The following is a 72089-nucleotide window of genomic DNA, read 5'->3' as shown; positions in this document are numbered from 1 at the left end:
CGATAAGAAAGGGGGTTTCACCATCATTCATTTTACATTAAGACAAAAGTCCGGGAAAAGAGCATTCTGTCCCTCCTGGAGAGGGTCATTTGGTATTCTGTTTTAACTTATTAAGGTACTTGTGTAGTTTCACGACGCCAGCATGGCGCCGTGCTACTTCCGGGTGTACGCTCGCCACGAAATATGTCCAAAAAAGTAACTTAACTCCATGCTAACATGGATAGTTCATACCTCCACTATCCATGTTGGCATGGAGTTGATTTTAAATAGCGTGGTGAGCGTAGCGAGCCACCGAGCCCGCAGCGTGGGCGAGCGTAGCGAGCCCCGCAAGGGGACTCAGACGCACGGCGCCATGCTGGTGCCGTGAAAATACACAAGTACCCTTATTAATTATAGCTTGTGTCAACTATTCTCCTAGGTGCTTTACAACAGGTGTGTTGGTAACTACCTCACCCTTAAAAGCAGTTACTGGGAGGAGGTTATTTTAATTGACTGTGAAGCTCGCAGCTGACCAAGTCCTTGTGATGCCACCCTGCTGAATACATATCCCCCTGACGTTGTTTCTCCTCACAACCATGCAAGGGGATGATATCTCCTGCCCGCAGCAGGAGAAATCATTCGATGGTTGCCGAACATCAAATGATTTCTCCTGCCTTCCCAAATATAAGTCATTTGAGACTGACTTGATGCGCCTGGGACAAAGACAGGGCAGGCGGCTGACGTCATGTGATGCTAGCAGCCCGCCCCGGGAGACTTCATCCCACCTGCAAGCATTTTCATTGGGATACCCAGCGTTCCCCCCCCCCCCCCCCGATGGGCAGGGAAGCACCCTGTCCCCGCTCCCTGCCACCCAGCTGAATGAGAGGCTCGTCCGTCCTCGCATCCACCAGCTCCACCAGAAACATCGCCATGGCGAGCTGGCAGCATGGCTGAGATGGGCTCCATCTGTATATGGTGGGAACAAAGATCTAGTAATGTATAGGAGCATACAAGAATTGAATATTTGCTCCCAAACACTAGAAAACAGACAATGGTCATTCAGACAAATTATTTTAATTCATTTGATTTAATAAGTGTATGTGAACAATAGTTTTTGTCCATTTTCAAGCATTTGAGAGTAAATGGTTAATTTTCCTTTGCTCCCATACATTACCAGGTTTTTGTTCCGGCCAGACAAATTAGACAGATAAATCTGTAGGTGTGTACCCAGCTAAACACTAATGCCAAAGCTATGCATATGGTAAATATTTTGAGCCATATGGTAGTAGCCTGCAAAAAAGTGGGGTCCCTTGCCAGGGGCTCTACAGGCTTAAGTTAAAATGCATTGATCAATACATGCACTTTATCCACTATTTATTTTATAGTTAATATAATAGTGAGTGCAATGCTCCTGTGATTTCTATATAAACAATGTGGTCACAAACCGTGTTGCACCCCAAATCTAGGAATGGTGAGTGCTGAGGATTAGTGCTTTATATATAGGGACAGAGGGTGTTCTTTACTTCCCGCAGTCCCTTGGCCGTATATTATTTTGTATCTAATGCAGTATTATCACATGTGTGCCTCAGAAAACAGCTAAAAGGATTTCGTTTTGTTCTGGAGTAGAGAAATTGGTGCATGATGCACGATGAGCTTTCCTTTCTGCGTATTGTTGAAGATGATATTGGACTGCACATAATGCAAGTGACTGTCTCATTATGAATACAAATCCCTAATCTCTTCCTCTGTAAATGTGTCATGTTTGAGAATCCACAAATGCTTCTTTGAAGAGATACCAGGCGGGAGAGCTGCCTGTCCAGGCTTATTCTTTCAAACACAAATGAGATGCGCATTGAGGATTCAGGTGTATCCCTCCCTGCAGATGACTTCCAGAGTGCTATCATTAATGTTCTCACACAGACAGGACACTGCAAGCAGGGAAATGTGTCACCTGGTAAAGTTTAGGATACATCAATTATTTGCCGACTTAAGAGACATATACCACAATGTGATGAAAACAACATTGTTTAAACATGTTTGATTTTGTTAAATGTGTGAGCAATTCCTGAATTGATATATATAAAGTAAGTGCTGAAAAGCAGCCTGTTACATTTTTAATGAAACATAAAATGTGCCTGATGTAATAAATATATGGCTAATTTGTTGCTTCAATTAACAACAATATAGGCCTGATTCTGGGTCAGACACAGCTGCATCCACATCTTTTTCCAGTCACATGTCTGCGACTACAGTATGTACAAATACCACTACAAAGTCCTTCCTTAGTGACCATCATGTGTCTGCATGTGCAAGGACTGAGGCGCCCACGGTCAGCATGGATAGGCGCTGAAATACCGCTTGGTGCAGTCTTTAGGTGTCACACATTCGAAACATGCACCAGTTCTATATGTGCAGAGTTTCCATCTAAATATGGCCTCCTATTTCAGCTGCTGTATAAAGCATCTGTATATGCACGCCCATCAGCAAGATGCCCATGAAAGTTCCATAACACACCCATAAGACAGACCATCTTCTTGCCACCTAACAGACGTCACCCAAGTGACATTACAATGCAAAGGAAAGGTGAGACAGGCTGTGTTCATTTTTTTTCCCTTTTTTTATCAAATGTAAACTTAAGGCTCTGAGTGATATATGGGAATCATGGTGTGGGGCGTAATGTGTAATGGGCATCACAGTGTGGGACATAATGGACATCACAGTGTGGGATGTAATGGGCATCACGATGTGGGACGTAAAGGGCATCACAGTGTGGGACGTAATGGGCATCACGATGTGGGATGTAATGGGCATCACAGTGGGGGACGTAATGGGCATCACGGTGTGGAGTGTAATGTTTAATTGGCATCACGAAGTTGGGTGTATTGTGTAATGGCATTATGGTGTGGGGCATAATGTCCAGTGGGCATTATGGTGTGGGGTGTAATGTGTAATGGGCATCATGGTGTGGGGCGCACTGTGTAATGGGCATCACAGTGTGGGGTATATTGTGTAATTAGCACCATGGTGTGGGGCATAATGTATTAGCCTGGTAAACTGATAAAGTGGAAGGTGATAACACACCAGCCAATCAACTTTGTTTGAAAAATGACAGCTAGGAGTTGATTGACTGGTGCATTATGACCATCTACTTTATCACTGCTTTATCACAACCAGTGGCGTATTTTTCATTAGCTGCTGCAGAGGGAAGGCAGGGAGTCGGGACTGGAGGAAAGTAGATATGCAGGTTCTGGCCGGCAGCAGCTATGCAGCGATAGCCCTGCACACCCCCGTCGCCCACATTTACTCAGTGCCACTGCGGGTTCTGCTGGGCTATTGTTATGCCACTGATCACAACTTTATTACTTGACCAGACTTAATATATCTGCTCCAATGTTTCTTATTGTGCCATAGTAACTACGCTGGCAATTTACATATTGGTAAACTATCTGCCAATACGGTTAAGCCAATATATCCATATGGTTGCACATTAGCAACTTTTCAGTATAGAAGTCACTGGTGTGATTTTATATTTCTGTCCTATTGTAGTTTGTTCTATTGCGCTGAATATGTGGCAATTTACTATGGCCCAGCAGGCAATCCTGCAGAGATGACCTGCCCCTTCGCTTTGTACATCATTAGCTGCAGCAAACATACTCCGACTTAAGAGACATTGGGCCAGATTCTCTAAGTTTCAAAAGTGATAAAATGGAAATTGATAAACAGTCAGCCAATCAGCTCCTACCTGCCATGTCACAGACTGTGTTTGAAAAATGTCAGTCAGGAGCTGATTGGTTGGCTGTTTATCACTCTCCATTTTATCACTTTTGAAGCTTAGAGAATCTGGCCCCTAGTGTAGAAGATGGATCTAGATCCTCTTCCAGACTAGGTTCTGCTCTTGGTCCTCAGCTTTTTGCCATCCCAGGACTTAACTGCATGCTATAGGTGCATGAGCTAGCGCTGGAGGTATATGATCGACTCGCCCTCCTTGTGGAGAATAAAGTGTGAGCATTAGCGGAGGATGGAAATTTTGAGAGCTGCTGATCTGTGCCACAATTCTGCTGGCAGAGAGCTTGTCTGAAGAGGCCACTGTCCTGGAACTTGTTGTGTAATCCATGTGGGACAGGTGCGGGAACAGAGCACTAACCCATACGTTCTTTTCTGCTGTAAGCTCTACTGTATGTATGGTATGATGAAGAGTATTGGCTAGTCAGTAACACTAAACACAGATCAAGTAAAGCTTTTTGGCTTCCAGTAATGTGTATGTTTTGGGTTTGTCTTTAAGTGAGCAATGCTTGTAGTGTAAATCTAGTGCTGCACAGGAGTCACAATGTGGCCATCCATAAAATGGGTGTGGTCAAATTGAAAGGGGTGTGGCCTTTCAGGGACCCCATTTTTGTCACTTCGGGGACCCGGAGATGCTGGGGGTCCCTGGAGAATTGGCAGAGTGTAGTAACAACTCTTTATTTGTGACGGGAGCTGATTGCCGCAGCACTTGGCTTATGTCACTGCAGAGTCGGCACAATGGTATCAACCCTTTAGTGGTTTCCCACACCCGGCTAGTGATGCCCCTGGCATTCTTTCCAGCTTGCGTAGACAACAGCATAGCGTTCTAGATCTGTTTGGTCAGTATAGTGTTACTATAAGGGTATGGTTATACTTGCACATAGATGATCATGTTCACAAAAGGGTCCTAAGAGAATAGAAGCAGACATGAGTGCTGCAGAATGATGCGTTTCGTTGCATGAAAGCAATTTCTTCAGAGTGTTATGTTCAAATATTCCCTCCTTTTAAGAGTGCTAAGGCCAAAAAATGTGTTAGAAAATGGGTTCTTATTCTGGCTTAGAATCTTGGGTACTTCACCCTATAGACAGAGGATTTATAGTAATGTCATAGGCAGACTGAAGGCCGGTGTGATTGCCTCAGTGCAGATAAGAATGTCTTGAGTCAGGACACTTGTGTAGAACAGACGGCACTGAATGGGGTTGATTTACTAAGATGGAAGTTCTCTTCGCCAGGCTTAATACATCTGCCCCATAGTTCCCTCTCTACTCTCTCACAACTGACTGGGCAGCGGCCAATATTACTAGGTGGCTGGATCATGTAGCCCACTACAATCCTTTGTCCGGGTCAGTGTGAGATATGTAGCACTTTAATGTATCAAATTCCTACTTCCCATATCTTATCCGCAGGATCTGTCAGTCTTGTGTTATTACTGCTTTGTTCCCAATTTAGGTCCGGAATATGTTCAATTATTGAATGACTGCATTTCCTAGCCCAAATGGCAACAGAAATAGGGAACATATCATAATACCCTTGCATTTTGATGGACAGGAAGTCTGTGATTAGGGTGATTAGGGTTGTTAGGGTTGGTAACAGGCAGTTTACTAGTTTACCATTTACAACGAGTGTATAAAAAAAAAACGCTGGTCAGCTCAGGCGTTTTAATGGAGGCTGTGTGATGACAGCACTGGCCTCAATTAGTCTGTTTCTGTTGCAGAGTTGTGATGGGTCAGACTTACATTTACACATGGCGGGTTTCCAATTTGCAGATCATCAATCAGGTCTGAATCAGACCCTTTGAGCGCAGTGGAATACTCTGACAGTCATTGAAGACATTTTAAGAGACCCACATCCGACCTTGGCTTTTCAATGTTTTCTCTCATCGGTATGCTGGGCGGAATGACTGTGGCTATATGTATGAACTGAAGGTTCTGCTGCTTGCGGATGACATAAAGATTGTTATCTGCAAATACAAGGAGAAACCTAAGCCCATCCTCATTGGAGTGACACAAAATATCAACAGGGCTACCCTAAGGAGGGGAGATTCAGTGCATATCAAGTTAGCCATCAATGATTGTTTGGAGCACATGTTTAGTCAACATCAGACATTTAAAATGCACCAATGTAATATTTTGCAAACCCCAATTCAGAGTATCCGCAACTGTATTAAAGAAATGACCATCAGATGACCACTAAAAGAAGGTCTATCCCCAACTTGGCATCCATAAAAAAATAGTTTTCCATAGATGAAGGAAGGAGACCTTGTGTGCCTTATTCTGGTTCACTTGAAAAAGCAATTCTCTCTCTACTGGACAAAACCATGTGCACTGCAGGTGGGGCAGATGTAACATGTACAGAGAGAGTTAGATTTGGGTGTTATTTTGTTTCTGTGCAGGGTAAATCCTGGCTGCTTTATTTTTCACTGCAATATCTATATCAGTTTGAAGTACAAACCCCACCCAAAGCTAACTCTCTCTGCACATGTTACATCTGCCCCACCTGCTGTGTACATGGATTTGTCCATTAAAGAGAAAATTTGCTATTGCCAGTGAACCAGAATCAGGCACTGTGTCCCCAATTTCAAGCAATGTGCTGATGACCGGACAATAACTAAAGCAGTACACAAAACAACTGTATTTTAAACAGATAGGGCATACCTTACAACTGTCCCAATTTCCATGATGGCAGGGCAGTGGGGAGTCCTGACTGCCCCCACTGGGCATGTGCACAGTGGGCCTTATTCTGGTTCATTCGCTCGGACGCAAATTCGCACAGGGACCGATGTTTTGCGCATGCGCATGCGCAGCAGGATTTCTGTGCATGTGTATAGACTGGGTGTTTGCGAACTCGGCGAGAAGTCTGGTCGCCGAGTGCATGCTTCCAGCCTTGCGAGCGGGGGGGTGGAGAGGGGCGTGGGGTGCTGGCCTGGGGCGTTAGCATACAGTATGTGCACGCACTGTGTTTCATGGGCCTTACCATTAAAATGCTGGGCATACATATGCTAATTAGTGCATGACGAGTTGACATACAGTAGGAGCCCATCTCATCTTTCTTCCTTAGGCCATGGCTCACCGTGGCTCACCATGGCTATCCTATTGTTCTCAGCTGCAATACAATACATAGAACAATAGAGTAGGGGATTAGCAGAGTAATCCAATTACTCACCTAATCCTATTATAGAGATAGATGAGAGTGGCTCCCACTGTAGCCGGATGTCAGCTGCCCGCCCAATTCCCTGCATTTCTTCGCTCATATGTACGAATGGTCTGGGTCACCCTTACATATGTGGTCGGTGACCATCGAAAGATGGGGGAGGTTCCCACTGGTATGCAAATGGATGTTGAAGTAAAACATCTGTTTGCAAGCCTTGCGAACGATTCTGGCGTGCGAATGGGTGGTGCGGGCTAACCATTTTGAAGGTGGGGTTTGGTTCATTCGCAAGGGTGCGTGCACGTATCCGAGTGAATGAACCAGAATAAGGCCCTGTGTCTGTTGCCACCTCGTGACGGGGGGGGGGGGCAGTTGGGAGTCCCTGTTGCCACCCGCTGGGCATGCGCACAGTGTCTATTCCTGCCTTGCAGGAGTGACACAATTTGAAGACCACACTTTCTTGTCACTAGGCCATGCACCCTACGGCGTACACAACTGTACCGCCAGCTGTACTGTGAAAGTTGGAGGGTATGGATAGGGGAACTTAAAGCCCATCTTGTACTCTATCTTTTGTCAAATCAAGTATTTCCTCACAGAGGGCAGGAAGCACCAACCACTGTCGGTACATACTGCCTGCCATGTACTTGACTAGTAACGGAAAGGGCCGCTCTCCTTATTAGAGCAGCCCTCTGTCATGGACTCTGGTGCCCAGACTTCCAGGTGTGTGTGACCCGAGAGTCCCGCTGTAAAGTCAGACCCTATTATTATTATTTATTTGTGTAGCGCTCACATATTTTGCAGCGCTTTACATATAATATTTGAACAGTCAAATCTGTCCCTGCCCAAGTGGAGCTTACAATCTATATTCCCTACCACATGTACATGCACACATGTTCATTCTAGAGTTAAATTTGTTAAAAGACAATTTAAACTTCTGGTATATTTTTGGATTGTGGGAGGAAACCGGAGTACTCAGAGGAAACCCAGGCAAGCACAGGGAGAATATACAAACGCCACACAGTACCATGGTGGGAATCAAACCAGTGCTGTGAGGCAGTAATGCTAACCATTACACCATCCATATTGCCCTATTACATTTCCCTGATTGTGCTAAAAGAAATAGAGGGTATACGTTTGCTGGTAGTTGATTTTACTAGAATTGACTAGAATTCCACAGAAAGTTTTATTACAATGGGAAGAAAATAACGAAGCATAGTATATGGCACAGCTCACTCCCCTTTGTTGGATGTTAAAAATACAGAGATGTTACCTTTATGTAGGGAAATGTATGTGTTTCCAACTGAGCCTCCTCTTTAACCAATATTTAGTGGTTGCAGTTGTTGCTGCTTATAATTAGAACTTTCATTATGCAATTACAAAGAGATACTGTAATTATTCATCCCTGCTGTTAGCAGTCACAGTTGGAGTGAAACCAAGTTACTGTACCAGATGTCCCTGGAAAATTGTTTATTCACTTAGTATCGCTAGTAAAGCTATGGTCTAGCACGAGTTGTAGAACTTAGGCCAGACGCAATAACTTGTGTCCAATGGCAAAAGTTCTGCGCATGCCCCCAAGCTGCAATATGATTGATAATGGGGTCTTTAGGGGCTGACACAGGTCAGTCTTTAAAAAAAATTGAGCATGAGGCCCCATTTCATAGGCATGTCCAGGCCAGGGTCTGTGCAGTCTTTCTTGACAAGCTAAGCAGTTCTGCAATGCACATGGTGGTGATCCAATGCTGTGAATGAGATGCAGCACTCGAATCACAGATACTGGCAGTGAGCATCTTGTTCCAGCGCTATTATCATATTAGGTGTATAGTATTGCACAGCAGCTTCCCCATGGCAGTGCAATACCGGACACATGAATAGATAGATACCTCCCAACTTTAGTGATGTCAGAATCAGGACCTGCCTAAAAATGGGCAGGGCAATGAGGTGGATGGATGGGAGGGACGGAGCCTAGCATCGCAACCATGTTTTCATTATATTTGGGGATGTGCTCAGCTCTGCCTGTGCAGCTGGTCAGTCCCCAGCTCACCTCCCTGTCCTGTTAGAGCTGAGTAGAGCAGCCGTGATTACTGTCTACCCCGCTGGAGGGACACTGCAACCCGCGGGTGGAACAGCGGGACACTTAGCAGGACTGTCCCGCTATAATTGTGACAGTTGAGAGGTTTGCTTTAGTATGGAAATATCCCTATGTTAGGGGCATATTTAGCAATTTTTTTATTTAAAATTGTCATTGCCACTAATTGCAGCACTAACAAATTATTTACTGCCCAAGAACATTAAAAAAAAACACAGCCAAGGATTGGCCAGCCCCTGTGATGTGTTAGTAGAGAAGCAATTGTAACATTGGTCACTTTATTTCTATCTCTGGATACCTGGTGAGCTACTTTGCAGGCACGGTTTACTGAGCGCATGTACGGGGGCCAATGACAGGTCCCAGTAAATTTTGTGAAGTGTTACTCTTAGACTACATTGGCTATTGCGATGTTCGCATGGTGTATCTGACAGCTTTGCAGCCTCATAGATGCTATTAGAAGTGGAGGGACTGCAGCACATTTTTCCAATATCTGCTGCATACCCTCCTTAATAATAGTCCCACAGACCCGCATAAGAGTGGGTACCCCTTCAACATTCTGCCCACTTCCTTGTGAACACTCAAACAGGAGTCCATGTGGTAAACAGGAATTCGTAGTCCATGTGGAGGCGGCAGAGGTTAGTTAATTAGGGCCCACCCCTCTTAAAATGTGCACAATTTGCAGAACTTTGCCACAAGTGAATGTGGCCTCATAATGCGAGTTCTCCGTCCCAGCCCCATTACAGCCCACCTGCTTAACCTATCCAGGCTTCTCAGTGACACTAACTCTGGCATGCCCACAAAATAGCTCCAACATGGCCGCCTCTTAAAGGTCACAGCATTCGGGTTTGCATACAGATCTGAATCAGGCAAAGTGTCTTTTTGTAATTTCTATAGGAAAGCCCTAATTATGAGTAAAACTCCAGTCACTAAATATTGTTTAAAGAGAAAGCACAATGAGAACACATATTTCCCTACATAATGATAGCCTCTCAGTATGCTTCTGAGGAGTCTTACTGTAACCAACTTTCTAGCAAACTATGAGTAACCAACACATTAGGTAGCTGCTATCCGTTGGAGAATATTATGACATAAATGACACCATCCGCATAGGCACACGCAGAGGGGGTTTCTAGTTGTCCAGAAACTCCCATTCTTTTGGCAAGTGGCTCAAATTATAACAACAATAGTAACAATATATAACATGATTAGTAGAGCTTCCATCACAACATGCGTGTAGGGGACAGAGCGGAACTGCTGCACATGGTAGCAGCTTCTTCTTCTGAGTTTGCTGTGTGTGGAGTCTTCAGTCAGTGCACTGGACCAGAGAGCAGCTGCCAGGATGAAGAAAGAGGAGCATGAGATGGGAAAAATGTAAGTTTAGAAAATGCAGAGCTGGTACTATTATGTTTGTGCATTTATTTATTGTGGTGTGTTTATCCTTTTCTTTTTTTCTTATTTATATTATATAAAGTTCCCGATTAGGAGACACCGAGGACCCAACTTATCACTCCGTTGCTGTGGTCGTCACCCGTACAGGTGTGCTGTGCAAGCCAAACGTTATTACAAGGGAGATTCCAGACCAGCTGCAGCCACAGCGGTCAAGCTGTTCAGACACCGCATTACAGCCGGGTACTTACTGCATCACTTGCTTGTGAGAAAGCTGCAACTCCAACAGCAGGCATAGCGCCTACAGGTGCCAACCGTATACTATCAGCGGCAGGTGAACAGGCAGACTCCAAAACCATTAGCCAGATCAATATTGCTATTTAAACATTGTGCACAAGTGGTACAGACTTTTCATCTTTATATCACATTTGCATATTTGGAGAAATATATTTAATAGATGATCCACCTTTCAATTTTTATTCAATTAAATTATTAATTGTTTATGTAAAATATAACATTTATTCATTAAGAATAATGTGTTTATTATTAAATGTGTATTGACCGGTCATTTTATTTATTGGTTTGTTCTTTATTAATGTGTGGTGTGAATTCTTTCATGTCAGTTTATATAATTAAGTGAAGGTAGTATATTATATTTCGGTTTACTCCCCCTTTTGGGGTTTGATGTTTTGGATATGCATCCACAAGAATATCAATCTATCTGCTTCTGTTGATTTAATATAATTGTGGTTCTATAAGCGCCTGATAGAATTGGTTCTGTTGGTGTAAATTTAAATGTTTGATCAGTGGCGTAGCTAAGTTTTGGGCGCTCCCCGCCGTTAGGGGGGTGCGCCCCCCCCCCCCCCCCCCCGCCGCCCTGCCCATGCAATCCCCCCCCCCCCAATACCCAGCAGCCTTACCTATCATGCTGGTCCCGGCGGCTCCGTTCTTCTGCTGAGGACCACCACAAAATGGCCGCCCCCATACTGCAGACAGTTTCAGAGAACAGTGTGCTATATGGGAGAGGCCATTTTGTGGTGGTCCTCAGCAGAAGAATGGAGCTGCCGGGACCAGTGAGATCGGTAAGTGTGCGGGGGATTCGGAGGGGGTGTAAATATAGCACCGCAGCCCCCGGCGCCTCCACATGCACAGCGCCCCCCCCCCGCGCGGTGGCAGGGGCTGCGGTGCTATAGTTACGCCGCTGTGTTTGATACATCCTATACTATAGACCAGCGGTTCCCAACCTGGGGTACTCGTACCCCTTGGTGTACACTGCAGACCGGTTGGGGGTTCTTGAAAATAAAATTGGTAATGGCGGAAGAAGGAGAAGTAGTCTCCCGATAGTGGAAGAAGTCTCCCATTGCTGTGGAGACAAACCGCGCTGCGTCACTTCTGGATTTTGTCTGCAGTGTCATCAGAGTCTCCTCGTGCTTTTGCCAGACCAGCAATCCACTGGGAGTTACCCACGCTGCCCTCAGACATCAGCGATCATCTGCCTTGTGCTGACCCTGGTGGAGAAAGCAGCGGCATTAATCCTACCGGTTTAGCGGGAACCCCAGAGACAGTACATAGCCAGCAGCCAGACACAGAGGGACCCAATTCCTGACCACACACTACTCCTCTGCTACTCCTTAATATAAGGACATGAATACCACTCAATTCCACTCCACACGTAAGCACTGTGTATATTTAAGATTGAGTGGAGGGAGTAATCATAAATGAAAAGCCTAATCAAGGGGTACGTGAAAGAAAAAAGGATGGGAACCGCTTCTATAGACCGATCTATAGGCTTAAAATTTATACTGTATTCCATACAGTATCCAGGGTCCTAAAAAGACCAGTGTGTATATTAATGTGTAGTGTCCTTACCATGTTCTTCTACCACTCCCCCAGACTCCAGCACTTGCTCTAATGTTCCACAGTGTGGAGTGCCTTTGGAAACCTCCCTCTAGAAATACTGTGTTTGCCACTGATCCTACAGATACTATAATACCCCATTCACACCAGAAGCAAAATGACCCGGCACTCAAAAATGCCAAGTAATTGCCGGGTCAGCATTGTGAAAGGTCTATAATATGCAGCAGAGAAATATGCATTACATATACACTTCTTTTCACTGAATAATGAAGGTGCCAAATTATGGTTAAATATGAAAAAGATTCAAATGCAGCAGGACTTCATTTCTGCTAATGTTAACCCTTACTAATGGGACGCTAGCTACAATAAATAATATATTTAAAATAACATACTTAAAAATAAACAATGTTACCCATAAAAAGTAAAACAAAAAAAGGAGTTTATTGACGATGTTTGCAAAAATACATCTTATAAAACACCTCAGCGTAACATGGATCTCTGTATTCCGTTGTCTATTAAAATGCGCTCCCATAACTGGCCCATAAAACATGTCTTCAGATATTTATGGCGAAAAAATATTTATGTGGCAATTCCCATAAATTCTAACCATGCACATAGAGATTTAATTTGATATTGTTGCAATGCATTGACTAGCCGTTTCTTTCAACATGAATTACTGTGGACTTATTTACAAAATTGTGCAAATTTTAAGTATGGAGATGACAGAGCTAATGGCTAAAGATGTGATTGTTCCCATTGCTCTGTGTTAGTGGCCTTCAGTGTGACTTAACTATGTGTAGTGCTGCCTAAGCAGCTGCTAATTACAGATCCTGTCACAAGAAGTGCGAAGAATCATCTAATGGGAGACAGGAGCTGCCAGGAAACAATATTACACATACTGTCATACAAAAAGCCTATGCATGGCATTTAATGACATCAATCATTTTGTACTTAACTTGCTTTCTTTGCGTTACACACAATGTTGCTTAATTCATCACATGATGCAATGTGTAAAAATGTGCTCTTGTTATTTTGGGGCAGCATGGACGGTGATATGGTTGGCATTACTGCCTCACTGAGGTCATGGGTTCAATGCCCAATATGGCCCTAATTGTGTGGAGTTTGTATATTCTTCCTGTGCCTAAATGGGATTCCTCTGGGTTCTCTAGGTTCCTCCCACAATCCAAAAATATATTGGTAGGTTAATTGGATCCCAACAAAAATTAATGTACATGTACAGTAGTAGGGAATATGGATTGTAAGCTTCACTGGGGCATGGACTGACTTGAATGGACAAATATTCTATGTAAAGCGCTGCAGAATATGGCCTTTAATGGGCAAAACCATGTGAACTGCAGTTGGGGCAGATGTAACAGGTATAGAGAGAGTTAGATTTGTGTGAGCTATTTTGTTTCTGTGCAGGGTAAATACTGGCTGCATTATTTTTACACTGCGATTTAGATTTCAGTTTCAATACACCCCACCCAAATTTAACTCTCTCTGCACATGTTACATCTGCCCCACCTGCAGTGCACATGGTTTTGCCCATTTTGAGAACAAATTTGTACTGCTATCTGATCTGAATAAGGGCCTATGTGTGCTCTATATAAATAACTGGTAATAAATAAAATAAACAAATCTATCATTCAGAGTCTACCACAGTTTAGAGAGTGAAATGAAACAACATGGGCTGGTTGTAACTATTGCCGGCGCAAACGGCGCAGTGCACCGAAGCCCAAGGAGTTCATGGGGCCTGCTGCCGTCTACACAACATACTGCCTTTCAGTATTACTTAAAGTTTGGCGTGGGTGTGAGGGCCCACATATGGGAAACTGCAGATGGATGTGATGTTCCGCAGCGCGGAGGTTGACTGATCGGATATCTGTTTTGGATCCGATACTCTGCACTGCTTCCCCCTGTGACAGCCATCACACCCGCTGGTGCTACAGATTCAGTGCAGGCTGTGACAGCTGACTTCTGAGTTCTGTGACTGGACAGCCTGCGTGAAGGGAGTGTAACCTGCAGGAAGGAGACACCCACCGCAGCTAACATTGTCCCGCCTGGCTCCCCCGAAGTGCTAGTAAGACAGTGGCGACAAGAAGGGGGACTATGTGTCTGCCGCATGAGGTCCAACGTAATAAACATAAAGGAGGTCACCACCCTGGTGTGGGATGTGAGTAAGGGGGGGTTGGTTGGTTATGCAATGTGTATGTTGGGGACAGTGGAAGAGAGAGTAGGGTGCGTAATGGAAATGGTGTAGAGGATTATGGAGTGTATGTAGGAGGAACAGGGGGACTAGGGTGTATATGGGAGTAAAAGATTATAGGGTTTATGTGTGTGGCATAGGATGTTTGTGGTGGGGATAGAGGGCTATGGGTGTACGTTGGGGAACAGGGACTGAAGTGCAGGATGTGTTGGGGGTATATGGAGATTATGTGTTTTGTAGAGGGGTATGGGGTGCATGTGGGAAGACACTGGCAGTAGCTTATGTAAGGGTAAAGGCATATGGGGCATCTGTGGGTGGACAGGGGGAGAAGGGTGTGTGGTGGGTATAGGGGTATGGAGATAGGTGTTATGTGGGTCGTGCAGTGGTGGTGAATAGGGGGCGGAGAAGTGCATGGGTACTGGAGGTGCAGGGGTGACTGAGAGGTCATGGGAAAGGAGAGGTGGAGGGAGTGAGAGATGCAGGTAAGGAAGTCCTATCTAAATGGATACACAATACCTTAGAGCCCTCCTTTCTTAAGTATTCCGGGTCCTCCAGAGTCTTAATCCTGCTCTGCAGTGAGCAGTGAGGAGTCTGGAACAGCATGTAACAGCCAAAGGTATAAGTTAATATAAGAGGAGGGGAGCCTGCAGAAATTCTAATAAGAGGACATGGGGCTAATAATTATACTACAGGGAGGGAGCCAGGGCCTGATAAACCAATGGGCTGAACAGGCTGCAGCCTAGAGTGCTGGATCCTCGGCAGGGGGGGGGGGGGGGGGCGGGGGACGTAGGCACATTGCCACTCACCGCCATGGCTCTGTGTGGTGTGCCCTCAGCTCCTTGGCTGCTGAGGGGCTCAAATGTGTAATGGGCATTATGCTGTGCAACAATGTGTAATGGGCACTGTAGTGTGCTGCATAATGTGTATTGGGTACTGCAGTTTTTGACAATGTGTAATGGGCATTACAGTGTATGACAATATGTAATGGGCATTACGGTGTGCAACAATGTGTAATGGGCATTAAGGTGTGCAATAATTTGTAATGGACACTACAATGTGCGGCATAATGTGTAATGGGCATTACAGTGTGCGGCATAATGTGTAATGGGTACTGCAGTGTGTGACAATGTGTAATGGCCATTACGGTGTGCAACAATGTGTAGTTAGTATTACAGTGTATGGCATAATATGTAATGGGCACTATGGTGTGTGACAATGTGGAATTGTCATTACAGTGTATGACAATTTGTAATGGTGTGAGCAATGTGTAATGGGCATTATGGTGTGCGGCAATTTTTAATGGGCATTACGGTGTGGGGCAATGTGTAATGGGCATTATGGTTTCCGGAATAATGTGTAATGGGCACCATGGTGTGCGGCATAATACTGTATATAATGGGTACTGTAGTGTGAATGTGTAATTGGCATTACAGTGTATACCATTGTGCAATGGGCATTACGGTGTGCGTAATCCTGGCGCAGAGTGTTTAAGGGGCACTGCTCCCCCCCGTGGCAGTCGTCACAGCCGCTGATCCTATTTTGAATATGGGGGGGAGGGGTTTCAGTAGTGTGCATAACCTACTGTAATTGTAATAAACAATTGTTACTTTTTGAGACATCTTGTTACCAGTTAAATAATTTTGGTGGTTATTGCGAATTCGCAGGCTGCATGTGTACGGCTTAAAGTATGCATGCGCAAAACAATTCTTCCATAAAATCCTGCTACTTTTTTGATTGCTGGCCATACGCCAGTTGATTGACATGAAGCTGGATTTTAGGGGTGGTAACTGGCTGGTTCCTTGGAGTACATATAGATAGTGCTAGGTGCTCAATTAGTTTAGTAATACCATTCATGTGCATGGAAAGGAGAGGAACTACTGAGTAAGTAAAAATCTGTGGTTTCTCCCAGCTCACTGAATGGTATTGGTAAGTAACCAGTCTAGAACACTACATGATAATAGAATTCAGAGAGATCGGTTACATATATTTGCGCAAATTTATGTGTAAGCCCCCAAGCCATCATCAAGGCTTCTCTGTATATTGGGGGACCCTAGCGCTATTTCTAGGTGCAGGGTGCAGCACACCCCAAAAAAACAGCATAAACCAGAAAGCCCAGCGTAGCACACCAGTGACAATACTATAGTGTTACTAGAGATTAGTGAGATTAAGCCGAAGCTATATATGGAAAGTTTCCTGGGAGTGTCCGAAAAACCGCAGGCGTGCCCAGGCATTTGAAAAGAAGCCGCGTGCCGTCATCTCCGGCCCTGGTCAGCCTGTTTTTATGGCACCTGCCTAGTAAGTCCTGGGCTATGCACAGACCACACCCACTAGAAAAATCATTAAATGGTGAGTGGCTTGCGTATGGACTTGCTGCTAATAGCAATCGGAGTAATGTTTGCAGACCTTTCGCAAGCCTTGTACAGCAATATGCAGGCTTTGCGGGATTTCACTCTGGCTGGGCGGTGATTACCTGATGGCAGGGCTTTGCAAATTAACAGCCCAGTAATCAGGTCTGAATAACCCCCCTTTATTTGGTAACTCTTGAACTTCTGTGTCAGAGATAAGCGCCTACTTTACCTGAAGAGTATCTGTGCAAGAAAGTAATAAACATGGGGGAAGATGTATTAAGCCTTAACAAGAGATAAATGCAAGGGTGATAAAGAGAGATAAACGTCCAGCCAATCAGCTCCTTACTGACTTTTTTCAAACACAGTCTGTAACATGGCAGTTAGCAGGTGATTGGCTGGACGTTTATCTCTCTTTATCACCCTGGCATTTATCTCTTGTTAAGGCTTAATACATCTGCCCCATGGTCTCATGCCAAAGGCGTAACTACCATAGGTGCAAGGGGTGCAGCTGCTATGGGGCCCAGAGCTGAAGGGGGCCTATCTTTACTGTCTAATATGTTTTACACACATTTATCACCATCAGTTGCTAAATAGGGGGCCCTTAAAAACCTTTGCTATGGGGCGTATGCATATCTAGTTACGCCCCTGTCTCATGCAGTGTCAGTATCACATTTTGTATGTATTGCTTATGCTTACATTAACACATCATTCCAAAATATATAATACAGCAATCTGTGGGCCTGATTCGGATTTGTACGTAAACCCCAAAGTCTATATATAAATCTGACGGTGGGGGAACTAAGCATTTTCTGTGCATACTTTATGCATAACAAGTCCAGTGTGATTGCTCCCAGTACTCCCCTCTCCCTAGCCGCAGTATATGTGGGACAGTTTTACAAAAACATACTGCATACTGACCTACTTTTTTTACTCTTCTAGAGGAGAATCCGGGGGGGAGACCCTAATGTGTGCTTAGGAGGATGTATGACATCATTAAGCCCACCCCCATTGCAGCCAAATTCCGCAATACTAAAATGATGTGAAATGGCGTGATTTGCGGCATTTTTAGCCCTGCTCCCTCTTCCTAAGTACAGCAATTGCCAGTATTTATAATGGCGGCTGAGCGGGATGGGGGTTCAGGTAAAGATGTAACCGACTTTTCCACCTTTCCGGCCCACCTGATTCTCTGGAGTCTTCCAACCGCTCCAAGCTGTCTAGTTCTGCGGATGCTGCACTTGGATCGCGCATGCTAGGAGGAGGAGCCTTTTTCCCTACAGATACCTTATGCAGCATTAGAACATTACTTTTACAGTATTAAAAAGCCACTAGCCTGTAGATGTGCAACATCGTACATATAAGAATCAGTCCCCCTGAGAGCCACATGTATGTGCAAAATGATGCAGAGTTTTTTTCTCTAAAGTTTCCTGTCCAGCTGCAGAGCTCTCTGTAAATAGCTTATTTCATGAATGTGTCACATTGAATGAACTACTGTATATTATGTGTCATGAAGTAGATAGGTGACTGATACAAGAAACCCTTCTCTGTCTCGGCTGTGGGAAAACTGAAGTAAAGAAGAGACACTGTACATAAGGGGCATGGAGGGAGAAATAAAAAGAAGCAAGAACACCCAGGAGGGGCAAGATCTAAGGGGAGATATTGGAACTACTTAACATAGAAATATGCATGAAATGGCTTTTCAGTGGGCGAGTTGAAGGCTGTAAGAGATTTTCAAAGGCCAATTGTGTTCTCCCTGATTGCAGCTGCAGCTGTTTAATCTTAGTCGGTCTCTGGACTTCTGAGATGCACTTTTTTAAATTATTTTTTTAAAGTGTTTTTTAATTCCCAGAATGCTCTGTAATCCTACAGCAAGCTTCGCAATCTCTCATGTACTCTTTGTACCACCAACATTAGCAAAAGGAATTCTATAGGGTTGCCCTTTGGCAAATCAAATTCTTGCGGTATGAAATTTAAATAAATGTTGGGACGGCACAGATCAGCATGAGATTGGCATCGATCTGCATTATAATAAACTCATGCTAAGAGTGAAGACTTGATGGTCATTCTTTCTGACAACATTTTTGAACCTTGAACATGTTTGCAAAGTCAAAAACATATTTTAAAAAAAGGTTGATTTTGTATTCCAATTGCTGCAGATATCTTTCAAAAATGAAAAATCAAGTACTTAATTTCATTTAATTAATCTGATTATTCATATAAGGGGAAGGTTTGGTAACAGCCCTGAAAATTAGACATTTTATACACTGGATACAGTATTAATATTTAACCGTATATATGGTCTATATATGTATAGTATGGGCTGTCTCAAACATTTAAATAAGATCAATGGTCAGGAAAAGGTTAAGCATGCCATAATAAATAAATAAATACACAGATATAATAGAACCAGTACTGCACTTTCTAAGCTCACATTCTCCCACCTCATGGTAAGGCTCATTGAGGGCTCAGATCCACACATACACACACAGCAAACTTGGTAGAAGAAGCTGCTCCCACAGGGCATGTTCTGCAGCTCTGCTCTGTCCCTTACACTGATGTGGCGGCAGCTCTATTGATCATATTATATACCAGTGCAATTGTTGTCATAATATAAGGCACTTGCCAAGAGGAGGGAAGTTTCTGTGCAACCAGAACCCCCTCTGCGTTTGCCTATGCACTGAATGGAGACCTGCAGAACAAATATGTCAAGTTAGATCAAAGGCATTGAATGGGAGGCTAGCGATAGCAGGATTCCATATACTATACATACTGTAGCCCTTGTGTACCAGAGACATTTTGAAACATTTAAATCACAGTTAAGGGGTATACACACCGGAGGTTATTCTGGTTTGTTCTAACAGTTGCGAATTCACAAGGGTGAGCTATATTTATGGGCTGCGCATACACATATATGCTTATGTGCATGTGTAGCCCATCTGTGCGAGGCGGCGGCGACTTGTATAGTAGATGGCCTGTTCCCACAGATCAGTGAGGGCGGAGGGGGGGTGTGGGCGCAGACTGCAGTCACGCCCATGGGAACGCCCAACATTTCATAGGCATCCCCATGAAGATGCTGGGCATTCCCATGGTAGTTTGGCCCATGCCGCGGGTTCCGGGGTGGGCTATTGACGTTACCGGATGTCAGCTACCCGCCCTCTCCCCATACAAGGTAGCTGCAAATCTGAGACACCGGAGAGTGTCCAGAGACCTTAGAGATCATTCGATGGTCAGCGACCATCGAATGATTTCATCCCCGCACGCAAGCTGCAAATGGATGTTTATGCAAAACGTCCATTTGCATGTGTGTGTGGGGACATTCGCAGTGCGTGCGGCGGGCGTTTGTGCAGGTGGTGGGCAGCGTTTGGTCAACCAGAATGATCTCCACAGTGCTCTTTCTATTTGATTTAATCCCAATCGGGATAGAATCGCACGGCGCCGTATATATACATTCGAATTAGACTATATAGTACAGATCTGTACTATAGAGTCTTGCCTGCACAGTCTATTTTCTATTCAATTTCGATGCCGAGGGGCCACGCAATGTGTTTGATTCCCATTTAATTTAATTTCGATTTAGCTTATACTGTATGAGCAAAATCGGTACTTGTTTCCTAGCACGGCGCCCATCGCATCGTATACCATAAGCCTTACAATGGTATGCGATGCGACGCGATGGCACCCGATGTTATACAATTTAAAATCGTATACCATTCTATATGGCATACAATGGCATACAAAGCGATGGGATACGATTTTATAATCACCCTGATGGGTGCTTTCAATGTTAAATGTGCCCCCTATAAGATTATTAGTTGTATAAGCACCGTAATGGGTGCTTACAATGTTAAAAGTACCCCAACGCCACCCCCACTATCAACGGCAACCCGAAGCATGGCGAATGCAGCAAGCCCGCGAGGGGCGCTGGTACGCGTCCTCCGACCTTTTCATACCCCCACCATCCATGTCGGCGTGGAGTTGATTTTAGATAGTGTGGCGAGCGCAGCGAGGGGAAGCGGAATACATGTAAAGTAATACGCGGCCCCTTGCGGGGCTGGCTGCGCTCGCCACGCTTCGGGCTCAGTGGCTCGGTGGCTCGCTGCTCTTGCCACACTATATACATTCAACTCCACGCCGACGTGGATACTGGGGGTATGAAAAGGTCGGAGGACGCGTACCGCTGCCCCTTGCGGGCTCGCTGCATTTGCCACGCTTCGGGTTGGCGTTGATAGTGGGGGTGGCGTGGAGGTGCATTTAACATTTTAAGCAACCATTAGGGTGCTTATACAATTAAAAATCGTATAGGGGGGCCATTTAACATTGAAAACACCCATTAGGGTGCTTATACAATTTAAAATCGCATTGCATGTGGCTATATGGCATGCGATGCGATACAATGCATAAGATGCCATACGATTGAAAATCGTGGGTGCCGTGCTAGGAAACAAGTACCACAAAATCAAATAGAAAACTAGTGAATATCGAACCGGGTGTACGTCCTATTAATTTAAGAAATTATATCAACTTTGATCTAGACAAGATCACGTTCAATTAAAAAAGAAACCCGCAGACCGCTTCACAGTAAACTGACTGTTTTATTAATAAAAATAAATAATGATAGTAAATAGTTAAATGATTACTAAATTACAATCCATATAGTAATATCATATATAGCAACTTATATTTCTATACGAATTAGTGTGGAACTACAGTGGTCATATTATATGAAATTCTGAATCAGTCACATTATTTGCTGAGTTCGAATCTCATTACTGCAAATTGCAAATGGATGTGAAATAACAAAATATTTCTCATATTAATTTTCATGCTCCTTAACATACGTCCACTTTTATTCATGAGGCAATGGACTTAATCACACATGTATTCCAATTTTCGGTTATATTAGAGCCGTGATATATTTGGTTCAAAGAATTAACAGTGGTGAGCTTATGGGTGACATTCTATGGGATGAGATAATCTGACTTTGGCGAATTTTATTGCAAAAACAACCGAAATCGCATTTTTTTTCATTTTCGCATATTTAATGAGGTGCGAAAATGTGAAAAAAGTGCGATTTTGGCCAACAAGTTGGACACACTGGAAATGCGATGGCTTTTCGCAGCACATCCAGATGTTTTCACATTAAAAAGTATACAAATCGCATATTTAATGGTATGTGATTTGTATAAACTGTGTCTATAATTCGCCCAAAAATCAGACCAGGTTCTGATGGGCGAATTAGCCAGAACCCTGCACAGATCGCAATGATCTGTGCAGGGTTCTGGTGTAAAAAAAAAGTTTAAACAGTTAAAATTAAAAAAAAAAACAGCGCGGGGTCCCCCGCCAGAGCATAACCAGCCCCGGGCTCATTGAGCCGGTGCTGGGGACATAAAATCAGGGTCCCCGACAAATAGGGGTCCCCTTGATTTAATGAAACCAGCACCAGGCTCAAGGTCCGTCGCTGGTTCCCGAAATACGGGGGACAAAATGACTAGGGTCCCCCGTATTTTAAGAACCAGCACCAGACCCAACCAGCCAGCAGGGTAATGCCACAGCCGGGGGACACTTATTATATAAGGTCCCGCGGCCAAAGCATTATCCCCCTGGCTGGTCAGCATGGGCAGGGGTCCTGGGGAAGTGGGGACCCCCCCAATGAAGGGGTCCCCCCCCCTCCAGGACTTACCAGCCCAAGTCCGGGGCTGTCCCCGATGCCCCTGGGCGGTGGGCATCGGGCTGATGCAAAGTGTAAAAAATAGAATAAAAACTATTGTTTTCTACTGTAGAACTATGAGTCCCAGCAAGCCTACCCCGCATGCTGGGACTTGGAGAACCACAAGTCCCAGCATGTGGGGCATTAAAGGGCCCGCTGGCACTTGTAGTTCTACAGTACAAAAAATAGTTAAATAAAACACACTGACACCCTGAAAAATAAAAGTTTAATACACACATAACACACACACTGATACTTACCTACCTTGAGCCCATAGGTCGGTCCCTGGATCCTGGGTCCGGGGCTCCTGGACAGAAGAGTCCAGTTCTGGGGCCTTGATCCTGGTTCCGGGGCTGGTCCGGGGTCCTGTGCTCCAGGGCTGATGTCTCCGGGGTCCAGGATCCGAAGTAGTCCAAAAGGGGTTCCTAAGGAAGGAAATCCTACTCACCTGGTCCCCGGCGACGACCTCGGCATCCTCTCCGGCAGATACGCTGCTCCCGGCTGGTACCCGCTCACGGACTGGAGAGGCGCAGAGATGTTCATCTTCCGCGCCTTTCCTCCGAATGATTCTATTGGCCGCCTAGCGGCCAATCAGGAGCCGAGAAAGTCTTGCAAAGTCTTGACAAAGATCCCGCTGCAGATCGAAACATGTTGGCGGCAGGTGGACGTGGTCTTTACTAAACACCTTTGCCGGGATGGAATTACAAATATCTCCGCAGAATCTTATTCTTGGACAGAGCTACAGAAATTCATATCAGTTAACACCAGCATCAAAAATCCCTCTCCGCAAATATCCTGGACCGGGACGGAGCTGCAAGATCTTCATCTGCCAAATTGACATCAGCGCACAGATCCCCCTTCACACTGGAAGCCGGTCCCACGGCTGCAGCAATTGTCGGGGAGCCTGATAACGCTTCTGTCTACACAGACGCTTCTGTCTACACAGACACTGGATTACAAACAAGCCCGGATAGAAGGAGGTTTTAAAAACATCCTCCACTCCCTGCATACACTCGGGACCATTCTGACTTGGTACAATCTACTTTAATTTTTATGTGAGTGAAAAAAAAAATGTCAATCTTTTTATACATGTATTTTTTAATAAATTTCTACCATTGAGATAGTGGCTTTTGCAACATCTTACTCCAAGTGCCTGAGTTACATGGTTCCCTAACCCCCTATCCTTCTATACACACACTGTGTCGGCTGATTGAACCGACTGGGAACCCTTTCTTGGGCTGCTGGTATAGAGGCGCACTAGATAAATCACACACCACCTTTTTGCACATTAAATCATAAGACACCTATCTCCTCTAAAATTTGTGATTATTAATAAGAAGGAGTATCAAAGTGGTGTCACATTTATATTAAAGAAAGGCAGTTGCTCTCAGACTCCGCACGTGCTTTTTAATCACACTGTATTCACTTGTGTTTATGTTTTTTGTTGTTTGTCATATTTCGCAGTTTTTAACATATAATTAATAAAAGGTATATTTTATGATTCCTTTCTTATAAATGGTGCACCACCATAAGACAAACCTTTCCTTTTCTCAACATTAAAGTTCTTACTCTTGTTGTCCGTGGTAGCACACCCCTAGATATATATTAGTACATATCTATTAACATAACATCAGGGGGCCAGTCTAATTTTGTCACAGTACCTACAGTACCTCCCATTTCTTGTGCAACAGATCCCCAACCCCTGACCTACATAATACACAGCACAGAAGGGGCTCAGGGTAACACATGGTACAGTGGGGCAACACATAGCACAGAATACTAGGTACTCTTTACCTAGCACGGCGCCCATCGCGGGCATTGAATGCACTAAAAAATTGGGTACAATGCGACCGACGCGATGCCCGCGGTTTCCCATAGGGAACAATGTTACATTTCTCAATTGACCCGATTTTTCTGTTCAATGCCTCAATTGACCCGATTTTTCCATAGGAAACAATGTTAAATGGCCCACAGAGGCCAAATAGGCACACTGAAGTGTGAAATGGCCCTGACAATTGTTAACGCCACCCCACGATCAACGTGAACCGAAGCGTGGCGAGCGCAGCGGTACGTGTCCTACGACCTTTTCATACCCCCACTATCCACGTCGGCGTGGAGTTGAGAATAGAATAGTGTGGCGAGCCCAAAGCGTGGTGAGCGGACGCGGATACCTGTGAAGCCCGCGAAGGGACGCGTTTACCTGTGAAGGTATACGCGTCCCCTCGCGGGGCTTGCTGCGCTCGCCACGCTTCGGGCTCGGTGGCTCGCTGCGCTCGCCACACTATTCTATTCTCAACTCCACGCCGACGTGGATAGTGGGGGTATGAAAAGGTCGTAGGACACGTACCGCCGCCCCTCGGGGGCTCGCTGCGCTTGCCACGCTTCGGGTTCACGTTCATCGTGGGGTGGCGTTAACAATTGTGGGGGCCATTTCACACTTCAGGGTGCCTATTTGGCCTCTGTGGCCCATTTAACATTGTTTCCTATGGAAAAATCGGGTCAATTGAGGCATTGAACAGGAAAATCGGGTCAATTGAGAAATTTAACATTGTTCCCTTTGGGAAATCGCGGGCATCGCGTCGGTTGCATTGCACCCGATTTTTAGTGCATTCAATGCCCGCGATGCCCGCAATTTTTTTACCTGCGATGCCCACGATCAAAATCGTGGGCGCCGTGCTAGGTAAAGAGTACCGAATACTATATAGCACAGTAGAGTACAGGGTAACATGTCAAAGTTGGGCACAAGGTAAAACATGGCACAGACAACTGTAATACATAGAATGCAGGTGGGCACAGGGTAAGACATGTCACAGGCAATACATAGCACAGGTGGGCATAGGGTTATGCATAGCGAAGAGTAACACATGGCAAAGGGGCAATACCAGATAGCCTGCACGGAGCCTGCACTTGCACATAATGCTTATGCACATGCTCAGAACCAAAACATCTCTCCCCCGTGCGAACGTGCAGGGGAGCGAATAGATCACAATGACCTCCTATATGTATACTCATTTCAATACATTTTAAATGAAACTGCATACATAATATAAACCAATAATGATAACTAGTAGAAATCATGCAGGGGCAAAGTCTATATACTTAAGCATTGCATGTACATTGCAGAATTACCCATGCTGTCAGCTGAAAAACAGCAACAAGGATTGGAATTTTGTGAACATGCCATGCTGTACTTTCACACTGCCTGAACATTGCTGCTTTAAGCAACATGTGTGAGGCCCATCCTACTAAAGAGACAGCAGTCTGTGTATTAGAGGCCTCCTACTCCCTTTGGTCACATTCATACTGAAGAAACTCCTAGTAAACATGGCCGTTAGCAGCAGCAGCAGCACAGTGTTTGACTGTATTGTAATAGGTGCTGGAATACAGGGCTCCTTCACTGCCTATCACCTAGCTAAAAACAAAAAGAAGACCTTACTGCTGGAACAGGTACATGGGGCAGAATGAATAGTCAGCAGTATTTTCACATTACAGCATACTGTGTGCAGCAGCAGCAGCAGCAGCAATGCTGTAAGATACTGTGGGTGATTGATACAATATCAGTTTTCTTACACATACTGTATGTAAGTGTTTTTCAACCTCTGTGCCGTGGCACACTAGTCTGCCTTGAGCTGTTCTCAAGTGTGCCACCAGATCCAGAGATGCCCAAACCAGTTTACAGCCACCACCAGTTCAACTGTTATTTACTGGTCTCTTCTTTTCGTGTAAGGGCCAATGTATTTTATTGTTGTTACCTGTGGGGACCATTGTGATTGTTTTTTATATGGGGGCAATAGGTTTGTTTTTTTCCTGTGGGTGCCAATGTATTTTGCCCTGTGGGGATTTTATGGTGTGCCTTGGCAACTTTAAAATATTATTTAGTGTGCCGCATGGTAAAAAGGTTGAAAATCACTGCTGTATGTAATACAGAGTGGATGAAGAGATACAGTAGTGTACTATTGTGATTGTAAGATATATTATAACTGAACTAATTTACAGAATAACAAGTACAGTACTTTTCTCAGTGATTTCTGTGTTTACTAAGAATGTTGAACTTTGGAAGTTTGTTGCAATTCAAACTACATCTGATCTTCCTGACACAAGAGAAAACACTGCTTCTAAGTACAATATTATTATATACTGTAGTATCATTAAGCTTTAGTAACTGGCTGCTATTATCTGTGTGTTAAACATTTATAGTTATACTCAAGCTGGGTACACATATATACAATCGTCGGGCCGTTCTTCCAATCTGGGGGCAAACGGCCGTTCGATTGTATAGGTGTGTACGCTGTCCCAATTGCTGCTGTGCGACCGATAAACGGCCAAAAACGCTCTTGGCCGTCCACGGTCGGTCGGTCGAAGGTTCTTTGCTGCTTAATATTTCATCCGACAGGACGGCTCCATATCGGAACAAAAGTGAAGTGTGTACGCACCTTCGATCGATATGCTTGACAGTTTGACAAAGCACGGTGGTATGCTGCATTATGAGAGACCCTGTAACCCTTTGCCTGCTGTTTTAACTAATGTGTGTATAATGCCTCACTGCCCAACACTTTAGACGCATCACTTTAAGACATTAATCAATGTTGAAGTTTTAATAGTGTGAAGCTGGTGCCCTGAAAAGAGCTTCCAGCCCACTCTATTAAAACTTCAACATTGATTAATGTCTTAAAGGGATGCGTCTAAAGTGTTGAGCCACTGCTCAACATATATACATTATATACACATTAGTTAAAACAGCAGGCAAAGGGTTACAGGGTCTCTCATATACTTCTTCTTGCGATTGTTTGGACAGGAGTACATCGGACGTCGCAAGTAAAATTGTACATATGTGTACGCGCAGAACGGTCGTATGTTTTGGACGGCCGAACGTGTATTCGGTCGATCGAACGGTCGCAAGAAAAAGGAAATTGTACATATGTGTACCCAGCTTTAGTGTTTAAAGTGCTCCATATTTTGCCCACCCACCTGGAACTGCAGGGAAGTTCCCAAAATTCAAGTTGCCCCCACAGTAATTCCACAAACTGTATCCCACAGTAATGCAACGCTGCCCCCCCCCAACAGTCCCCTCACACACTGTCCCCCAATGCCCATTACAGTAGTTCCACACATTGCCACCCACAGTAATTCCACACACTGCCCCGCAAAGGCCCTTATTCTTTTTTTACGCAATCAGTGTTTATTATAAGATAACAAATAAACATTGTATCATTTACATTTTCAAAGGGACTACAAAGAGTATCAAATCAAAAATAGTACGCAGTCCATATATTAATCGTTAGCGAACGTATGCATCAACATTGTCAACCGAGGGAAATAACACACTTTAGAGTAAGAGCGTTAGATAGGAGAGAAGAGGCAGTGATAGAAGAACGTAAAGAGTGAAGGAGAGAGAGTAGGGAAAATGGGGGAAGGTAGAGTACAACCAGTGTCGTGTCATGGTTGTGTGACAGGCATCAGTGAGGGAGTACTAACATATGATGCATATTCATGACTTTCTTTAAAGTTCAGCCAAGGGGACCAAGTGGTGGTAAATGTATTTGAGGGTAGTTTGGAGGAAGAGGAAGATGTAAGGTCTTCCATGAGCATGTACCGGTCTAGTCTCTGGAACCAGTGTGAGATTGGAAGTCGTATTTGGGTTCTCCAGAAGCAGGGTATAGTTGCCCTTGCTGCATTCATTAAGTGTCGGAGAAGGGATTTCTCAAACACTGAGATAGGGATCTCCATGTAATTGAGCAACCAAAATTCTGGAGTGTGTGGTAAGGGAGTGCCTGTAATCTGTATGGATAATCTCCTAATTGTCATCCAAAAGTCAGTCAGTTCGGGGCGAAGGCCCTTATCCTGGCTGACTTGCAAACTCTGCAAATTTTTCAGCTTGCCAGTCCCCCAGACGCTGTCTGCATGGCCGTCTGCCCCCCCCCCCCTCGCACACCGATATTCCCAGTTGCGAATGGATGATTTGCATAATCATCCATTCGTAGCCTTGGGTGCGAGGGAGAATTAATTTGACGGTCAGTGACCATTGAATGATTTATTTAGCGTGCGCAGATCTGAGACACCTCTGTGGTGTCAGATCTCCGAGCGCCCTGTGCAGGATGCGGGGGGGGGGCAATGGCATCCGCTGATGTCAGCTGCCCGACCCGCGTCATCTGGGAATTTCCATGGGAACACCCAGCGTTTTCACACAGAATCTGCACATGCGCATAAATTACTATAAGTCGCCAAAAATCGCTCCCCCGTGCTCAAATGAAAAGGAGACTTTTGCTGTAGCGGTGTTGTATCTAATCACAGTGGGTTAATGTGTTTGCAGTTGTGCATGTGTAGTGAACAGCTTTACCTCAGTTTCTTTATTTCTGTTAAGTTGTTTTGCGTGTCGAATACATGATGGATTTCTCCAGATCAGCGCATTTATCGCAGGATGAAAGTAGTGTATGGAGATCAGTGTCTCGCACAGTGCACCAATTGGGAATGAGATCCTCCACAGCTAAAATCGTGCCATGGTTGGTGACAACTTGCACCTGCCCGGGCCGTGGTAAGTCCCTGATGCTTTCACGTCCCACCTCATAATGCTGACACCATCGGACTATGGCTCGACGTACACCGCCTTCATCCTGCGATAAATTTCTGAAGCGTGCTCACCTTCTGTGCAACGAAATTGGATAACACCTATTTGCGCTGATCTGGGGGAATCCATCATGCATCCGACCATGCAACACAAATTTCCAAGAATGAAGAAACTGAGGTGAAGCCATTTACTACACATATGCACAACTGGGAAAAACGCCACGCCATCTATCGCCAAACACATGAACTCACTGCGATTAGATACAACACTGCTACAGCAAAAGTCACCTTTTCATTTCGGCACACCTTATAATTCCACACACTACCCCACTGTAATTGCATACACTGTCCCTCAGCAACTAAATAAACAAAAATACACTGCCCCACTACCAGTATCATTACATTTCAAAGTGACCTTTTCTTTTTAATACCCCCCCCCCCCTCCCCAATCAGCAGCTGCACTGGCACGTAGGCGTTTAACCCTTTTAGTGCCAAGTGAATTTGTCAAAATAGGTGTAAAAATTGAGCCTCTATAACCTCATTCCCTGGTGGACCCTTCATTCCCCAGGGGCGATTCAATTCAGCACAACGTTATGGCACCAGAAAAGAGGTTCTGGAGCTATTCAATTGACCACGCTGTTAACCCAACCAGTGGATTTCTTCTTGCACCACTCCTGAGGTGAAAGCAGAAATCCCACTAAACTATGCTGTTTTCTGCCTTTAGCACAGCACAATCAGCATTGTAGCCTGAAATTAATATGGAGAATGGCGGTTACTGCAACTAAACACCCAGATTAAGGGACAGAAACTGGCATTTCCTGACTAATTGCAGGGTGCTCTGTTGACAACTGAATATCTCCGTTACCTCCCTCCCAGCATGATTAACATCGCACTGAATTGAATTGAATTGCCCCCAAAGATTTCAAACTAATGTGGTCACACCACATACTTGCCAACTCTCCTGTGTGTCAGGGAAACTCCCTGAAATAGTAGCCATCTCAATGACTACCTGAAGACTCTCCCTGATTGTACCATACCCGCCTGTTACATTCTTGGAGGAAAAAATCAAGATATATATACATTCAAATTGGATCATCATTGCTATTTCTCTGCATTTGTTAAAAGGCACAATGATCCCTGTGTCTACTGTACATGCATTTTCAAATACAGTTTCTAATATACATTGCCAATATACTGTGTGTGCCAAACTATGTAACAGCTGCATGTACTGTACATACTTGACATGATGCTGATAGTCTCCTCTCCAGGCTTCTCCGGGAGCGGAGACTTTTTAAACGTAGGCAAGCCTGAGGTATAGCTTTCACAATCTCCCTGAAAGGCTTTTTTCAAAAGTAGACCAGTCCAACGTACCATGTGATCAACACTTGTGAAATGAATATCCTGTGTTCATAGGCTAGTCTTTAATTCAGCATATTGCCCTGTGCCGCTCGATGCTAAAATTACATGTACAATATCGCATATTAGAACAAGAGCTAGTAATGTGTACAATACCCAGATACATGTGTGTTTTCATTCTTTTTCATTTTTATATATTCAGTAGATTTTTTGATATCGAGAAGGGTATTTTTAGATTTCCATTTTCAAAAGATTAATTACAATCGAGCTCCAGGAGCAAAGTGAGAAATAATTTTCCAACTGTATTTTCATAGTTAATATGAAAAGTGTAATGGTCCTTAACAAGTATTAGATATGTATTAAAGTCTATGAATTTCTGAATATGACTTTCCTGAAATAACTCTTTTTGGCTGGGCAACCTTTACTATCTGTTTTAATGTCACATGTAATTTGCTTGCAGAATCTTCCCCGTTACATGTTATTTCTTACCTAAAATGTAAGGATTAGATCCCCTTTGGCCCAACCAGGAGAACCCTTTGGCCTATGAAACTCTATACTAAAATGATATTCCATGCCGGATACTGATGACATATTCTGGGAAGGGAAACATCAGTGGTGTAATGATTCTGTTCCCACTGGTCATGGGTGAAGAAAGATGTTAGGGACACTGGTCCTTACTGGAATCATCTTTACAGCCTGGTTGATGATAAAATAGTGGATTAACCATACCTTCCAACAGTCCCATTTTTCGCGGGACCATCCCGGTTTTTAGAACGGCCGCCCCGGGGCCAACAGTGTCCCGCGGGGGGGAAGGGGGTTTGGTGCAGATGGCAGTCCCCCCAGCCTGAAGGGAATAGACACTGTGCATATCTATTCATCGAGGCAAAGGACGAAAAACGGGGGCATGGCCCGATGATGACCTTATTTGCATAGACCATGTCCTCATTTACATATGCCACACCCCCTTTTCAGGCGTGCGCACATCTCTGCTGCACGATTGTCCCTCTTTTACTAATGCAGAAGTTGGGAGGTATGGATTAACCATTAATATTGCCCCACTGATGGTACCAAAACTGTAGGCATATTTCTTTTGTTTTGTTTAAAAAAAAATAGACCTAGCTGGTTGTATAGCACAAGCCAGTCCTGTATAGTTATTTTCCATTGTATCTGGGTAAGTACATTTAACTGTAATGTAATGGTGTGCTGAGCATATACTGTATGTAAGGACTTGCAGAAGATAGGGGTCCCTTCACAATAGGCTGCAATCTTAAATGTTTTGCTAAAATTTGCCAAATTCAATTTTTTTATTTTATTTGCCACAGTACTGTACACACAGATTTGCAGTATATAATTGTTAGCAATAATAGCAAAAGTCTTTATGTTTAGTTGCTTGAGCATGTTATTTTTATTTTAGGTTTAGCACATAATAACTTGTTAAAAATATATTTTATGCCATATTGCATACTGTTTGGTATTCATTTTTGGCAGGAAGGCTCCTAGGTGCAAGTGCAGACGTGTGGCCAATGTAATAGGGTGAGTGAATCAGGAAGTGAGAGATTTTTGGAGAGTTAACTTATTATTATTATTTTTTTCCAAAGCGGCAATCAATTACATTGGAAAAATCAACCTGGTTGGTTGCCTCTCCCAAAATCTCTCACTTTCTGATTCTCTCACCCTATTAAATTTGGCCCCTTGCTTACATCACCCACCTCTGCAGGATAAGACAAATTGTATCAGTCAAATTTCCCCTCCTTAAAAGTTGTTCTAACTTTTTTAACAAACATATTTTTATTATCACTGCTCCCATTCCTACAGTATATGGTTACTTCATTTTTTAAAGAGACACTAGTCCGAATGTTTAACCATTGTTCTCAAGGGCTTATCAGAGGAGTGGATGTGTGTTCTCATAACATTTTTTTGACATTTGTAGTGATTCCCATTGTTGCATAGGTGACGTTGGGCATGTCATAGGGATATTACACTTTCTGTCTGAATAATGCGTCAGAATTGCAAAATGATTTGCAACTATATAGGATTTATATGCACATGGCTGAAAACTACTCCAAAATAACCAATTTTAAACCCAAATAGAACCTGGAGTGTTTCACATGTGTGCTTACTGTACTTCCACATCACTTACAACCCAATTATGATGCCTATAACACATTGGAACAGATGAATTAAGCCTGGCAAAGAGATCATGTGGAGATACAGTGGAAGCTATGTTTGAAAAATGAGTTAGGAGCTGATTGGCTGGTGCGTTAACACCTTCCATTTTATCACCACTTTATCACTTTACCGGGCTTAACCACTTGAGTGGTACTGTATGCCTGAAAAATTTCTGGGCATACCACTAAGATGAAGGTGTGCGCCAGTGGTGCCTCTTGTTGCAGTAACTAATGCAGGCCATACATCAGCGTCATGATTACCCAATCTGATCTGACGATCCTTGTCTAACAATGATCACATATCCATAGGAGAAATCTGGAAAATTTTCTTAAAATCCCTAATTGGTCTATACTTATTATTTTTTAGTTGGAATCATCAAATCTGGGAAAGAAGAAGGAAGTATTGGATTTCCTTGTGGTAGTGAGATTGGGAATTGTGGCAATACTGTACTTCAAAGATTAAGACTGAGCGATAATAATGGCTTCTGTGCTATTTAAATTTAAGTACTTGTGTATTATCTGGGCGCCCGATTTTTTTCATCGGGTCGGAAAAATCGCGTCGATCGCATGCAACCAAATCGCATACGATGCGATGCGCTGCGATGGACGCGATTTTTCCATAGGAATCAATGTTAAATGTTCCCAAATGGTCCCTGACACCCGATTTCCCATTAGGGTCAATGTTAAATGCCCCCCAGGCCCCCCCCCCCATTTTGGTGTATGCCCCCTCATTGTTAACGACACCCCACCATCAATGCCAACCCGAAGCGTGGCGAGCACAGCAAGGCCGCGTGGGACGGCGGTACGCATCCTCTGACTTTTTTCATACCCCCACTATCCACGTCGGCATGGAGCTGATTTTATATAGTGTGGCGAGCGCAGCGAGCCACCGAGCCCAAAGCGTGGCGACCGCACGCGGAATACGAGCCCGAAGTGTATTCCGCGTCCCCTCGCGGGGCTCGATTGATTGGCCTTTGAGCCAATCAAAATGCGGGGGGTGGGGCTTCGCGGGTGTCGGGGGCGGAGCTATGCTCCGTGTCCCGGCACTTTAAAAAAAAGCAAAACATCGTTTTGCTGTTCCATTGATGGAGGGAAACTATCTGGTTCTCCCCCATCGATGGCAAAAGTATTTGACATCGGCCATGAACCATCGATGATTTCGAATCATCGATGGTTGATGGCCATCCCTAGCTAATACACCTAATGGGGGGGGCCATGGGGGGCATTTACCATTGCCCCTAATGTGAAATCAGGTGTCAGGGACTATTTGGAACCATTTAACATTGATTCCTATGGAAAAATCGCGTTGATCGCGTCGACCGCATCGCATGCACGATTTGGTCGCATGCGATGCGATCGACATGATTTTACCGCAAAATCGTGTCCATCGCATCGCATTGCATGCCTTAAGTTAAGGCATGCAATTTTCCACATCGGGCGCCCAGATAATACACAAGTACCAATACTTCACTTAGACCCTACATCTGGCAAGAACGTTTATAATTACTGGACGTCTAGAAGCCCATACAGGTTGGAAGTGATATGGTAAAGGGATAGAAATTCAACTTAAATGTGTATTTAACCTTGAACTTTGCTCACTAGGGAGTTGCACATGGATGGAAATTGATGCTTCTGATGGAAATGGGAAAATAGGACTTGATGTTATCCAATTAATATTATAATATATTTTACCAAGCAGCACTGAGCCATAATGAGATTGAAAGCATAATGGGATATATTTGACTTGTCTCTAGCCGATTGTAGAATTTCTTTTGAGGTGCTAGGGGCATCTGTGCACCATGAATTTACAAACCAAGTTTTACATGAGAGAATGTTCAGTAAATTAAATTTGCATTTACTTTATAGAACAGACCTCTGTATATCCTGCTTCTGGTGGAAAAATAACTCTGTATTATTATTTTTTTTTGCTTTTAGTTTCCCCTTCCCCACTCCAGAGGCAGCTCCCATGGGCAATCAAGGATAATCCGTAGAGCTTATGCAGAAGACTTCTACACCAACATGATGAAAGAAAGCTATCAGCTGTGGGAAGAGTTGGAGAAAGAGTCGGGCATCCAGTTGTATAGGTGAGTCAACATGACAATGGATGGGTGGAGAACAGGTCATAATCATCGTATATACATTTTGGTTTCATGGAGCATCTAAATTAGGGTTTGCTAACATATTGTGAACCTCAAAAAATAATCAAGAAAAGTTTAGTAGTATACAGGTAGGTAAAAAAAAAATATTTGACAAACTAATGCTGAAGACCATTTTCTCAATGTGGAGTACAGTCTAGACCAATTTGTCTAGCCACAATAAGCTTTGCCCAGAGAGCTAGCAGTATCTAGCTATCATATACAGCGCTGTGTGCTGAGCGATGCCTACACATGGGGAGATGTGCTGCTTAGCGTTCTGAGCGATGCTGGATCGTTCAGAATGCTCTGCAGCACATCTCCCCATGTGTAGGCGCCATTACAGTTTGTCTCTTTTTAGATATATGAAAATGTTTTGCTGTTAAAGGCTTCACTCATAAGACAAATCATGTTCCTTTTTTTTTAGAAATACACAGGTGAAAATTATACAAACTAAGGAGTTCATGTTTAAAGTTTAACTGTACTGTACATACTGTGCTGTTGGAGGCTGAAATTGTGTAATCTGAACAATATCCATGAGAAAACAGCCACTGAATTGTCTATGGATTAGTTGTGCCCCGTGCCATAGTGATGTCACTAGCCCCTAGAGAATTACCGTAAGAGGCTTTATTGTCTTAAATATTTGTTAAACCCCCCCCCCCCCAAATATGGCCTCCTATATTTTAAGTAATGGGTAGTTTGTAATTCAAAGATTTTAGGGAGCAACACCACTTACTTGTACACAACCACTAAGGCGATTATGCCCAGCGTGTATGCACAGCGATGACCGCTGTCATCGCTTGGGGGAAAGCCGCTCAGTGCATACACACTGAGCCACTCTCCCCCTGTCTGGCGCTGTCAGTGGGGGGCGGATGGCTTTGCATAGCTCAGCGCTATGCAAAGCCATCCACAAAGCCGCTCATCTGCTGATAATACAAGCAGATGATTGGCTTTCCCGGCGATGATGCGGGAGCGCGCGTCACTGGTCATCGTCGGCCGTACACACTGGGCGGCGTTGAGCTGAAAGTCGCTCAAAACACCAAGTTTGAGCTGCTTTCAGCTCAAAACTCCCCAGGGTGTATGGGCCTTAAGAATTATTATAAGATAACATTGTTGCACAACACATCTCCTACAAGATTATAGACCAATATGCATCTATTTGCAAAGCATTCTGTGCCCTTTTTCCGCCATAAAGTGTGGCAAAGTACCACAGCTGAATTACTCAGTAGTAATGTGTTATGCAAGATAATTATTTCGAGCCGCTAAGGATTTCACATAAAGGACAGAGGACTCCAGAAGTCTATCATTAGGTATTAATTATTCCAATGCTGCCATATTCTCACATCCAAATTAACTTCTTTTTTATTAATTATCCCAGTAGGTTTTAACAGCTCTCAGAAAGTACATACCCTTTTGTTTTGATAGCACGTGACCCTCCCATCAATATCTCTCTCTGTCTTGCTCAGGCTGCCTCATAGCCCATTTATCATCTCTCTGCATCATGGTACACAAAGGGGGCACAAAGCAATCCTACTGTGCCAATGATTTCTGCGCTACACTGACCTTCCACCGCCCTCTGTACCCACAGCAGTCTGTATAATCACTGACAATGGCATAGTGTGCGGAATTGTCACTCACCTGCCTCAGCTGATAAAAAAAAAAAGTTCCTATTGCTGTATTCCAGTTATCTGTCCTTGAAACGTTATTGTACAAATTGAGTTTAATTTCTCTTGCTCGTTCCAATTACACATTTGATTCCTGAAATTCTCCTGTTGCTTCTAGCCTCGGATAAATTATTGATGATTTTACCACGAGCTATTTTAAACGGGTAATAATAAAATGAGCTATAAAATGATCAATGTTACTTTGTAACTGACATTTTGTGGTGTTGTCAGTGTGATATATTTGTGCTTCATTTAGATTCAGTTAGTTTTAATAATGAATTAGTCTTATTGACTTTCACATAATTTGTACTTTATCCTTTTTTTTTATAACTGTTATTAACTGTTATCATCCCCCCTCAGACCCCCCCCCCCCCCCTTCCCCCAGAAAACACGCACCTGCTTCCACCCCTATGAAACGGAACTGCAGCTGCTGGATAAGTGTGTGACCATGGAGAGGTGTGTGTGGTATATAGATATATAGATATCTGTATACTGTACCACACTCACATCTTCACAGTCACATGGAAGAAGTAAAGGATCAGCACACCAGTTCAATGAAGAAAGTATTTGTATTGAAGTTTACATGTTACAGAACAACCATAACATCAGCAGACCCAATAGCTGTCAAAGTGCTAATCGTAATGCTTGTAGTTGTAACAGGACAAAGAGGTGGTTATATAAATGTATGGTGGGCATAGTTAGGAGCTGCCACATCATGACCACCACACTGTTATCTAAATTTTCAACTGTCAGTTTTTTTCTCTCACTTCCTGTTTGGATAAAACTGACACTTTTCTTCTGTAGCCTATAAGAGATTTTTGGGAAGGCATAACTCAGTGTAGAGAGTAAATTAAGGCGTGGGGTTGGTGTTGTTATGTAGATATTGTGCTGGTGTAGGGCCTTTTGGTGTCAAGTTGTTTCAGATAGTTTCTGTATATATCTATTTTATTTCGTAAAATATGCCCCATTTTAACATAGGACATTTTGAAATCATTACGCTTGTGCAGTAGCCTGCCCCACCCCCGAGGGAAGATTGCAGTTTTTTAAGCTTTAAATGTCCATCACCTCCCTGGAATGTTGTACTGTTTTCACCCCTCCGGGTGAAGATGCCAGGGATATTTCCCACCAGCCTCTGCTGCAGTGAGCTGTAGTTTACTTTCCGTTTCCTCACTACAGTGCAGCCAAAGATCCAAAAAGGGGGCATAGCTACACGGCACTGTACAGCCAGTGCACTGCCATGCCTTCCAGCACCATAAGCAGGGGAGACCTCTAACACCAGCCTGAGTGAGCCACCCTAAATGGTGAGTATAACTCATGGCAGAGAGTGTGAGAGTGTGTGTGTCTGTGTGTGAGTGTAACTGATAAATATTTTTGACTCTGAATCTGTGCACGCCAAACTGAGATTTCAACTTGACCCCCCTGACCGAAAAACGTTCTGACACACCTGAGTAGCGCGTATCTGCACTGGTGCTTTGACCCTCCCCTAACAGGATGTGACTCCTCCAGCTATCTAGGAATCTGTCCACAATGTATGCTGGGGCCTCTGTAAAGCGTGTAACCCCGCACCCAGCAGTATGTGACTTCTCCCAAGGCAGTGACTCCCCCCCCCCCCCAGGCTGTGACTCCAACCCCGGGCTGTGTCAGTGATTGCGGCCCCCAGATGCAGCAGCAGCAGCACCATTGGGAGGATCTTGGTTACTGGACAGGTGTGGCCTGGAAAGCTGGTATTATCTGCCAGCTGCAGCACTGGGACCGCTGCAAGCACCGCTGCTTCGAGAAGCTTGTCCTGTGAGTACTGCAAAGTGTTACTCCTGTGCTGCAGAGCATTACCCCTGTGCTGTCCTGTTAGGGCTGCAGAGCATTACACCTGTGATGTTCTGTGAGTTCTGCAGAGTATTACCTCTATGAGTACTACAGAGGATTACTCCTGTCCTGCAGAGCATTACATGTCCTGTGAGTGGTTCAGAATATTACCCCTCTCCTGTGAGTGGTGCAGGGTATTACCCTTGTGCCTGCAGTAGCAGAGCCGGGGATGCATGGATGATGAACGCTGACTGACTCTACTTGTACAGGGGCATTTATGTGGTGTACATTATTATGTGTATACTACTGTGTGCATTTATTATGTGTATAAAGGGCACTGCCACCATGGGCATTTATTATGGGTAGAAGTAACACTGTAACACTGTGCATTAATATAGAGAGGCATAGATGGGTCAGCATTAGGAGGGATTGCTGACACCTAAGTGCCATTGGAGAAGCCAGGGGTATCTCCAGGTAAGCTGGCTCTCATATGTTATATGCCATTATCATGTGGCCTTACACTGGGCTATTAAGCACGACATATATGTTATTGCTAATGGGATGGGTTTGGGAGTGTGGTCCCCCCTGTGTTGGTAGGGCTGGTCTGCTCCAGGGTAGCACACCCTAACACTTTATTAACACTTATTTTTTCCTATCACGTTGTATATATTTTGTATTTTAATCACTTCCCTACATAGCACCTATGTGCTTCTTATTAACCCCTACTAATTTTCATTTGTGTGCTGCCCTGGAGTACTCAGCCTGTGTCGGCATGTTGGGGGCCCACACCCCAGACCCATACCCAGTATTAGGGACCCCCAGTGACAGAGATGCCTTGACGTACGGCCTGGGGGCTTAGCCCTATATCTGCAGATATAAGCAACCAATATCTCTGTGTTATCTGATTAATATGTAGTTATTTTCTCACTCAGTGTGCAATTGGGATACCAAATGTTTTTTCCTAGACAGAATAGCCCCTCCCTTTTGGCACCTGAGTGACACACCTCTGATTGAGCAGCTTACCAACAAAAGTGTTGGGCATTAATATAGTATCAGCAGCACGGCTACCACAGACATACTGTAATTATGGTTATAAGAGACACTGCTACCTCAGGCATTAATATGTGTATAATTATGTGTATAAGTGGCACTGGTACCGTTGGCTTTTTTGTATAAGGGGCACTACTGTGCAGCATACTGTGCTATGTACTGTGTTTCATAATGTGAATAAGGGACACTACTCTGGTGTAATATGAAATAGGGGCACTAGGTGTGGTGTCATTTATTTATTAATTAACATGTTATTATATTTTATTATACATATATATACATATATAACATAACACTATTGTGTGACCATGTCTTTGTCTTCCCTAATACAGTATGGGGGTTAGGCCCTTTGCAAATTTCAGCTCCAGGCCCATGTGGACCTTAATCTGGCACTGCCTGAGTGTAAACTGACCATTACTTAGGCTGCATCTAGAGAGATTTTTTCTGGAGTTCCTTTGTCTGGAACAATATATCTATGCAGGACCGTCAGTGTCCATTTAAAGCTTTTCAAAAATGTTGGATCCATGTGAGTTCATATATTGGCTAATAAACATCTATGTTTTTGTAAACCATCTGTACTATGGTTTTCTCTGTTTGAGATTTCAGGAAATTCTGGACTCTTGAATATTGTATAGAGAAAAAGATGTTCTATGTAAGAAGAGACATTTATACCTTTTTATTGTGGCATCACTTGGTGTGACCAATGTTTGTATAACATTGTGTCTTTAACTTGGTGAAGGTTTTCAATTGTGTCACTGTAGCTGAACACCACAGGTAGCGCCACAAAAAAGTTAAAATCTTTTTTACAAACCTGTTCTTTCTTACCAACAATGGGCATTCGCTGGCACGAGGGTCTGATATGTACATATACCTCCATGTGCACAGGAGGATCCAAAAAAGCCAGTGTTCACAGGCCGGAAATGAAAAACCAGCTACTTCCAGAAGTGTCGATACTTCACTTCCGCATTCCGTGTCAGACGCGGCAACGTGTTGTTTCCACATCCTGTGCCTTGTCTGTTGGTATTTCCACCTTCCTCCCATCATGCTATACTGGAAGGACCACATGGTGGTCTTCCTCCATTGGGAGTAAAGATATTACGGTGGCCATTTTGTGATGGGCTTACTATAGGGATATATGTTATACTGTAGGTACCGATATATATATATACAATACCAAATCACATCTATTTTACATTTGGATATGGCAAATTAAATAATACCCAGTACACTTATAATAATTCATGGTGAAAAAGATATAATGACATCAAATAATAATAATAATAATAAAATATATATAGACATGTGTTAAAATAATTATAAAAAACATCCCAAAATCGTGGTTTAAACTAGAGGGCTAGAGAGTTTTGAGATCATGAATATTCCTCACCTCAGTTCTTGCTAAACGTATGTCCCTGTTGCTGGTTCGCCAGTTTTATTTTACCCATGAAATGGCACAAAATATTTTATTACCATCTGTTTTGCAATGATGTTTCTCCTTAAAATGTTGGGGGAAAGGGTGATTAAAAAGGGTGATGTAACATGTGCAGAGAGATTTAGATTTGGGTGAGTTATTTTGTTTCTGTGCAGAGAAAATACTGAGTGCTTTATTTTTACACTGCAATATAGATCTCACTTTAAAGTAAAGTCCTACCCAAATCAAAATCTCTCTGCGCAAGTTACATCTGCCCCACCTGCAGTGCACATGCTTTTGTCCATTTGAGAAGGAATTTGCCTTTGTGAGTGAACCAGAATAAGGGCCATTGTCTAGCCATACTGGTAAATTATTACTAGTCATATTGATGTAAGTGTAGCAATCAGTGAGTTTATAAAAAGTACAAGTTTCGTCCATCAATCACTTCAATTTGTAAGTCTAGAAACTGTGCCAATTTTTGACTGATGTTGAAAGTTAAGACAATATTTGCTGTGCTATTATTCAAATAAGAATAAAAATCCTGGAGGTCGGCCTCACTGAATTTGAATGCCAAGCAATCATTTTTTTGCACATATTTAGTGCCAGTTACAGATCATGTCACCAGTAATGCCAGTTACAGATGTCCCCAGTAGTGCTTTTATTTAAAATTTAAAAAAAATAAAAGTAAAGTAAAAATTAAATTCTGGAAACTATGGTTTTAATAATTTGGATAACAGATATTGGGATAAGGGATACTCAACCTGTATAATATGTTTAATAATTATGGAGATACAACATTAAAGTGACTTTCTTGAAGGGGAGGCGCTATATGGACACGAGGGAAAAGACATAAACTATATAAAAAAAAAAAACACAAATTGCATTTGTACTTCTGGAATATCTGGAATATATATAATTTCCTGTATAAAATATGCTAAGGCGGTTGTATCTCCCCTTTTAAAATCTAGACACTTCACAGTTAGTGAAATGTTGCCATGTTTTCTGCTAATATTAAACACACTCTTGTGGTGTAAAATAGGAGCCTTGAGGCTCAACTATGCAGCATGGTCAATTTCCATATTTTTATTACAATGTATGTTTCTCAGCGGGCACTGAGCACTGCAGCTAAAATAGCTTTTGGGCTCTGGCAGTTGCAGTGTGTTTATCATTAACAGGTTATACACCTCTATATCGTGCACTTTGAACAGGACGTGTAAAGTCCATGGATAAGAAATACCTGTATGAAGAAACAGTTGCATTAAAGTAAGACATATGGACATTCTCCACTCCTAGCACTGATATTAATATTTAATACAGTTTTTTCCATAGAGCTGCAGAACTATTCCATTATTAAAAATATAAGGTTATTTGCTACAAGCCTGGCTGTTCCCAAGAGACAAACTCTTCAGTGTTATGGTAAAATATATGGATTATTTTGTGTTTCACTGAGGCTGACATTTTGGTTCCTTAAGGACCTTCTTCAGTTCAAACACCTTAATAACATGAATTATGTGCACTAAAGCAAGAACAGCAGAAGACTTTACCTCATGTCAGTGGGTTTTTAAAGTGTTCTTCGTACTTTAGAGTAGGGTTGAACTGGCTACTTTTGGTCCAGTCAGTACTAGAACATACCTCCCAACATGACCCTCTCCAGGAGGGACACAATGCTCCCCATGTCTGCTCGGGTGGGCAGATGGTATCACATGACATCAGGGCCCGCCACCTCTTTGTCTAGACTGACTTTGATTTCCAAAAGGGAGAGAAATCATCCCATAATCAGCAACCATGGAATGATTTTCTCTCCCCTGCGAGGGTATGTGTTCGCGTACATCCCGTTGCATGGTACCGAGGGGAATCAGTGGCAGGAGGGCAGGTGTTTGGCCGGGTGACGCGCAACGTTAAGCCACCAGCTAAGCGGCGAACGACTGCTGCTTAGCGATTGTTACTGAATTACCTCCTGAATTTCTTTGGATAAAGATATCTGTGCTTTAGGGGCAGATGTATTAAGCCTTAACAAGAGATAAATGCAAGTGTGACAAGGAGAGATAAATGCAGGGCCGGCGCCACCACTAGGCAGCTCTAGGCATTTGCCTAGGGCGCCGGCACCTGGAGGGCGGCAGTTCGCCCCTCACCCCCAGAGAACTGTATAAAAAAATTGTTGCCCCGGCGTCCCTGCAGTGCTGGGGCGGTCAGGGGTGTCCGTGCCGTAGGGGTACCTGCGGCGCCGTCATGTGTATAAAGCTGGATGCGGTCCCTGTAGTGAATAGCAAATAACTAGCGCTATGCGCGCTGCGGCGCGGGAAGCGCTAGTTATTTGCTATTCACTATAGGGACCCTGACAGCCGCAGCCAGCTTTATACACATGACGGCGCCGCAGGTACCCCTACGGCACGGACACCCCTGACCGCCCCAGCACTGCAGGGACGCCGGGGCAGCACATTTTTTACACAGGTACCACCCCCCCCTCCCTCCCCCCGGCACCGGGGCGCCCCCACCCCGACTTGCCTGGGGCGCTCCGGTGCCTTGCACCGGCCCTGGATAAACGTCCAGCCAATCAGCTCCTTACTGACTTTTTTCAAACACAGCCTGTAACATGACAGTTAGCAGGTGATTGGCTGGATGTTTATCTCTCCTTATCAACCTTGGATTTATCTCTTGTTAAAGCTTAATGCATCTGCCCCTGTAAGTGCTAAGGATTGCAATGTTTTTGGCTGTATAGTAAGATGCATACATTTCCAGTCACTGGAAACATTGGGATGTATGACTATATGTTGTACAGTAACAGCTACAGTTTACTCTCATATAGCATCTGCTGGATAATGTGCACTTACATCATTCTCTTAGTTCCCCTCTGTGAGGCTGTCTGCTTCCTCCCTACAGAGGAACATTGGATAATCAGGAGAAACAAGAAATGTGTTTTCTTGCATTTAACCCAAGCCTAAAGATTTTATTTACTGAGCCACAAACCACCGAGACCCAGAGAACATAAATTATGTTGAATAAATTGATTTGTTTTTGCTTTCTTTTATTTCTTAAATTATTTATCCTGATATTTCCAGACAAAAAAAAATGATGATTACAGCAAAGCTGATGGCGTATTCCTCCTGTACTACATCTGTATTATCTTCATATTGATATAAATATACATATAGTGAGTTGTAAACTTTGCATTTTGTATGCGCGACACATTTTCTACAATAAATTATTTAACTGCATTAAAAACTAAGTAGTACATTTGTTTTCTAATTCCTTTGTCTTTTTCTTCTACCTTCTTATATTCTTATATATGATATCCTTTTTCCTATAATTGCGGAAATATATTCTTTTCAATAAGCACAGAAAGAAAACCGCAGATGATAAATCTCCCCTTACACATGAGCAGAGCACACTCTAAGCACTTTATTTTGTGTACTGTAAGGAAGCTTAACTGTGCAGGAAAGATTTTAAATCCAATAATTTGAATGGAGCGCATATCTGCTGCAGCACCAGAGAGGGACCTGGGTGAATGCAGAACAGGAAGAGAATAGGGCAAGACTGTGTGTGTAGCGGTTATATGGATAAAACTAATTCCTCTAGAATAATATTCGCATTTTATTTGCATCCAATCAGAATTTATGATATGCTTTTAAATCATTGATTTAAAAATGTATCAAGTTTTGTGCGAAGTTTCTGGCAGTGTAATATTTGTGTGACCTTGACACTATCCGTCTGCTTTGCCACTTGTCTGTACTGCAGAGTGCACATCTTGCATGTTCCGTTCATTGTTACTATTTTCCTTATGGTATAGTCTCTATCGCTGGTTGTCAAAATTGATATTCCTGGTTACTTTAGCTGTATTCCACTGTTAAAATGAAAATCACTATGTTCTGCGCACGTTCTGTGTCTCTTGTGTGCAAATTGCTATTTCTAGCTGAGACTCCCCGTCAAGGGCAATTTCACCTCTGTGATAAAATTGTTTGGAATTTTTTTTCCCTAAACCCCACCTTACATATTTCATTTTCTAGCTGCCAGTCAAAGAGCGCTGTCTACACTACTGGAGCCCCCATCCCCCACACCCTTCCCCTTTACAACCCCCCCCAATAAACAGGACTGATATTCTGCTTCTTCCGCTCTTTTTTTCCTAACAATACATCTATTTTAAGCCACATCATGGATATTACAGAAAGCAACCCAATGTCTCTCGAGACCACACTGAACAACTCCCAGGAAAGACAAAATATTAACCCTTAAGCATTTGTAGGACATTTTTCTATGTTTTATTAAGCTCTCTAGGAAAATAGAATATTAAACCCCCTAAACAGAATCTTGCATGGAAAAGACTGCTTAGAAAAAAACTGCTCATTGCCGGACTGGACTGCGCCACGATATGTCTGTATTGTCATTTAAAGGATATTAAGGTCAATGCAGAATCAAGGCCCACACAAAAAAAAAAAATATGAAAACATCTATAAGTGATTTGTGGAATATGGTAGATTTGGACACAAAAACAAACCCAGCGTGTCATGGGATAGTCAGTGCCCTAATATGGTGAAGGCAAGCATCCTACATCTTCAGTGATAATTGGATAATTAATATATTACAGGTAGCTTAGTGCTAGAAGATATGAGCCAGATCTCACTAGTGCCAGATGCAGCATATTTCTACAGCCAACCTAACCCCCTGGAGTGGTGGGTAAATATACAGTGAACCCTGATTTTGCATCTGCTGATTTTATACTTTTAATAATTTTCTTCTTTAATTTTTTTGTCCCCCCACTTGGAATGCTTTAATTTGCAAATTTTACTGATTTTATACAAGAATTACCCAGAAAATGTATTTTGTGCTCGTGACTCGGATGCACTCGTGACTCGGATGCACTGCGCCTTTTACCGGCTAATGCTTTTAAGCTTTTTTAAGCGAGTCGTGGTTGCGACTACAATGCACAATCGTGGCAGCGGTTGTGCGCCTTTTCCAATGAGGTGCAACATGGCAGATGCTCGATGAGCATGGCTATATCTGTACCCTACTTGCGGAAAGCAGATCCCTTCTTCTTGGTCGACACCATCTTCTATACCTCTAAACCCCAGGTTATTAAACTCGGTCCTCAGGACTAGAAACAGGTACTCACAGAATCAAAAGTAACATTAGTGTTATTTTTCCACATTTAACATAAGGATCTACAAAATAATAGTTTCCATGATACAATTAAACTTTTTCATGAAGCCAGATTAAAAGTGCTCATATTATAATCAAAATATACAGGCATTTCATAATACAATACTGCACCAATCCAAGATAACTCCTGTTATGGGCCTATGCTGTACACCAGGTGTGCCCAACCTGGCTCTCCAGCTGTTCTGAAACTAGTCCATGCATGCCCAGCAAAAGCCACAGGTTAGTCCGGCCTGTTGTACACTATATTAATCTACATTGATTATTTTTATAAAAAAAAATAAGATGGGGGAGAAGACGCTGTTATCCACTTTGTGGTGGGCAAGGCTTTCGTGTCATTAGGCACCGTGAAAGGGATAATATATGCATAATATTATTGGTGAAAAATGACCACCTTGAGTGGTGGGTTTTCCTGAAGCAGGACAAACCTACCAAGACAGGTTTGTCCTGCCCCAGAAATACTCACCACTCAAGCTGCAGCCGCTGCCTTCTGCAGCAGCCCCTGCTCCCCTAGGGCTGCTGCTTATGGCTTTGGCTGTTCGTGGCCACTCGTGTGGCTTGGGAAAGCTCAAACATTCATGTGTTGGGGCGCCTGAATGCACGAGTGCTCCCGAGTAGCCCCAAACTTCTGCACGCGGAGATGGGGGATGCTTGGCAGCGGCGAAGGGAAGCGCTTGGCAGCTGCAGTGGAGAATGTGCGGCTGCTGGGAGTGTGTGGCAGCAGGGACCCTGGCATACAATTGGTGAGTGACAGGGGGAGCGATATGGAGGTTACAGCCAGTTGGTGGTGCGCAAGTGGTGCACCATTAGAGGTACCACTGGCACAGACCTACATATCGTGGCATGCCCGGAAATTTTCCGGGACAGCCCACTGCGGCAGTAGAACTCATCCCGGAAAATTTGTGTGGTTGGACAAATGAAATGAGTATATTTATAAGTATATTTAAAAAACACAAAGTACATAGCTAATAGGCCAATTGCCACCAATAATAATACACTATGGATTATTACAGATGGAGCCATACTTAAAGGGTGCGCTGGCGCACTGAGGTGACCAGGCTTAGCGTGCTATTCGCTGGCACAGGGACTCACGAGCATCCAATAAGCTTATGCATCCATTGCCACAAATGGGGTGCGCAAGCTTTATTGGCTCCGTGGCCCGCTGAGTCCGTATATTACACCAGCTACCTAAAACACTTCATGCCAGGGTCTAAGTTATGTTGAATAGCATAAGCAATATTCTATTCAGGGGACAAAAGGCAGCAAAGTAGGTACAGTTTATCTGGGCCCATTCTTTCATGCCCTCTGTGTGACAGGTGCTGGCCATGCGGGGACCAAGGGGCAACAACAGGGGCATAGTGTGGGGGGATCCATCCACCCCACTTTTGCATTCACTCGAACCCTATTATATATGTATTGTGTTTTTAGTGCTTCTTTAATTGTAATTCCAGGAAAACGGGGCTCCTTCTCATAGCTCCGGCTGGAAATGAAGAGTATAAGTCAGTATGCACAAATATGGCACAATATCAGGCACCATGGGAGCAACTAACTCCAGAAGAATCAAAGCTGAAATATCCAGGGCTTTTCCTGAAACCTGGAGATGTTGTCTGCTATGACTATGACGGTGGAGTTCTGAGCGCTGACAAGGCACTACGGGCTGTGCAGGTACAGTAGCTTTCCCTGTACTGTTATATCCAACTAAGTGATATGTATGAGCTGCCTGCAATGCTCTCAAAGTACACATCATTATACAGCGTTTATATTAAGTCATTTCTAACAAAACATTTCATGTCCCCCAGCTGGATACAGATTTGAAAGCTCACTGTAATTAGATTAGCTAATGATTAAAATATATTTCATAAGAAGAAGAAAAAAATCAAAGTATACACACAGACGTCTTCATTCTACAGAGAGCATGTATCCAAAGTGTGAAATTGCTTTGTTTATAAATAGTTCTTTGTTTTACGGTGGAAAGAGCACTGTGACTCTTTTGGGACTACAGAAGCCGGCAGACTCGGAGCTCTGTTTAACTTGCTATAAGTTCACCTCTAAAATACAATATGGATCAGTTGAATCATGTTTACTACCATTAATATGTGATTTATATACCGTTAAGCATTTAGGTAAAATAGTCACTATTGAGAGTGTATTAAGCCTTTAGAAATTCATCAGGATGAGATTGACGCAAATTGGGGTCCAAAAAGTCATAAATTGTGGTGAGTTTAAAATGAATGAAACAAAATTAAAAAGTAAAATGAGGTCCCCTTTCCAATAATATATAATTTGAAAACAAGTGATTTCCAATTCCTCAGTCAGACCCCCCACAACATAACTTGGCTAGTTTTCATTGTACTAGGAAGCACAGACAACATATATTGCGTCACCCTGCTCTAGCGTAAACCAAAAACAGTTTTAAGTGCCCTTCTCTTACCAATCCCCTGGATTGTGTGTGGAAATAACCGGCAACAATGCCAATGCAGGGAACCCAGTTTACGGACAAGGGCCCCTACAAACCTTGCCCATTTTACTAATACAGGTTGAGTATCCCTTATCCAAAATGCTTTTGACCAGAAACATTTTGGATAACGGATTATTCCATATTTCAGAATAGTTTTATATTTCAATGAGGTATGTTGAGGAATCTTGCATTTATGTTGTACAAACATGTCAAACACATGAAATACGCACAAATATATTTTATTTGTGCATGAAACAAAGTTTGTGTACAATCTCAGACACTGAATTTGAATGCCAAGCAATCATTGTGTTGCACATATTTAGTGCCAGTTACATTTCATGTCACCAGTAGTTCCAGTTACATGTGTCCCCAGTAGTGCCAGTTACATATCATGTCCCCAGTAGTGCCAGTTACATATCATGTCCCCAGTAGTGCCAGTTACATATCATGTCCCTAGTAGTGCCAGTTACATATCATGTCTCTAGTAGTGCCAGTTACATATCATGTCCTCAGCAGTGCCAGTTACATATCATGTCACCAGTAGTTCCAGTTACATGTGTCCCCAGTAGTGCCAGTTACATATCATGTCCCCAGTAGTGCCAGTTACATATCATGTCCCCAGTAGTGCCAGTTACATATCATGTCCCCAGTAGTGCCAGTTACATATCATGTCCCTAGTAGTGCCAGTTACTCAACCTGTACAGTTAAAAAAATAAACCTACAGAATATTTTCTTTAAATGAAGCCTTTGAGTGCCAAGTGAATTTGTCCAAATAGGTGTGAAAATTGACAAGGACATTTTTTATTCATCATAATGACTTGTAATGTTTACCTTATATTATCATAAATATTATTTCTAGAAGGTGATTTTTGCTGACGATCCCTTTTTTCTCCCATTCATACTTAACCAAAATCGATAAATGAGCACCATTTATGTTAAAGAATAAGTTCTGCACTTCTGATGAATTGTTAATTTACAATTGCACGTTGCCTTTTTTTTGTCTAGATGCAAAAAATGCTTTTGGGTGTTATATGTATAATAGGTGTAATTATAATGTGATACATGCTACTGTCTTACAGGAACAATTCCAGAAAATGGGTGGGGTCATCAAAGATGGACAAAAAGTAAAGCACATACAGCCAGGTCCGGTGATTACCGTGACAACCACCCTCAGTGCCTATGAGGCCGGCAAATTGGTGATCACAGCAGGCCCGTGGGCTCAAAGGGTCCTTAGCCCTCTGGACCTTGAACTACCTCTAAAGGTAAACATTTATATTTCCAGAAAACTGTACAATTAAAGTATTCCTGTAACTATCATAAAACCTCTCTCTGCCGATGAGAAGTTAGCAAAATGACTTCTTACCGTTCCATCTGATTTACAGTACGATTCTGTGATACGGAACTGCAGCTAAAAGGTTTCTGGGACTGTCTTCCTCCCTGGGGCAATATATATCATTGCAAGGTGTTAGCAGCTCCTCTGCCATCATGCCGCTTATATAGCCAACCAGTTTATTTTTCAGCAGCCTTGAGATTCTCTCTAACTAACAGCACCGAGCCCATGTGTTGTGTGCCTGTCAATTTCCTCCTACCTTTAGGGATTTCTTTTCCCTTTATATGAACGTTCTAGATAGAGAAATAACAGGGTCATTTATCTTAAGCAGTGCTGGCCGCTGTTAAAGGAGTGAGATGTAGTCTTGCTCCAAATCTATGAAGCTGCTGCATACATTCATTAGAAATGGCTCTTAACAACGCTTTAAATGTATATTCAGCAGATGTGCCACAAAGGCAGGTACAGTAGCTGTAGCGGAATGCATGATGTATTCTGACCGGTCTACAGATGTTTGGTAAATAATTTGAATAATAGCAAATAAAGATTGGCTTCATTACCTTAATTTAATCTATATACTGTTTTACCAACTAAGGCGGTGATGAAGAACACCCATATAGCGTATATTCTGCTCACTAGGCCACGCAGAGGGGAAATTATGAGTTTTCCTCTGTTTGCTGTGAAGGACTTACTTTCTCAGATAGACTCTTTCCGCCAAATTAAGGGCGGGTACTGATGTCTTGTGATGCCATCCGCCCACCCCACCAGGCAGGGTCACACCTGCATTTGCTGCGGTCCGCCTGTGTTTCTATGGGTGCGCCCACCATTTTTTGTGGGCACGCCCATGAAACACTGGGCAACCCCAGCGAATGTCCCCTGCTTGTCACTCAAGCTGCGAAGGCCCTGCCAAATGGAAAACCCAAACGAGATCACTGCGGGGGTTTACACATGCGCAATATCGCACATGCACAGACCCCTACCATCGGGGACGAATTCGGACCTGTATAAACAGGCCTGAATTGGCCCCTATGCTTGTATTAAGAATCTGAATCACATACTGTACAACTAAACAGTATACTGTAGTTACAAAATAATACTGTATACACTACCTCACCACTCTGCACTGATATGGTATGATATTATACTGCTAAAAGCCAATTAACGATAGTAGAGTTTTTAATTTATGAAAGAGAATCTTCACAAAATAGAGCACATGGGTCTTCTGTCAAATAGAAACTCTGCCTTATCTTTAATAGTTTTCCAAACTCATAAGGCTGTTAAGGTGCCGTGGCAGAGAGGGCTAACAAAAAGGACTATGCATTGCTTGACCCCATAGTAACATTTCCTGACCATGCTTTTCTAACCTCAGAAAGAACAAAGAAGGCACCAGTTCTGAGAAGGCATGACTAGTCAGAAGACGTCTCTGCTTTGCTATTTTCACAGCAGAGTGGGGGTCTTGAAGGGGTGGTTGAACTGATATGACCAGGCATCAGCGAATACTCATCTCTGGGACATGTAGCAACCACACCTGAAATGTTTGGGCAGAGCAAAATATGCAAAATGAATTTCCCTGGTCAATAATTGGTGTCTTAATGAAGATTACTTGGCCCCAGATTTTTCTTTTAAGCATGTCATTTGGGAAGAATCTCCAGGGAATATCCGCTTTGCTCTTCAGCTCATGCCCTCTGTATATCTCCAACTCATGACCCCTGTGTTTCAGCAGCCAGTGACCAACTGACTAAGGAAGTGGGCAGGATGGTGAGATAATACCAGAAATCACAGGTCCATAGAGAGGTGGTTTGCTTAATGTTAGCAGATCTGCATTTTGCAGAGGGTGGGCTTAATGACTTGAAGTACTGGCTCTGCCCCCAGTATGGTCATATGCATCTCCTCTGTGTTCATGTACAAAGAGAAGAAATTAAGTCAGCAAGTATGATGTGACTAAATAAATATTGTCTGTACTGGATGCAGCTATAATACCGGCGATTGAGATCCTGCCAGCCAGGACTTTTATTACGACACTGTCCAGAATCCCCACACCAGAATCCTGGGCACCGGAATCCCAACAGATTGTCCGGCTGTCAGAGGAGGTGTTTATGTAGTCGGGGATGGGGGGGGCGCTAAGGTTAGGCACATACTGTGGGGTCAGGGTAAGGCTGCAGCTGCGGGAGAGGGGAGGTTAGGATGTGGGGGGTGGAGGTTAGTGTTAAACACCACCTAGGGGGGGATTAGGGTTAGGCACCACCTAGGAGGGGTTAGGGTTAGGCACTGAGGTGGTGAGTTATGTTTAGGCTGCAGGGAGGGACAATTAGGGTTAGGCACTCAGTGGGGAAGTTATGGTTAGGCTGTGGAAGGGAAGGGGAGGGTTAGGGGGGAGGGGAGGGGGGATCTCACATTCCGAGCCTGTCGGCATTGCCAGTGTCGGGCTATCAACCGCCAGCATCCTGACCATTGGGAAATAATACTGAACATTGCAGTTCCAAATAGTGGTACTGTAAGTAAACAAACTGCCATCCATAATTATAGAATGTACCTAAACTGCTGCACAGTGTCATGATATCGAGAGCCGCTGGGATCTGGCAGGTGCCCGGAATCATACAGGAGGAAGGCTGTGCATCGGGATCGAATCTGCATCGAAGGCAGTTAACAGGCTTCGATGCAGGGTCAAATTCGATTTTTCTTCTGTAAGAAAAACCAAGTAAAAAATTCCCCTGGATCGAAGCACGTGTACAGGGCAAAAGACACTCTGCATAGGAGTTAAAGTAAATTAACATATCAGTTCACAGCAGTTCTGACCAATGGCGGCTTCAGCAGTGGCCAAACTGATGTGGCTATGTTTTGGAGCTGCCTCTGCTTCAGTGCATTTTTTTTGTGTTGCTGGGCTTTGACCCCTCGAGTATCGTTTGATTAATAGTCTACCTGCAAAAATGTTTTTGTCCATTTAATGTTGTCCATTACGTTTACCTCCACAACCAAAACCCTGGGATTGTGGTTTCAACCAGATTTAGCTGGTTGCAGATACTACAGGGGGACCCCACACTGTGTGTAAGAAAAAAGTGTACCAAGCATTATTTTGTTACAATAAATTTAGATCTCTATGTATAAAAGAATCAGCTATACCATAATTGATCTCTTTTCATAGAGACGCTCAATACACATTCATAACCATATTTGCCAACTACTGGAAATATGAAATAACTTCTCCTCTTCTGGTTTTTGTAGTCATTTATTATGTGCTCTTACTGTAATTCCTTTCATATTTCTCTTCCGTGTCCTCCAGGCTGTACATATGACATTCATGTTGTCCACAATGCCTGAGGTAGAGAAATCACAGTGGTAATGGTATAATTATGCATCATATTGCAGTACAGTTTGACAATAACTGTTTCATTGTACTGCACTCTCATGACTTTACATTATAATTTACATGAATCAGGAATATATTTGAAAGGTTCCATAATTTCTCTCATCTTCTCCTGTCCCTTTTCTTCATATTAATGTGAACAAATCGTCTGCTTATTACTGAGAACATCACAGAACATCCATAGGATTCAATTGTTCTATGATAATAAAACAATTACAGCACACAGAATGATGTGTGGTGATTGGAGAACACTAAAATATTACATTGATTTAGTTCATTTTAAACCGCGACAAAAGGACAGGAGGGTAGTTTAACAGAGAACTATTGGCAGTGTAGTAACTGCAGAAATCATTTACTGTAGCAAGAGTAAAGACAGTTCTTTTCTTTCTCTCTTTATAAATCTAACCCAACTAATTGTGATGTGTGCTAAGAATACGATATTAAGATTGGTAGTGTTAATGTTCCACGGCAAAATATCTGGTAATGGCGGTAACAATATTCATTGCACCATGAGAGGCCGCAGTCTTTTAGTACTGTGTATTAGGTGTTGTCAAATGGTGGCTTATCTGCTGTTCTAGTTAATGGCTTGCTGATACACAGTAACTGGAGAGCCACAAGTCACTTAACACTAATTTACAGTGTGAGTAGAGCAATGTCAGCTACCTGGCCAAAATTTGGATTGTTGGTTAATTTGTTTGTTACCTGCCATGACTACTTGCTTGACCATGCATTTTGCTTTAGCCCGGCCCTGATCTGAGTAGATTAACCAGCAACCATCCTGCAGTCTTATCAGTGTTCTGCTCATTCCAGTTAACCATAGCCAGCTCTAACCAATTTGATGCCCTATGCTAGATTTTGGCTGCTACCATGTAGCGCTAGCACTAGTTCCATCTCTCCATCTCCAGCACATTAGTAATGGCCGTATACACATAAGGCCACACAGTAATGACCCTCACACATTAAGCCTCACACCTCACTGCATTAGTAATGTCCTTATACAAAAAGCACAGTAATGCCCATTAGACATTATTCCAAAACTTAATTCTGTTTAACTGGATTAGTCCTGACTATTGACTTGTGATAGTGTCAAGCAGGCAGCAATGTACTCAGTGCAGGGGCAGTCTCCTGGACTCCAAAAACCCACATGGGAAGAGAAGCTGCTGCAAATGGGCATGCACAAAAGCCCTCCTTCAGCAGCCATTTATGTCACTACGCAAGGCCCAGAGTAACTTATCCCAATTCCAATGCTTTGGTTGCCGACAGCTCAGCTGTATATATAGGCTGACTGATCAGATCTTGGTTGAGAGCACTGATTGTGGTATGGCAGCAAATGCAGGGCTGCCTGTGCCATCTGCCCATCCCACCGCTGCCTGCGGTGTCAAACTGAATCTGAGCCTAAGCTTGGAATTAATGCCCCTAGGCATTTGCCTAGTTTGCCTATGCCTAGGGCCAGTTCTGCAGCTACTAATGCCAGGTACTTACACCAGCCTTTTGATAGCAGTTAAGACCAAAACTCCTTGTTGGGTTCCCTGGTGAACACCAGACTCCATGCTCTTGATCTAAATAGTATCAAAACAGACTGGTCACCTCAGGAGCTCACATTCCACACTTGCCTACCTTTTAAAACTACAGGTGTCTTCAGGGGCAGAGCCAAGTGGGCACATCATTAAGCCCTGCCCTCATAATGGTAGCTCCCATGAATTGCAGGTCCTTTGAGAGCGATGGGGCTAAAATGACAGCGATTTGCACCACTTAAATAAAACAAATAACTATGCAATCCTTATAGTCAAACATAAGCTGTACAATGGCTTATCTTCAAGAGCTTGGTGACATTCAAAAGGGCACCATCATTGGGTGCCACCTATTATTGTGAAGTGGATATGTCTGTGCGCATCAACAGATAATCCATGATGCAGAGGGCCACACTGTACATGTTAACAGAATGGGGCAACAGAGTGCTGAAACAAGTAGCGCATAATTTGTTCTTAGGCATCGCGTCGCGGCCATCGTGTGCACATTTATGGCCGGCCGCGACGCGACCGACGCGATTTCCATGTTTAACATGGGTTTCAATGGGAAATCGTGGGCATCGCGTCGGTCGCGTCGCGGGCAGACATAAATGTACCCGCGATGCCCGCGATGGGCGCCGTTCTAGGTAAAGAGTACCAAAAAAAAACTGGTTTCCAGTGAGGTTACAATTTCTTCATGGAAATGAAAGTGGCTAGAGGCGAAATCTCCAGAAATCTGCCAGAATCGTTCTTCAACACATACAAGACGCGGTCCTAATAGCCTTCGACTTATAAACTCAAAGGAAAATCAGCAGAAAAACTTGCAGAATAAATTAGCTACAGTACATCTAGCCAGTGAGATTTCTCTAATTGCATGCATGTTATGCTCTGTCCATGCAGAACACAGCAAAGAGCCACATTAAGCACATGTTTTACTATCAATGTTGCCCTCATCGGCCTAGCTGACACTGTACCCCCTTGTGTGTCAGATATTTTCTGGCTTTCAGTTAAATCTTTCGACTCTTATTGGAAAGATTCCTGTTGCAGGAATCTTTCCACAATTTCTGTCCAACTTATTCTATTAGCAGCGCATAGTTGCCTACCCTTCTGTATTCTGCAGGAGACTCCCTGAAATAGTTGCAATCTCCCTCTCTCCCTGAAGAATCTAGAAATCTCCCTGATTTCTCCTAATCCACATTATGTCGCTATTACCTTTTTGGGGGAGGGGGGAGAAAATATAGCGACATATACAATCGGATGGGATTTGCTCTTGGAATTTATTACATAGGCATCACATTTGTTATCACGTATGTTGTTCTTAAGGGGAAAAAACAAAATGTCACAGCAAATAATTGCAAACAAATAAGCCAATATTGCAGGCAGCAAGGCCAAAATGTATAGTTACTAATGTTATCTAGAAATATTGCGTAACAAGCATTTAGGCACATATACGCCCATATATGGAACTAGCCACGCCCTTTGGGTGGAGCATGACATGCCCCCTTAATGGGGTTACATAGTTACATAGTAGGTAAGGCTGAAAAAAGACTTGCGTCCATCTAGTTCAACCTGGTATAGATATCCCTTGCTGATTTGGTAGGTTCTGATATTTTACAGACAAATTATATTTCTTATTTGTACCCATGGATGTTTTTCTCCAGTAAATGTTTGTCCAACTTTGCCTTGAACGCATTTAATGAGCCAGCCGTTACCACCTCTCTGGGAAGAGAGTTCCAGAGTTTGACTGTTCTGATCGTAAAGAAATTCTTTCTACTAGCTGAATGAAATCTTTTTTCTTCTAATCTATACTCATGCCCTAGTGTCCTAGATTCCTTTCTAGTAGAAAAGAGGGTGTGTGACAGTTCCTTATATTGGCCCTTGATATACTTGTACATGTTGAGCATGTCCCCCCTTAAACATCTCTTTTCTAATGTAAATAGTCCCAAATTGCTTAATCTCTCCCCGTAGCTTAAATTCTCCATTCCCCTAATAAGCTTTGTTGCTCGCCTTTGGACTTTTTCTAATTCTATGATGTCCTTTTTATAGTGTGGGGCCCAGAACTGCACTCCGTACTCGAGGTGAAGTCTCACCAATGCTTTTTACAGTGGCATAATTACCCTTGAGTCCCTAGTTTCCATTCCCCTCTTAATACATGCCAGAATTTTGTTGGCCTTTTTTGTAGCTACATTACAATGGGCACTACATCCTAGTTTGCTGTCTATTTGGACTCCTAGATCCTTTTCAAGTATGGAATTACCCAGTTCCTCTCCGCTAAGGTTGTAACTTGCACACTGGTTGTGTCTCCCAAGGTGCATAACCTTACATTTATCTACATTGAACCTCATCTTCCATTTTTTTGCCCACTCATCTAGAATTGCAAGATCATTTTGAAGCATGGTGACATCTTCTGATGATTTGATGACTTTGCTAAGTTTTGTATCGTCCGCAAAGATGGATACATTGCTGAGTAACCCTATCCCAATATCGTTAATAAACAACCACTCTTTGTTCTCTATTACATAGCCAATTCCCTACCCATCTGCAGATATTTTCACCCAATCCTAGGTTCTCCATTTTATTAATCAATCTCTTTAGCGAAATCTAGGAAAATCACATCTACAGCATTTCCATTATCAAGGTTTTTGCTAACCTCTTCATAGAACCCTAGTAGATTAGTTTGGCATGAACGATTTTTCACGAACCCATGTTGGTTAGTACTGAGTAGACGGTGATGGTCTAAATATTCCTGGATACCATCCCTTAAAAATCCTTCAAATAGTTTACCCACAATTGTTGTTAAACTAACGGGTCTGTAATTAGCGGGATCTTCCTTTTTTCCTTTTTTTAATTATTGGCACTACCTCTGCTATTCTCCAATCTTTTGGTACTATACCTGACGATAGTGACTTGCTAAAGATATATTGTAGGGGGGTAGCTAGTTCATCCCTTAATTCCATTAATACCCTCGGATGAATCCCATCTGGCCCTGGTGATTTATTTGTTTTGAGTTTGCTTAGCCTCAGTATTATTTCCTTCGGCGTGAAATCCACAATGAGATCTGGCTTATTTGTCCCGTTTGTGGTAAATGTTCGTTCCACAGTCTGCTCTCCCTTAGTAAATACTGATGAGAAGAACTCATTTAACAGTTTTGCTTTTCCCTTGTCCTCAGTAACACTTTTTCCACTAGTATCAGTTAGTGGGCCTATGTTTTCCTTAATTAAACGTTTACTATTTATGTATTTAAAAAACTTCTTTGGGTTGGTTTTGCTTTCAGTGGCTATGCACTCTTCATATAACATTTTAGCTGCTTTGATTACCCCTTTACAAGTTTTGTTTGATTCTTTGTATTTTGCGAACGCCTCCTCATTCAAGTTATTTTTATAGAATTTAAAGGCTCTGGTTTTATTGTTGAAAGCTGACCTTACTTCTTCGTCCAACCATGGTGGCTTTTTTTTTTGTTGAATTTACCTTTAGTTATTTTAGGAATGTATTCAATAGTTAGTGAATCAAGCACCTTTTTAAGAGTATCCCACATTTCCTCTGCATTTTTTCCCACCATAACCGTTTCCCACCCAATTCCTGTTAGGGCTTCCCTGAATAATTCAAAGTTCGCTTTTCTGAAGTTTAGTATTTTTGCAGATCCTTTTTTATGTAATTTACTGAAGTTGATTTCCAGTGAAACCATATTGTGATCACTGTTCCCTAATTGTTCAATTACTTTTGTGTTTGAAACTAAGTCTGTGTTATTTGTTGATACTAAGGGCCTTATTCGAGTTCACTCTTTCAGACAAAATCCTTCTTAGATGGACAAAACCATGTGCACTGCAGGGGGGCAGATGTAACATGTGCAGAGAGAATTAGATTTGGGTGAGTGATTTTGTTTCTGTGCATGGAAAATACTGACTGCTTTATTTTTACACTGCAATATAGATCTCACTTTGAAGTAAAACCCCACCCAAATCTAATTCTCTCTGCACATGTTACATCTGCCCCACCTGCAGTGCACATGGTTTTGCCCATCTAAGAAGGATTTTGTCAGAAAGAATGAACCAAAATAAGGCCCTAAGTCCAAAAGTGCCTTTTTTGTGTAATAAACTGGTCTTTAAGTAAGCTTAAGAACCCATTGCTTCTTGCTGATTTACCTTTCATTTTCCCAATCAATGTCGGGTAAATTAAAATCCCCCATAATTAATACCTGACCCTGATTTGATGCTTGTTTGATTTGGTTTAAAAGAAGAGACTCTTCCCTTTCGTTTATATTTGGTGGTCTATAGCATACCCCTATTATAATTTTTTTTTATTATTATTATTGTCGGTTATCTCGGCCCACACTGTCTCCGAGTTGTCTTCTTCCAGGTCTGTGCTCATATTTTTCTCACATGATGTTAAGTTATTATTTACATATAGGCACACACCCCGCCCCTTCTTTTTTCCTGTCTTTCCTGTAGAGTGTATATCCCTCCATGTTTAATGCCCAGTCATGCGACTCATTACACCATGTTTCTGTAATACCAATGATGTCGTAGTCGTCCCTACTGATCACCGTTTCTAGCTCCCCGATTTTACTCACTAAGCTTCTTGCATTAGCCAGTAAGCATTTTAATTTATGTTTATTTTTAGATATGGCTCTAATATTGTGATTAGTTTCACCCCAGGACCCATTTTAATTCTTTACTAGCTTCCTCTTTCCCCTCTTCCCTTCAATAGACTCTCTACATGCCTCCCCACCATGCACACTGCCTGCCCTCTTTATAGTTCTGGGAATTCTTCCTCTGTCCTTCCCTCCTTCCCGTATACTAAGATCATCTGTACCTAAGAACTGTAATAGGGTAACGTGACTGTTACAACATAACATTTTATTACATGACATTCCTGATGCACCCTGAGAGTTACCCCCGATTATACCCTTGTTATGTCCCAGGACTTTGTCTATGTCTCCGTCTCCATCCCCCCCCCCCCATCTCCTTCCCCCATATGATTCCTGATCCCAGTCCGGCTTCTCTCCCTGATGGTCCTATAATGTCTTGCTGCCCCCCCCCCCCCCCCGTCACCTAGTTTAAAATCTCCTCCAACCCTCTAACCATCCTTCCCCCCAGCACCGCAGCCCCCTCCTTGTTCAGGTGCAATCCATCATGGCAAAAAAAGATGGCGCCTGACCGAGAAGTCCGCCCAGTGTTCCCTCTTTCCTACACCAATCCTTAAGCCACACATTTACCTCCCTGATCTCCCTCTGTCTCCCTGAGCTAGCGCGTGGCACTGGTAATATTTCCGAGAAAATTACCCTAGATGTCCTCGCCTTTAATTTCTTACCTAATTCCCTATACTCTTTCTTGAGGACATCCCACCTACCATTGACTTTGTCGTTGGTGCCGATGTGCACCAAGACCGCCGGGTTGCTCCCAGCCCCTCCCAACAATCTGTCGACTCGGTCCGCGATGTGCCGTACCCGAGCACCCAGGAGGCAACAGACCGTGCGGCGATCGCGGTCCCGATAGCAGATTGCCCTGTCTGTTCTCCTAATGATGGAATCCCCTACCACCACTATCTGCCTTGGTACCTCACTAACTGTCATCCCTTTGAGCTAGAGGGACCGCTCCTCTGGTTGCTAGAGGGAGCAGTCTCCTCCAGCTCCGTCATTTCGTCTCTATCCTCCCCCGAAACTTCATCCAACCGGGCAAATTTGTTCGGGTGTGATAGATCCGAGATGTCGTTCCTGTCCCTCCTGTCCCTCTTGTTTCCCCTGTCCCTCTTGTTTCCCCTATGTCCCTCTTGTTTCCCCAAAATTCTACTACCAACTATAATCTCCCTGAAACTAGCTTTCAAAAGTAGGCAAGTAGCAGCGGTGATTCACTGCCGCTAATAGGTTTGGTTCCTCCGATAACCATGTGTTTTTGAACAATTACAGATATGTTTATTGACAATAAAATCAGCCACTAATTGGATACCACAATAATAATCTCAATATACAAATGTTTTTATCAGCTGAAGCAGCTTTGAGGACAATAAGATATCCCACATAAAAATATGCTTTCCTCTTCTGTTTGGTCCAAAGTCTCAAAAAATTCTACAGTTAATCTCACGTGGCAAATAATTGATAATACATCTTACCTTTTTATTTATGCAGAAGAAAATAAACTGAATTGAAGTTTGTGAAAAGAAAGTGCAGCCTTGTTGCTTTTACTTTATTTAACAAAATAATCATTAAAGACAGCTGCTGATAATCATGCATACGCCATCATTTGATGATCAGCAATACCGCCTTTATGTAAAACCAGAGCATTTTCTAGTTGTGCATGAAGAATTCTTGCCTTTGTTAAGACCATGCCAAGGAGAAAATATATTTGTAATGATCTCATAGAAGCATTTGTTGCTACTCATCTGTCTGGAAAGGTTTATAAAGCTATTTCCCAACAATTTGAAGTACCTCGTCATTCTACAGTGAGAAAGGTTGTTTACAATTGGAGATCGTTGAAGACAGTTGCTAAGCACCACCAGATAAAGACTGAACTAAACTGGCTTGTAAAGAAGCGTAGGCAAGAGTAACCCGCCCTTCACTCCAAAATATCATTGCAAGTTGCATCTGAATGAAAAATAATTACGTCTGAACAATGTTTTCTATGTGCGAGATGTAAGTTGAGTTTGTTTGGTCTTAACTCATGCAGGTCATGTTTGCTGAGAACCCAACATTTTGTATAACCACATGAAGGGGAGAAGCTAGAACTATGTGGGTCCCATATCAAAATGCACTACTTAGAGCAGGTTGGGTGCTACTTTCTGATTCCAGTGGGTGACTTCTTTTTTTAGCAGTGTGATGCAGGCACATCTGCTCTTCTCACATAGGGCCAGATGCACTAAGCTTCACAACCAACCAATCAGCTCCTGTCTGACATTTTTCAAACACAGTCTGTGACATACCAGGTAGGAGCTGATTGTGACATACCAGGTAGGAGCGGATTGGCTGGCTGTTTATCACTCTCCTGTTCATCACTTTTTGAAGCTTAGTGCATCTGGCCCTTAAGCTGGGGAGAGGTATGGCCATGGCTCAGGGATGTCCAAGTAGGCTTAAGTAATGCCATGCCTTCTACCATAAGCAGTGAGGAGAGACTAAGCCACCCAGATAGCAGATGTGCCTTCAGCAGTTCAATGCAAAGAAAAGAGGAGCCACCCACAGGGATCACGAGGAGATCACCAACCCAGTGGCGTAACTATAGCTCCGCAGCCCCCGCGGTGGCGGGGGGGCGCAGAGAAAATGGGGGCGCCGCCGGGGGGGCTGCGGGGCTATAGTTACCCGCGGTCTGCGTCTCGCCCGGCTCTCTGTCGGGACCTTCCTGACGTCACGGTCCCGGCCGGCTCCTGCTGCAATAAAAACTGACAATTAGAAAATGGCTGCCCCCATACTGCAGACAGTTTTCTGTCTGCAGTATGGGGGCAGCCATTTTCTAAGAGTCCGTTTTCATTGTAGCAGCAGGAGCCAGCCGGGACCGTGACGTCAGGAAGATCCCGTCAGAGAGCCGGGCGAGACGACGCAGACCGCGGGTAAGAAGGGGGGGGCAGGTTAGGTGGGGGGCGCCGAATAAATGTGCGGCGGGGGGGCGCTGAATAGTTAGTTACGCCCCTGCACCAACCCCTTCTCCTCCTGAAGATTAGCCAACAGGCTCAAATAAACGTGAAAAACTCATGTCAACCTTTTGACTGTCAACCTTCCTATTGTCGACCTAATGCTTGTGTAGACCTTCCAACCAGTCGACCTTAGCCATGCCGACCCATTTCAGGTGTCGACCTAAGCTCTGTCAACAGTATTCCTTCAGTTATCGACCCAATGCATTTCGACCTAAATAGGGTTGGCCTACTGCACGTATTCCGTTTGATTAGTCAGCTAACAAAGACTATAATAAAAAATGGTATTAGCTACCAATTTCTTTTATTACCATATTACAATTGTTTGCGGTGGTTGCATTGTACTTTTTCTTTAATAAGCATCAAGTGAGTAAAGTGTAATGTAGTTACATGGCAAGAAATTGATAGTTATAATGCAGATATTTAGTTCACTTTATTAAAACATATTATGGGCCAGATGTATCAAGCTTCAAAAAATGATAAAATGGAGAGTGATAAACAGCCAGCCAATCAGCTCCTACCTGCCATGTTACAGGCTGGGTTTGAAAAATGACAGGTGGGAGCTGATTGGCTGTTTATCGCTCTCCACTTTATCACATTTGAAGCTTGATACATCTGGCCCTCAGTGTATTAGTTATAATGTTTCATGACAGTACAGTACTGGTGTTTTCTGAATTTCATAACACGTGTACTTGTCTCCCAGACTCTGAGAATTAATGTGTGCTACTGGAAAGAGAAGATTCCTGGGAGATCTGGACTCTTGCAGAACTTCCCTGCATTCCTGGGCGTAAATTTGAATGGAGATGAACACGAGGTCTATGGGCTACCCTCCCTGGAATATCCAGGGCTCTTAAAGGTGGGGAATCATTGCAAACCAAAGTGCATTTGTCACCATAGAAACAGAACATTTATGTCTATCAAGTCTGCCTCTTCTACTTGTAATCAGTGTATGCTCAGCCAGATACAATCGGAAATCCCACACAGGTTTGCTGTTCCATTCCTTTCATATTGTTCAACTAGATCATTTTCCTGTCACCATCTAGTTAACATAGTGTGGGTTTCTACATCAGCTGACAGTGATTAACTAGGCTTCCGGGTTTGGGTTTCTTAAAATACCTGTTGGGACCAGGGCCGGCGCCACCACTAGGCAGCTCTAGGCATTTGCCTAGGGTGCCGGCAAATGCCTAGAGTTCGCCCCTCACCCCCAGCATGGAGGGTTAGCGAACTGTGTAAAAAACTTGCGGTGCCGGCGTTCCTGCAGTACTGGAGCGGGCAGGGGTGTCCGTGCCGCTATGTGCGCGGCGGCGCGGGAAGCGCTAGTTATTTTCTATTCACTGCAGGGACCCCGCCGGCCGCCGCCAGCTTTATACACAATGACAGCGCCGCAGGTACCCCCGCGGCACGGACACCCCTGCCCGCTCCAGCACTGCAGGGACGCCGGCGCCGCAAGTTTTTTACACAGGTATCCCACCACCACCGCCCCCCCCCCGGCACCGGGGCGCCCCCACCCCGACTCGCCTGGGGCCTTGCACCGGCCCTGGTTGGGACCCCAAACAAGTGTCCCTATACCTTTCTAAGGTTATTGCAACCCTAATGTGTGCCATTAATACTTTCATATTTTATTGTAAATAGTATAGCGTGTCTCATTCATTTTAATTGACACCATATCTACCACTCTTTCAATGCGAAATGATGTACTAACTGCGCTCGTGGTATTTCTCCCACCAATCTGAGACAGTGGGTGACACTTAATAGAATGAGATATTTTTTAGTAAAAAAACCTGCAGAATTTGCACATTTTTCCCGAAATCGCCAATTTAAAAGGGTCGGATTTGTGGTAAAAATCACACTTTTTGCCGCAAAAATCGCACATTCTGACCTGTAAACTTTGTCTCACGCTTCAATTCGCATCCAGGTATTTCCCATTAAAAAGTATACAACTCGCAAATTTAAAAGTAAGTGATTTTTGGAAAACATTACCAAAAATCATAAAACAAATAGACCCAGGTCAACATGTCGAGTTTGACAGAAACATGCACATTGCGATCTGTGCATGGTTCTACCTCAAAAAAATGTGTAAAAGTAAAAAAAATGTAAAAAAAAGGCATGGGGTCCCCCCTCCTGAGCATAACCAGCCCCGAGCTCAAAGAACCGGTCCTGGTTTTAGAAATTCAGGGGTCAAAAAACAAAGGGGATCCCCAGGATTTCTAAAACCAGCACCAGGCTCAAGGGCCGGTCCTGGTTACCAAAATATGGGTGGGGAAATGAGTAGGGGTCCCCCGTATTTTCACAACCAGCACCAGGCCCACACAGCCAACAGGGTAATGCCACAGCCGGGGGAAACTTTTTATTCAAGTTCCCCCGGCCAAAGCATTCATACCCATGGCTGGTCAGCCCGGGCAGGGATCCTGGAGGAGTGGGGATCCCCCAATAAAGGGGTCCCCCCTCCAGAGTTACCCCTGCCCAGGCTGAAGCTCGGGGCAGTGGGCATCGGGCTGATAAATGGTTAATAATAGATTAAACTATTGTGTAATGTAATAGAACTAAAAGTCCCTGCAAGCCTGCACTGCATGCAGGGACTTGGAGAACCACAAGTCCCAGCATGTGGGGCATTAAGGGAATCCAAATGGGTACCTGTTGAGGGAAATTATACTCACATGCCCTCTGGTGTCAAACGCTTTGCTGCTCCGCCTGTCAGTAACCCGGCTGCACACAAGCTGAGATTGTTTACAATCTCGGCCCCTCCCACATACCCGTTGTTAGCCCCGCCCACCAGCCAATCAGAAGCAGCCTAAGCCGTTTTTTTTCTCGCAAATAGCACATGTGCATTAATTTTAATGACTAAAATTTGCACTTTATCGCATCACATCGCATTTTTCATGCCTCAATTCGCATTCCATTAAATAGTCGTTTGTTTTTGTTAAACTCGCGATTTCAATAAATGCTTTTTTGTGTGATTTTTTGGGAAAATAGTACCCTACAGTGTGTAATAAAGGGTTTAAAAAAAACCTTTTTATGTTCTTAAATGCTTCAATCATACTGTATCTTATGTTTCCGATTTTCTTTTATCACATAGTGCGTTATGTACTAATGGCATATCTGATTAGAAACGCAAAGGGCACCTCTCACAAAAAGAGCTGCACTTTGATCAGTGCCGATCACTGGACTTCCAGGTTTATGACCCGGTAGTCTGTGCATGCACAGAATGACACGGCAGCTGCAGGAGGTGCTGGTAGGGTGCAGGTATGAATCCTTTTACAAGACAATGAGGAACCCCCTTCTCCTCCCTTCCTCCCCGCACCTAAGCCCAGCATTCCTGGGCTTAGTACATATTGATAATGTTGTAAAAACCCTGAAAACTCTGTTTTACCATATTTTCCCATTAGTACATCCCACCCATAGTGCCTGCTGGTTCCTTATTAGTTACTGTATGCATAATCACAATTTTTACTCTGCGGTGGTTCCGAGAAGCAGTCCTCAAGGCAACCTAACAGTTCAAATTATATCTCTACTTGAGCACAGTTAGTTAAAACAGTATATTTTGCCTTGAGTACAGAGTTTGGGAACTATTGCCTTACTGTACTGTGTACATAGGATCATGGAATACAAAGTGTAGCTCCTGAATTTGGACATTATTTTATTGTGTAGCAATCTTCTATAACATTAATTTTTCTTCTCTTCTCAGATTTGTTTTCATGGTGGAAATGAGGCAGACCCTGAACAGCGGGAGTTTCCATGCAAACACCCCCAAATCCAGGATATACAAATACTTAGCAAATTCATCACTGAATACCTTCCTGGTTTGCACCCTGAGCCTGCAGTGGTAGAACAGTGCATGTATACCGTATGTATAAATGTTAATGTTTGGCATCCTAGGATTTTACAGAAATATTTTGTGATAAAACTGCAATGTTATATTGAAAAAGTACACAATAATGCATCCACATCTTATATTACTACAAAAGAGCAAAGACGTAGGAACTCTACTATTCTTACTGTAACTATTTCAGGTTGTTTTTATGTTTATCAAAGATACTGAAACAATGAGGCAGATGTATTAAGCCTTAACAAGAGATAAATGCCAGGGTGATAAAGAGAGAGAAACGTCCGGCCAATCACCTGCTAACTGCCATGTTACAGGCTGTGTTTGAAAAAAGTCAGTAAAGAGCTGATTGGCTGGACGGTTATCTTTCTTTATCACCCTTGCATTTATCTCTTGTTAAGGCTTAATACATCTGCCCAGAGGCGCTGGAACGTTTTTAGGTTGGGGGGGGCAAGATATAATCTCATTTTGGCGCCCCCTAAATTGCTATATGTTACCCCCGGGCACTATACACACTGGCAGCGGCATATATGCATGGGCATTATACACAGGGCAGCGGCATATATGCGTGGGCATTATACACAAGGCAGCGGCATTTACGCACGGGCATTATACACAGGGCAGCGGCATATACACGTGGGCATAATACACCGGGCAGCGGCATATACATGTGGCCAGAGACACCAGGACTGACATTAATCCAGGGGTTGTCATTTACTCGTAAAAAGTGGAAAAAGTGGCAGTGTCACCCCCAAACAGATTTATGTGATTATGTCTGATTATGATAATCAGACATAATTACATAAACCTGTTTGGGTGTGAATCCAGGGGTAAATGACAACCCCTGGATGTGTCAGTCACTGGGGAAGGGAGGGTGAGAGAAGCAGCATTGGCAGGCGCACATCTTCCCTGCCACCCGCCCGGCTATATTACTGATTAATCAGCTGCCCACCCGCCCGCCAGGCATGTTTCGCGCCCCCCCCCCCCCCAATTTGTAGTAGGTGAGGCTCCTGCTCCGTGAAAAGTGGGCACGGCCCAACATTATACCACACACCGTAATGCCCATTGCACATTTTAGCAAACTTTGTAATACCAATTACACATAAAGCCACATGCCATAATGACAATTACACATAAGGCCACACATGATGCCAATTGCATACTATAGAACACACCGTAATGCCCGTCGCATACTAACACACCGCAATGCCCGTCGCATACTAACACACCGCAATGCCCATCGCACACTATTTAACAAATCGTAATGTCCATTACACATTTAACACATAAGTGCCACTTACCTACATGCTCGGTGCCAGGGGCTTCATGCTCGATGCCAAGGGGGACTGAAATTGCTCGTTGCCAAGGGGGACTGAAATTTGCTCGCAGGGCGGGAAGGTGTGAGTAAATGATAGTGCAGAGCAGGGAGGGTGGGAGTGATAGTGCACAGCAGGGTGGGTGGGTGAGTGAGTGAGGATAGTGCACAGCAGGGTGGGTGGGTGAGGATAGTGCACAGCAGGGTGGGTGGGTGAGGATAGAGTGCACAGCAGGGTGGGTGGGTGAGGATAGTGCACAGCAGGGTGGGTGAGGATAGTGCACAGCAGGGTGAGTGAGGATAGTACACAGCAGGGTAGGTGGGTGAGGATAGTGCACAGGTGGGTGAGGATAGTGCACAGCAGGGTGGGTGGGTGAGGATAGTGCATGGGTGGGTGAGGATAGTGCACAGCAGGGTGGGTGGGTGAGGATAGTGCATGGGTGGGTGGGTGTTGGAGGATAGTGCAGAGATTAGTGCACCCCACCCCACCCACAGTCGGCAAAGCAGCAGCGGTGCTTTCCGCGCACCCCCTCCCCCCTGTCGCCGGGGTTGCCCGCTCCCGGCTCCCTGCTGTGCACAGTGCTGCTATTTAAAAGTCACTCACATCTGCCGCTGGACCGCGCTAGCCAATAGGCGCTTGCGGTCCAGCAGGCAATCAACTGGTGGCTACTGGACCGCGAGCGCCTATTGGCTAGCGCGGTCCAGCGGGAGATGTGAGTGACTTTTAAATATACCACGTCTCCTGGGGGCAGCGGGCAGCCGGCGGGGGAGCCGCACTGACTTGGGCACCTGAGCGGGCGTGATGGCTACGCCTCTGTCATTATTATCCGCCCGCCCGCCCTCCTATATTACATACCAGGCGCCGTGGATGGCTGCTGCTGCTGCCGCCGGGGAGATGTGTAGAAGACGCGCCCGCCAATCACAGTGTATGTGGAGGGGATGCGCCGGCAGTGATTGGCTGGCGCGTCTTATGCACATCTCCCCGGCGGCAGCAGCAGCAGCCATCCCCGGCGCCTGGTATGAAATATAGGCAGCCGGGCGGATGATACTTTTTTAATATAGGCGGGCGGGCGGGCGGCTGTAATATAGGCGGGCCGGACATACTGGCGCCTCAGTAATTTTGGGGGGGGCAAGCTGCCCCCTCGCCCCCCCCGTTCCGGCGCCACTGCATCTGCCCCATTGTTATTGTTTGATAAGGCAGTATTATACAATAGGGGGAAGTTTGTGTTGACATATTACATGTGATCAGGGATGGACTTTGGCCAAGACATGACCTATGCATCCTTTTGTAGCATCCAAGAAAAGGTGGATGATAATACATCACATTGGCATGGTCACATATCATAGGGGCCTGATCACACATCACTCAGACGTGCTACGAGTCACAGGGTGTGGCTTTGCTGCACACTCTGTTTTAGTACATTGACCAAGCAGAGTGCCAAGAGGCGGAGCTGCAATGCCTAGCTTTCAGGCGGTTAGATGTGCCAGGTGTTCATCCAACCATGCATGTCATAATAAACACTGAAATCCATATTTGTATATCTTACGTCTATCTCCAAACTACAGGTACTATGTCACATTTATATATGTTCCCTTTGGGAGCTATAGGTGGCAGGTGGAGGCTTCCAAGTAGATTTAACTTACCGCAGGGAGGAGAGGTAGGGGTACACATACATACTGTCAAGTGTCAAAGGCCTGGTACAGGAAATGGGGAGCTAATGTGGTCATCTGCCTTATAAACAAGGGTATTTCGTTTTATGACACTGAATACAGTATAAGGAGGTAACAATAATTGTAATACATTTGTTTAAAATTAGTTTCAAACTGCTATACCCAATAAAAAATAACAAAAAGGTAGATCTTAAGAAACCAGCACTCCAGGCTGATAAGGGGCATTCGCAGCGTTTCCTGGGTGTACCCACGAAAACATTGGGTGCGCCCAGGAAAACGCTAGGTGTTTCCATGCAAATGGAGGCGGCTTCCTGCCTTCCGTGGGCAGGCAGCTGATGTCACCAGATGTCAGCTGCCCATCCTGTTCACGGTCAGGGCGCCATTAATCAAGGCATCAGAGAGTCATTTAGATTAGCAAGCGCTTCTTAAATCATTCGATGGTCGGTGACCATCAAATGATTTCGGGTCCCCAAGCAAGGCTGTAAATGGATATTTATGCAAAACATCCATTCGCATGCCCGCGGGGACATTGGGAGGGCGAGCATTCGTGCGGCCGGCGGGCTGCATTAGTTGGATCGCAAAGCAGCAAAAAAATGCTGCTTTGCAAGTCAACCAGAATGAGGGCCATGATATACTTACAAACATCCAAAAATACAATAAACCATTTAATATTATACGAGCAATACAAAACAAAATTCAACATGACACTGTTGCAAACAGAATCAAAGCGACAAAATGATGTACACAGTGCAATGTTCCACAATCACTTCACACCACTGCGGCTGATGTGTATCCAGTAATTAGTAAGATCCACCCCTTGAACATTGATAGAGCAGCCGGGTGGTTATGAATACAGTGCACCAGTGATAAATTCCATGGTAGCACTAATGCCAAACTGAAGACAACATTTTGGGATTAGTACCCACTGGAGGGGGAAGTATGAGCTCGGTCCCATACCTGTTGATGCTTGCGCCTAATGCCAACACAACTGTTGCCACTGTTTCCTAAGAAACATTGGGGCAGATGTATTAAGCCTGGTGAAGAGATAAACTGGAGATAAAGTGGAAGGAGATAACGTACCAGCCAATCAGATCCCAACTGTCAAATTTTAAAACACAGCTGATTGGCTGGTGCGTTATCTCTTCCATGTTATCTCCACTTTAACTCCAGTTTATCTCTTCTCCAGGCTTAATACATCTGCCCCATCGATATGTTATGGCTCCTACCAAACACAGAATAAACTTAAGCACAGGAGAGCAACCCAATGTGCCATTCTGGTCCTAAAAACACCCCATTGCTCGCAACACTGATCAAGTTGAGATCTAAAAAATGATTAAAGAATGAGATAAATAATTTCCATTACTGTAATGAAATATAAAGAATTTGTGATATCGTTATTTATTTTTATTTCCTCTGCAGAATACTCCAGACAATAACTTTATTTTGGACCATCACCCACGTCACAAAAACATCATCATAGGTTCTGGATTTTCAGGTGAGTTGGAGCGGTGCAATCATTCATTTGAACCTGGTCTACTCACTTGACTCAATTATTGCATTCTTTAACATCTGCTCTTTTATAACAGGTCACGGTTTCAAGCTCTCTCCGCTAGTAGGGAAGATTTTGAGTGAGCTCGCGATCGGGAAGCAGCCATCATATGATCTTAATCCATTCCAAATCAGTAGATTTAAAACCCCAGTGCAATCATCATTGTGATACAGCATTAAGAAAAAAAAAAAGAGGATACATTTGTGATATCATCACCTTCTTTTATAGGGTGCAACAATGTATTACATGTTATGGAATTTCTATATTAAATGGACTATTTACCTACAATTAACAACAAAAAGTGCGGTTACAGTCTGTCAAAACATATATTTCAAGAAGCTTGAGAATCTTTAAGAATGATTTTGGTCCAGGAAAGATCGACATAACTATGATTTTGGCCATGGTGATAAGATGATCCAGGTTTTAATACATTCACAGAATCATGTCTTCTCAGTATGGCTGTACATGGTATAAAATTAATAAACCATGCCACTGGTTATGTTCCTGGGCTGTTCATAGTGTTAATGCATCCACTGGTGTGTTCAGATTCTATGCCACTTTATCATGCTCTTACACATATATTTCCAACAAATAGGAGGGTGCACACCAATTCACACCAGGAACCCAGTGGCAGGACATGATGAGCACCCTATGTCCATAGATGTCCAGTAGAACACTAGGGGGGAGGATTTTATAGGATGAGAGATTCAGAAAGTGAGAGATTTGGTAAGAAATCTACAGTTTTTTTAAAGCGGCAATCACTTACACTGCAAAATCAAACTGGTTTTGCAGTGTAAATGATTGCCGCTTTAAAAAAAAATGGAGATTTCTTACCAAATCTCTCACTTTCTGAATCTCTCATACTATTAAATTTCAACCCAAAATTTCTAGCATAGAACTCTAGTAGAAAGTTATTCCAGTATAGTGTAATTGAGCACAATTCAGTGCAGGAAACCCCTCAGCTTCTTGTAACAGGTATTTTCTGATGGTGGGTGGCATACCGTATTTAATTAAGGAGAAGCTATACTTTTAGGTTATTGGAAATTTGTATGTTTCATTGGAAAACAAGTTTTATATGTTTTATCAGACTAACTGCTACTGCTACATCAGCTGAAGGCTGCCTGCTGTTAGATAAAGCAAGTTGTCTTAATAAACGGAATCCAATTATGAGAAGTTGTTTTGGTATAATGTATTTTAGATCTAATGAGTTTACTTTTATTATATAGTTAATCAAAATTCTCTTCGCTGGAACTTATTTAGAATTAAATTTCATTGTTATTGAACTTTTCCATAATAAATGATTTAGAAAAGAAAAACGTCCTATATAAATGTACCAAGATCCATCAACACCACCAAATAATTCATGATTATATTATAAATATTTCTCACATTGGACCTGCAGTTTACTCCCTGAATTTCCATTTATTATACAATGTGCAGATTATAGGCCACTCACATTTTTTTTTTTGCAGCTCTAAATATTCAATAATGGTAAAAGAAAAATAGAAAATGAAATTAAGTGGAAAAATGTTCACCATGGATGGATACAAAGTACATTGAAAGCAGTCAGGTGAAGTTCCTGCAGCAGCTACGTATTTTCAGTTGCAGATATTATAATTGATAGAAAAGGGTCACAGTGACTTTGACTGTGGATGTAGTACT

At 43.5% G+C, this 72089-nt stretch overlaps 1 protein-coding gene across 1 annotated transcript; it reads left to right on the top strand.

The window, feature by feature from the left end:
* The first annotated feature begins 25785 nt into the window (after window positions 1-25785).
* On the top strand, window positions 25786-71169 carry PIPOX (pipecolic acid and sarcosine oxidase). Its single transcript, XM_083172347.1, has 8 exons — window positions 25786-25943; window positions 34520-34668; window positions 47247-47460; window positions 49333-49515; window positions 62773-62925; window positions 65755-65913; window positions 70298-70373; window positions 70465-71169. The coding sequence occupies exons 1-8, from the start codon at window positions 25821-25823 to the stop codon at window positions 70593-70595; spliced, it is 1188 nt and encodes a 395-aa protein (XP_083028473.1). The 5' UTR covers window positions 25786-25820; the 3' UTR covers window positions 70596-71169.
* The last annotated feature ends 920 nt before the right edge of the window (window positions 71170-72089 follow it).

Source organism: Crinia signifera, chromosome 2 (genome assembly GCF_055691185.1).
Source record: "Crinia signifera chromosome 2, ASM5569118v1, whole genome shotgun sequence".
NCBI classification, from domain to species: Eukaryota; Metazoa; Chordata; class Amphibia; order Anura; family Myobatrachidae; genus Crinia; species Crinia signifera.
The sequence above is the reverse complement of the archived record's forward strand: the minus strand, read 5'-3'. Positions and strand labels throughout refer to the sequence as shown.

Excerpts from the sequence above, each read along its gene's own strand:
- PIPOX (XM_083172347.1), top strand. The coding sequence starts at position 25,821 with ATGGCCGTTAGCAGCAGCAGCAGCACAGTGTTTGACTGTATTGTAATA. Across the intron at positions 34,669-47,246 it reads TCGGGCATCCAGTTGTATAG|GAAAACGGGGCTCCTTCTCA; the intron begins GTGAGTCAACAT and ends TTGTAATTCCAG. Across the intron at positions 47,461-49,332 it reads AGGCACTACGGGCTGTGCAG|GAACAATTCCAGAAAATGGG; the intron begins GTACAGTAGCTT and ends ACTGTCTTACAG.